Source organism: Hyperoodon ampullatus (genome assembly GCF_949752795.1).
Source record: "Hyperoodon ampullatus genome assembly, chromosome: 16".
NCBI lineage: Eukaryota > Metazoa > Chordata > Mammalia > Artiodactyla > Ziphiidae > Hyperoodon > Hyperoodon ampullatus.
In genome coordinates, this window is record NC_136929.1 from 25,097,164 (window position 1) to 25,169,252 (window position 72,089).

Here is a 72,089-nt window from a genome sequence, read left to right on the forward strand (position 1 = left end):
GATGACTGGGCAGGATGGAATCACTGGGAACAGAATTATCTAGTTTGGTTTATTTTGATTAGAGTATCTCAGAAATCAGGGGGAAATGAATTACTTAATTCTCTCTCTCTTTTCCTGAGCATGTAGGTTCAGCAGCAGCTGTTACCCATCAGGTCAGGTACAAATACTTATAAATGAAATCATTATGTGGTAAAGGTGTAATAGGTTCATTCTTCTCCTTGCCCATGTCAGTGCATAAGAACGAGGCTCTAGTGTGTGGACAGCTTCCTGCAAGAGAAAGGCCTAATGATGCTATGGGAGCTCAAGCATGGTGACAAAGTTTCACATGTGGGGTGGCCTGGTGGGTGTCAGTGACCAGTAAGGGTATTCATGCAGGGCTGGCCAGCTTGGTATAATGCAGAGTCTAAGCAAGGTTATGAAATTGTCCATGTGGACAAACTGATGAAGTTTTTGGAGCTGAAGCATATGAGGAGGGCTTCTAGATGTGGAGGTGGCCCAGATAGAGGTGTTATATCCCGATAATAGTGAGAGGGGGGTTGTAGTGGTGATGGGAGTTTGGATCAATCTACTGTGAGATTGATCAAATGTATAAATATATGGATAATGTGACATAGGCTCTTACTTCTGTCAAGGAAGTTACAGGTAAGGAAAGGGAGAAAATTACAGTGAATTCTGATGTTGGATTGGAATACAGGATATTGGTGTGAACTCATGGATTTCAATGTAGAGAGATATAAATAGAAATAAAAATAGATGTTAATGTGTATGAATACCCACACACATATTCCTTAGTGCTGTGAAAGGGCCTGGGAACAGCACCCTAATAGCAATGAGAACACCTAACACCCAAAACTGGGCTTCTAAATATCATCCTTTATACAAAGGAACCAGAAATGGCTGGTTCATGAAGAAATGGCTGATTCTAGGGCCTTTGTTAATGTGTCAAATGGACATGCTAACCAGCTTAAGTGGCTCCCACTGGCCAAAATAAAAATACAAATAAATAATTATATGAATGGATTATAAATCACTGAATAAAGTAGAAATCTATGAGATGGTACTGATATAAATTAATAAATGAATAAACAGAAAGTTTATTCAGGAATAGGATATTTCTTATCTCCAGAAAACCTCCCCCACAATATACTTTTAATTATAAATGAACAAAAATAGCTTCACAGCAGGAAAATCTGTCAGGCATCACCTTAATTAATCAAGAGATTAAAGTGAACATCACTATGTGCTCTCAATACGGTGCAATGAGGAGAGCACAGAATTACTTTGTGATATGGCTGTCAAAGACGCCTAACTAATCAAGAGGAAACAATAGAAAAACAGAAATTGAGGGATATTTTACAAAGTAAGTGGCCTATAATTTTCAGAAGTCTTGAAAATTGAGGAAAGACTGTGGAACTGTTCCAGAATGAAAAAGATTAAAGAGATGAGGCATCAAAATGAAATGTGTGATTCTGAACTGGATCCATTTCTCATAAAGAATATTATTGGATCAACTGGCAAATGTTGAAGAGGGTCTGAGGATTAGATGGTAATGTATCAAGGTTAACTCCTAATATATATATATATATATTTTTTTTTTTTTTTTGCGGTACGCGGGCCTCTCACTGATGTGGCCTCTCCTGTTGCGGAGCACAGGCTCCGGACGCGCAGGCTCAGCGGCCATGGCTCACGGGCCCAGCCGCTCCATGGCATGTGGGATCCCCCCGGACCGGGTCACGAACCCGTGTCCCCTACATCGGCAGGCGGACTCTCAACCACTGCGCCACCAGGGAAGCCCAACTCTTAATGTTGATGATCATGTTGTGCTTATACAAATGTCCTTATTTGTATGAAATATACACCTACATATTTGGTGGTGATGGGGTTTCAGATCAGCTACTTAGTCTCAAATGGTTCAGGAAAAAAGTTCTTTGTTCTGTACTTGCAGCTCTTATCTATGTTTGAAATTCTCTCAAAATAAAATCATATTTTACACTGCTAAAAATAAAAAGAACTAGGGCTCTGTTGTCAAGTTGCCTTAGCTCAAATTCCAGCTCCAACTGTGTGAGCTTGGGTAAATCCTGTAATCTCTCTGAGCTGCTGTTACTTCCTCTATGAAAGAACTATAATAATAGTAACTTCTTAAAGGGGTCGTTTTAAAGTTTCAATGAAAAAAGACTTCACATAGTCTCTGGCTCATAGGAAATTTTATTATTCTTCATTAGAGGTTATTTTTCTTACTCATTTTTATGGAATAAAATAAAGGGCTTAATTAGCTCAGTGTAAATGACTACAAATTAGCTAGCATTCATGTAGAGTTTGATTTTTTCATACTGGAAGATGAAGCATTATATGTTTTAGTCACTTAAAAAAGAATCTTATCTTTCATCTTCAGTTTTGAATACAAGATAGGTTTCGGTTCAAGTCCATTACTTGAATAATATAATTTAGTTCAACCATATTGTGGTTTCATGTACTCTAAATTCCTCTGTAATAACAATGTTAGATGCCTCCAAGTTCCAGCTGTGAAACATCCATGTATAAATGCACAGACACTTTTACTGCCAGAAATATTCAAAGATTATAGACATCACAGTGGCAGAAATTATTTCCAAATCAACAACAAAAGATGACAAAATAAATCTTCATATTCAAAAGATTACAGTCACAATTGAGAAAATTCAGTATAGTGAAGAAGAGGAAAGATGTATTCATTTTTTAAAAAAATTATTGAAGTATAGTTGACATACAATATTATGTTAGTTTCAGGTGTACAACATAGTGATTTGACATTTAAGTACATTACAAAAGTATTACTATGATTAGTCTAGTGACCATCTGTCACCATACAAAGTTATTATAGTATTACAGATTATATTCCTTATACTATATATTACATCACAGTGACTTCTTTATTTTATAACTGGAAGTTTGTACCTCTTAAGTCTTTTCACCTATTTCTCCCAACCACACACCCAAAGATATATGCACCCCTATGTTCACTGCAGCATTATTTACAATGGCCAAGATAAGGAAGCAACCTAAGTGACCATCGACAGACAAATGGATAAAGAATATGTGGTGTATACATACAGGAATATTACTCAGCCATAAAAAGGAATGAAATCTGCCATTTGTGACAACATGGGTGGATCTACAAGGTATTTTACTGATATATTAGTTTTTTATTGTTACCCTGACAAATAATCATAAACTTGGCTTAAAACAGAATCCATTTATTATCTCACAGTTATGTAGATACAGATCTGGGTGGGCTCGGCTTGGTCTTTGATTGGGGTCTTACAAGGCAAAGTCAAGGTTATCTCCTGGGCTGGACCCTTTTTTGGAGCCTCTGGGGGAGAATCATCTTGTAAGCTCATTCAGGTTGCTGGCAGAATCTAGTTCTTAGCACATGAGTGTGAAGAGAATCATCCTCAATGTTATTTCCCTTGTTTATAAATGCAACATAGGTAATTTTAAAGACATTTGAAATTATACACTCTACATATATATACACATGCTTCTACAGAGAATACAAAATTATTTCAATTTTGACTTAGAAATTTAGGTTAGTTAAAACAGAACTATACAGTATTAAACATTCAATGTGTTCCATACCTTCTCTGGTTCCCATTCTTAATGGCCAAACTGGCCAAATTATCATCTACATAGGTGTTTTCACACCTTGAATCTCTGTCAGCCGGGGTGGGGGGTGTGGAGGAAGAAAGATGGCTTACTGGAAGAGCATTTAAGATGATTCTAGAGTTACCATCACCACAGTTGTCCATACCAATTTTGTTTTTGTTGCCACAATGAAGAAAGTTTTGAAACATTTCAGAGAATGGTAGATTAGAAAGTGGAACATGACAACAACTACACTGGGCAATTACAGATGCATGGAGTAGCATAAACGGTGGCCCTTAACATAAACAATAACCTGCATTTACGTGCTTTCATGCACAGAGCCCCAGGAGGGCTGAATCTGGCCGCCCCCTCCCCCATGGTTCTATAGCTCAGAGGCTTGGCTTAGGTGGGGTTGGAAATGCCCTAGAATGGCTCTTTGTTGATTTTCCCTCGTGCTAGAGCCTAGTGTTGCTGTGAAGCAAAGTGCTATTGAATTTGCCCACTCAGGCAGAACACTCAACAGGAAGGAAGGAAGCGGCCATTCTTTCTGGTCCTATTGTCTGGCCACCCAGCTTAAGCAATCAAACAGCTCTGTGGCCATAGCTGGGTGCTTACAAGCCTGTCTAGTTTTTTTTTTTTTTTTTTTTTTTTGCCCAGTGGTGGTCACTGGTGAAGGGGGCAGGGATGGCTGAAAACTGGCTCTTTATGGTTTCCACTTATGTTTGATTCAGTCTGATGGCATGTTAACACGCTCACTCTCAGGTACCCATTTTCTTATAGCAAAGTGAAAGGAGAGTCAGAGTGATGAGAATGTATAGATTTTGGAAGTGGACTAGCTATATATTGGGCTTTCTCTATGGATGTGTTGTGAAAACAGGAAGAAGTAAACATTTTATATCACTAATAAATTTTGAGATGTGTCACTCTTTCTGAATTATAGTGTTTAATGTGTCTTTAACCTTGTCTTTGGACAAGTCATTTATCTTCTTTGCACATTCTTCTCTGTCATAAACTTCTCTGCAGTTTTCTTTTCCTTTTTAATTAATAGAATAAGGATAATGACCTTACTTTGCTTAGGTCACAAGGTTAGTATAATAATAGAATGTGTGAAGAACTACTTAGAAAAATATTGCATCATCCGAATATGCAATATTGTACAATATACAATATTAAGATTCTCCTGAGGAAAAAATGCCACCAATTAAAATAAGTAATCAGGTGAGAAAGAAAACTTAATGAAAGCTAAGAATTACTGAATTAAAATAATAAATTTTGTCTTTGATATATTTGTTTATAAATTATTAAAAAAATAAATTATGGACAGCTTCCTTCAAAGTTTGAAGTTTCTCCAAAACACTATAGCTTTGGGGTTGCCACAAGAAGGCAGTTAGTAGAAATCTATACCTGGCAGCAAATACTATTAGGAAGGGACAATTTTTTTTCCCCAAGCATAATTCTTAATTTTTAAGTACAGTTTTAAAACTCATTTATTAAAAGACTAAAACTTCATATGATTATTATTCTTTTACATATATATTTTAGAGGAAATGAAAATTTTTAAATCAAATAAAATGTTGAGTAATTATAGTTAAATTTTGTGGGGGAAATATTGCCTTCATTAAAACGAGCTTTAAGTTTAAGCTTTTTTTGACAAGAGTCCTAAGTAATTATACTGATTACAGTTATATCTTGTAAAATTCAGAAGTCGTGAGGAGTTTAAATTACTCTGGGTTATTTGGGACTTTCTGATAATAGTTTCCCCATAGTCTGGGGAAACCATGCCATAATCTTTAATAAGTAATAACCTTTAACATTAAAGTGTGAAGAATGGCAGTAGCTTTTAAGGCGTGAGCCAGTCATCAAGGCTAAATTATATCTTTTAAGGAATATAGTAAAGGAAATATTTTCCTTTTCTTGGAAAGGATTTGAACGGATTTTTCTTTCCTAGGGACCCGATGTCAGGAGACATCTGTGGCTAGCTTGTTAAGGATCTAGAGCAGAGCTCCGATGGGCATATTGAGATATTACCTGCTGATCTAGGAGCCTTCCCTCTTTGATTTGCCACTTTTATTATTATTATTTATTTTTTATTTTATTTTTTTTGCGGTACGCGGGCCTCTCACTGCTGTGGCCTCCCCCATTGCAGAGCACAGGCTCCGGATGCGCAGGCTCAGCGGCCATGGCTCACGGGCCCAGCCGCTCCGCAGCGTGTGGGATCTTCCCAGACCGGGGCACGAACCCGTGTCTCCTGCATCGGCAGGCGGACTCTCAACCACTGCACCACCAGGGAAGCCCTAATTTGCCACTTTTAGAAGTCGGGTCATGAGGCCACACTTTTCTTCTTGCCTATGCCCACTGCCCTTCTCGTTAGCAATTCAGTGTTTGGCACTGTCAACATAATTTTCACAAGTAGAAGTCAAAAGCAGTTCTTTAGGAAAAGATTGAGGACACTTGAGTAGAGAATCTATTTCATCCTGCTACTTATGGATATCCAGGTTATAAAGCCAGAGCCATCAGAACAGTGGTGGGAGTTCTCAAAACCTGAGAACATTATAGGAATTACAAGAGACCAGTAATTCCTCAACCGTAGACTAGGTTTAGATCGTCTCTTGTGTCATAATTTATAGACGGGCTTGGAGAGCGTCCAACCCTCAAAAAACTACCCAGTTATCCCAGTGTCAAACTTCATTGTTTTAAGTTTATTCCTTTGGGTTCTTATACCTTTGGGTTGAGGTCCCTTCTTATTTAGAGTGAATGTGTTTTCCAGGCCCTCTTCCTAGGGGTGAGTCATTGTGAAAATACCAGAGCCTGCAGAGTAGTAAGGGAAAGTTGTGCTGAAAAGAAGAAAAGTTACTCAACAGACAAGAGAGACACTGAAAAAGAGAGATTTTTCCTTTACATTTTTGTCTATTGCCCCTCATGTAAAGCTTCAATCCCTGAAGTTTTAGGTAGAAAAAATAGAGAGGGAAGGTGATTAGACTGAAAGCCTAGAGAGCTCAGGTAAAGCTCCTGCATTTCCACCGACGGCATGTAATTTAAATTTCCATTGCAATTTCCTCCTTTGTTAAATGAGAGTCTTGGACCAAATGCTTTTTCATATTGCTGCAAGATCTAAAATTCTCAGGTTCCTTGAGTATGACTGGGGGACCTAGTTTCATATATTTGTTCAGAGCCTAGGCCAACTTATCCCGTTCTTTCTGTGACAGAGAAGAAAAAAAAATGACTTACTTTATTGATGCACACAATCCTTATTGAAAGAGCTACAGGATCTGGAAGAGCTGGAACCTCTTCTCTATGTAGTACCATGTCTTTGTTATTGTAGACACACCGGTTAGGTACAGACTTAATTCAGTAATTTACTCCAGATAAATCTACACTGCACCTGTAATCCTCAGGTCTGAAAGAGGACAAAATAAAATCTAAATCAACTTACCAAATTTCTTCTCCAAAGATTCAGACCCAGGCTGAAGAGGAGCATCTCCTACAATCTCTAGATCAGCAAACTTTCTTATCCATTCCATGGAACTAAGATTTCACTGAAATGTGCCAGGCCAGGCATATACTTGTTACAAAACAAAATTAAGGAAAAGATAGGTAAATAATAGTAATAATGGTAGCTAACATTTACATAGTGATTATTACAAGGTAGATATATTCTAAGTGTTTTACGTTCAAAGTACATTTAATTCTCACAACTATGCTATGAGGAATATATCATGATTATTTTCATTTAACAGATAAGAAAATTGAAGCATGAAAAGTTTGCTTGCTCAACACTACCTGCAAGTAATAGGTAGACCCAAGATGAATGGAAACAATCTAGGCTGTTTCCAAAGTCCTTACTCTTAACTATGACACAATTCCATTTTTCTAGTTAGATAGAGTGACATGCTTTTTAAAAATATGCTGCCATTTAATTCCTAGAGTGAAGGCTATTCTAGATCTACACTAATAATGCATTAAAATGTACCTAGAGGGCTTCCCTGGTGGTGCAGGGGTTAAGAATCTGCCTGCCAATGCAGGGGACACGGGTTCAACTCCTGGTCTGGGGAGATCCCACATGCCGCGGAGCAACTAAGCCTGTGCTCCACAACTACTGAGCTGCGCTCCAGAGCCCACGAACCACAACTACTGAGCATGTGTGGTACAACTACTGAAGCCCACATGCCTAGAGCCTGTGCTCTGCAACAAGAGAAGCCACTGCAATGAGAAACCTGCACACCACAACAAAGAGTAGCCCTCACTTGCCGCAACTAGAGAAAGCCCGCACACAGCAACAAAGACCCAATGCAGCCAAAAATAAATAAAATAAATAAATTAAAAAAAATGTACCTAGAAAGGAGCAAATTGAATATAAGTAACTTAGCTGTCTACCAGATGTACCATATTCTTTAAAGGGAAAAAAAGAAAATCTAGCACTCAACAATGTAAAATTCACAATGTCCAGCATGCAACAACAACAACAACAACAGCAACAACAACAAATACTATGCATGCAAAGAAGTAGAAAAATGTGACCTACAGCCGGGAAAAAAATTGGCCAGCAGAGAGCTAAAGTGTCAGAGATACTAGAATTATCGAACAAGGAGGTTAAAACAGCTCAAGGATTAAAAAGGAATGCACAAGCATAATGAGGAGAACAACGGAAGATACAAATGAGAAGCAGATGAAAATTTAAAGATAAAAATGCAATATCTTAAATAAAACATCTCTGCAGATTATCAGCTGCAGGAGAAAAATCATCAAACTTGAAGCATAGCATTAGAACTTTAGAAAATGAAACCCAAGGACTTCTGGTTTCCAGTTTCTCACATAAGGAGCTTAGAAGTTGCCATTCCATCCTAACAAGTAAAAATCTGAACAAACTGAAAAATCAACAGCTCTTCTTAGATCCTTCAGAGAAGTGAGGTCAAAGGACAAACTGCTGACCCCCAAATTGGAGAGACAGGCAGGCAGATACAGAGAATTAATTTACCAGAGCAGGAACAAATGCCCAAGCAGAAATATAACCAGGCTCAGATAAAGGAGGAAGACTGACTTTATCAGGTTCTACTTTACATTGTTTGAAAATTTTTTAGTACATATTATTAAAATAGGGACGTAGTATGATTTTTAAAGTCACGTGAAATAGCCAGCATCCTCTCCTGCAGCACTGAGTAAAATCTCTTTCTCCCATGTGAGGATTGACTGAAAAATTTCAAGAAATGTTCTGTTTAAGCTGCAAACCTCTAGTTTTCTCATCTATACCACCCATTAGTGCCCTCTGGATGCATAACATGTCAACATTTCATTAAAAGAATGCACTGAATGCAGTGTTTTGGTGAGGACTATTCTATTGTGCCAAGGACAGGACATATCCTCCTCCTTGGTTGTGGAGACCACAGATCAATTCAGCAGCCCAATGGAGAGCAATTTGTGAATTTTTTATGACTTGGCAATTCCATTTCTACTGAATTGATTTCTTTGCAACTACTCTGCACATGAGTCACAGGAAGCCTGTTTTCAACTTATAAAACTCAATATGAATTGCTTTTATCTTCCATTTCTGTTTCAAAATAGAAAAAAAAAAAAAGAATACTTTTAGCTGTTTCTTCTCATCAGTTAGCTTTACATCATTTCCCCCAAGCAACACTCCTGCCTGGGGGCAAAAATAAATTAAACGAAAATAAATTAAATTAAAATATTGGATGGCTGATTTAACAGAGATAATTTTTAAAAACTAAAACAAAACAAGACAACAACAACAACAAAAATCCAAACCAGTTGCCTCTACCAAGTAGAATCTCAAGATAGCTTATAATTCAGGGCACTACAGTGCTCTGATCCATGAAGTTATATAGGCATCCTCTCACCTCCAGTAGTGACTTCAATCATCTCTTCCTTGGCATCCCAATGTCTCTCATCTCCTTGAATTTTTACTAGGCTCCTTTCCTCTCTTCCCATCTCTAACAACTTTCTACAACCAATTTCTGTTCCCAGGCTAGCATGCTTCAGATCAATGCTAGAAAGTGAAGAGAAAGTGTCGACTGAATTGTCAAAATTCCTCTTTTCCTTCTAAAAATATTTCATTTATAGCATTCATAAGCTGTGCTTATTTTCTACCTCCCCTGTAACCTTTTAGTCTTTAATCCTGTTCTTCACTCTGTTGGCTGTCACTGAACTTGTATAACTTGTACCTGTTTCCAATATTCCAGGAATCTTCAGATTTTGTTCCTCCTTAGCTCTTCCCTTTCCTACTTCTAATCTGCCAATCTATTGAATATTGTTATGAATTAATGATATAATCATACTTTCTACCCTTCTCCCCACAGCTTAACACACATATACATACACTACAATACTCAGTATATATTCATATACATGATATTTCACAGTTTATTTGCTTTTACTGTGTGTGCTCAACTTGATTTTCTCCTCTCTTTCAGAACAACAGTGCTGTGAGGTATTTTAAAATAATGCTACATGGGACACACAAGCCATAGAACACCATGTGTGATCTTTTCTATACATCTTAATTTTTCAGCATAAGATATTTTTCTTTTTTTTTCCTCTTTTTTTTTTTTTTTTTTTGCTTTATAACAATTTAATCAGTTATACATATACATATGTTCCCATATCCCCTCCCTTTTGCGTCCCCCTCCCACCCTGCCTATCACACCCCTCCAGGCGGTCACAAAGCACCGAGCTGATCTCCCTGTGCTATGCGGCTGCTTCCCACTAGCTATCTACCTTACGTTTGGTAGTGTATATATGTCCATGCCGCTCTTTCACTTTGTCACAGCTTACCCTTCCCCCTCCCCATGTCCTCAAGTATATTCTCTAGTAGGTCTGTGTCTTTATTCCTGTTTTACCCCTAGGTTCTTCATGACATTTTTTTCCCTTAAATTCCATATATATGTGTCAGCATACAGTATTTGTCTTTCTCTTTCTGACTTACTTCACTCTGTATGACAGACTCTAGGTCCATCCACCTCATTACAAATAGCTCAATTTCGTTTCTTTTTATGGCTGAGTAATATTCCATTGTATATATGTGCCACCTCTTCTTTACCCATTCATCCGATGATGGACACTTAGGTTGTTTCCATCTCTGGGCTATTGTAAATAGGGCTGCTATGAACATTTTGGTACATGTCTCTTTTTGAATTATGGTTTTCTCAGGGTATATGCCCAGTAGTGGGATTGCTGGGTCATATGGTAGTTCTATTTGTAGTTTCTTAAGGAACCTCCATACCGTTCTCCATAGTGGCTGTACCAATTCACATTCCCACCAGCAGTGCAAGAGGGTTCCCTTTTTTCCACACCCTCTCCAGCATTTATTGTTTCTAGATTTTTTGATGATGGCCATTCTGACTGGTGTGAGATGATATCTCATTGTAGTTTTGATTTGCATTTCTCTAATGAGTAAAGATGTTGAGCATCCTTTCATGTGTTTGTGGGCAGTCTGTATATCTTCTGTGGAGAAATGTCTATTTAGGTCTTCTGCCCATTTTTGGATTGGGCTGTTTGTTTTTTTGTTATTGAGCTGCATGAGCTGCTTATAAATTTTGGAGATTAATCCTTTGTCAGTTGCTTCATTTGCAAATATTTTCTCCCATTCTGAGGGTTGTCTTTTGGTCTTGTTTATGGTTTCCTTTGCTGTGCAAAAGCTTTTAAGTTTCATTAGGTCCCATGTGTTTATTTTTGTCTTTATTTCCATTTCTCTAGGAGGTGGGTCAAAAAGGATCTTGCTGTGATTTATGTCATAGAGTGTTCTGCCTATGTTTTCCTCTAAGAGTTTGATAGTGTCTGGCCTTACATTTAGGTCTTTAATCCATTTTGAGCTTATTTTTGTGTATGGTGTTAGGGAGTGATCTAATCTCATACTTTTACATGTCCCTATCCAGTTTTCCCAGCACCACTTATTGAAGAGACTGTCCTTTCTCCACTGTACATTCCTGCCTCCTTTATCAAAGATAAGGTGACCATATGTCCGTGGGTTTATCTCTGGGCTTTCTATCCTGTTCCATTGATCTATCTTTCTGTTTTTGTGCCAGTACCATACTGTCTTGATTACTGTAGCTTTGTAGTATAGTCTGAAGTCAGGGAGCCTGATTCCTCCAGCTCCATTTTTCGTTCTCAAGATTGCTTTGGCTATTCGGGGTCTTTTGTGTTTCCATACAAATTGTGAAATTTTTTGCTCTAGTTCTGTGAAAAACGCCAGTGGTAGTTTGATAGGGATTGCATTGAATCTGTAGATTGCTTTGGGTAGTAGAGTCATTTTCACAATGTTGATTCTTCCAATCCAAGAACATGGTACATCTCTCCATCTATTTGTATCCTCTTTAATTTCTTTCATCAGTGTCGTATAATTTTCTGCATACAGGTCTTTTGTCTCCTTAGGTAGGTTTATTCCTAGATATTTTATTCTTTTTGTTGCAATGGTAAATGGGAGTGTTTCCTTGATTTCACTTTCAGATTTTTCATCATTAGTATATAGGAATGCCACAGATTTCTGTGCATTAATTTTGTATCCTGCAACTTTACCAAATTCATTGATTAGCTCTAGTAGTTTTCTGGTAGCATCTTTAGGATTCTCTATGTATAATATCATGTCATCTGCAAACAGTGACAGCTTTACTTCTTCTTTTCCGATTTGGATTCCTTTTATTTCCATTTCTTCTCTGATTGCTGTGGCTAAAACTTCCAAAACTATGTTGAATAATAGTGGTGAGAGTGGGCAACCTTGTCTTGTTCCTGACCCTAGTGGAAATGGTTTCAGTTTTTCACCATTGAGGACGATGCTGGCTGTGGGTTTGTCATATATGGCCTTTATTATGTTGAGGAAAGTTCCCTCTATGCCTACTTTCTGCAGGGTTTTTATCATAAATGGGTGTTGAATTTTGTCAAAAGCTTTCTCTGCATCTATTGAGATGATCATATGGTTTTTCTCCTTCAATTTGTTAATATGGTGTATCACGTTGATTGATTTGCGTATATTGAAGAATCCTTGCATTCCTGGAATAAACCCCACTTGATCATGGTGTATGATCCTTTTAATGTGCTGTTGGATTCTGTTTGCTAGTATTTTGTTGAGGATTTTTGCATCTATGTTCATCAGTGATATTGGCCTGTAGTTTTCTTTCTTTGTGACATCCTTGTCTGGTTTTGGTATCAAGGTGATGGTGGCCTCGTAGAATGAGTTTGGGAGTGTTCCTCCCTCTGCTATATTTTGGAAGAGTTTGAGAAGGATAGGTGTTAGCTCTTCTCTAAATGCTTGATAGAATTCGCCTGTGAAGCCATCTGGTCCTGGGCTTTTGTTTGTTGGAAGATTTTTTATCACAGTTTCAATTTCAGTGCTTGTGATTGGTCTGTTCATATTTTCTATTTCTTCCTGATTCAGTCTTGGCAGGTTGTGCATTTCTAAGAATTTGTCCATTTCTTCCAGGTTGTCCATTTTATTGGCATAGAGTTGCTTATAGTAATCTCTCATGATCTTTTGTATTTCTGCAGTGTCCGTTGTTACTTCTCCTTTTTCATTTCTAATTCTATTGATTTGAGTCTTCTCCTTTTTTTTCTTGATGAGTCTGGCTAATGGTTTATCAATTTTGTTTATCTTCTCAAAGAACCAGCTTTTAGTTTTATTGATCTTTGCTATCGTTTCCTTCATTTCCTTTTCATTTATTTCTGATCGGATTTTTATGATTTCTTTCCTTCTGCTAACCTTGGGATGTTTTTGTTCTTCTTTCTCTAATTGCTTTAGGTGCAAGGTTAGGTTGTTTATTCGAGATGTTTCCTGTTTCTTAAGGTGGGATTGTATTGCTATAAACTTCCCTCTTAGAACTGCTTTTGCTGCATCCCATAGGTTTTGGGTCGTCGTGTCCCCATTGTCATTTGTTTCTAGGTATTTTTTAATTTCCTCTTTGATTTCTTCAGTGATCACTTCATTATTAAGTAGTGTATTGTTTAGCCTCCATGTGCTTGTATTTTTTACAGCTGTTTTCCTGTAATTGATATCTAGTCTCATAGCATTGTGGTCGGAAAAGATACTTGATAGAATTTCAATTTTCTTAAATTTACCAAGGCTTGATTTGTGACCCAAGATATGATCTATCCTGGAGAATGTTCCATGAGCACTTGAGAAAAATGTGTATTCTGTTGTTTTTGGATGGAATGTCCTATAAATATCAATTAAGTCCATCTTGTTTAATGTATCATTTAAAGCTTGTGTTTCCTTATTTATTTTCATTTTGGATGATCTGTCCATTGGTGAAAGTGGGGTGTTAAAGTCCCCTACTATGATTGTGTTACTGTCGATTTCTCCTTTTATGGCTGTTAGTATTTGCCTTATGTATTGAGGTGCTCCTATGTTTGGTGCATAAATATTTACAATTGTTATATCTTCTTCTTGGATCGACCCCTTGATCATTATGTAGTGTCCTTCTTTGTCTCTTCTAGTAGTCTTTATTTTAAAGTCTATTTTGTCTGATATGAGAATTGCTACTCCAGCTTTCTTTTGGTTTCCATTTGCATGGAATATCTTTTTCCATCCCCTTACTTTCAGTCTGTATGTGTCTCTAGGTCTGAAGTGGGTCTCTTGTAGACAGCATATATATGGGTCTTGTTTTTGTATCCATTCAGCCAATCTGTGTCTTTTGGTGGGAGCATTTAGTCCATTTACATTTAAGGTAATTATCGATATGTGTGTTCCTATTCCCATTTCCTTAACTGGTTTGGGTTCGTTATTGTAGGTCTTTTCCTTCTGTTGTGTTTCTTGCCTAGAGAAGTTCCTTTAGCATTTGTTGTAAAGCTGGTTTGGTGGTGCTGAACTCTCTCAGCTTTTGCTTGTCTGTAAACGTTTTAATTTCTCCATCAAATCTGAATGAGATCCTTGCTGGGTAGAGTAGTCTTGGTTGCAGGTTTTTCTCCTTCATCCCTTTAATTATGTCCTGCCACTCCCTTCTGGCTTGTAGAGTTTCTGCTGAGAGATCAGCTGTTAACCTGATGGGGATTCCCTTGTGTGTTATTTGTTGTTTTTGCCTTGCTGCTTTTAATATGATTTCTTTATGTTTAATTGTTGACAGTTTGATTAATATGTGTCTTGGCGTATTTCTCCTTGGATTTATTCTGTATGGGACTCTCTGTGCCTCCTGGACTTGATTAACTATTTCTTTTCCCATATTAGGGAAGTTTTCAACTATAATCTCTTCAAATATTTTCTCAGTCCCTTTCTTTTTCTCTTCTTCTTCTGGAACCCCTATAATTCGAATGTTGGTGCATTTAATGTTGTCCCAGAGGTCTCTGAGGCTGTCCTCTGTTCTTTTCATTCTTTTTTCCTTCTTTTGCTCTGCAGTAGTTATTTCCACTATTTTATCTTCCACCTCACTTATCCGTTCTTCTGCCTCAGTTATTCTGCTATTGATCCCATCTAGAGTATTTTTTATTTCATTTATTGTGTTTTTCATCGATGCTTGATTCATCTTTAGTTCTTCTAGGTCCTTGTTAACTGTTTCTTGCATTTTGTCTATTCTATTTCCAAGATTTTGGATCTGGGAAATAGAATCTTGGATCATCTTTACCATCATTATTCTGAATTCTTTTTCAGGTAGACTGCCTATTACCTCTTCATTTGTTAGGTCTGGTGGGTTTTTATCTTGCTCCTTCCCCTGCTGTGTGATTTTCTGTCTTCTCATTTTGCTTATGTTACTGTGTTTGGGGTCTCCTTTTTGCAGGCTGCAGGTTCGTAGTTCCCGTTGTTTTTGGTGTCTGTCCCCAGTGGCTAAGGTTGGTTTAGTGGGTTGTGTAGCCTTCCTGGTGGAGGGGACTAGTGCCTGTGTTCTGGTGGATGAGGCTGGATCTTGTCTTTCTGGTGGGCAGGTCCACGTCTGGTGGTGTGTTTTGGGGTGTCTGCGGACTTTTTATGATTTTAGGCCACCTCTCTGCTAATGGGTGGCGTTGTGTTCCTGTCTTGCTAGTTTTTTGGCATAGGGTGTCCAGCACTGTAGCTTGCTGGTCGTTGAGTGAAGCTGGGTGCTGGTGTTGAGATGGAGATCTCTGGAAGATTTTTGCCGTTTGATATTATGTGGAGCTGGGAGGTCTCTTGTGGAGCAGTGTCCTGAGGTTGGCTCTCCCACCTCAGAGGCACAGCACTGACTCCTGGCTCCTCAATTTGGGATGATTTGTTGTCTATTCATGTATTCCACAGATGCAGGGTACATCAAGTTGATTATGGAGCTTTAATCCGCTGCTTCTGAGGCTGCTGGGAGAGATTTCCCTTTCTCTTCTTTGTTCTCACAGCTCCTGGGTCTCAGCTTTGGATTTGGCCCCGCCTCTGCGTGTAGGTCGCCGGAGGGCGTCTGTTCTTCGCTCAGACAGGACAGGGTTAAAGGAGCAGCCTCTTCGGGGACTCTGGCTCACTCAGGCCGGGCGGGAGGGAGGGGCACGGAGTGCGGGGCGAGCCTGCAGCGGCAGAGGTCGGCGTGACGTTGCACCAGCCCGAGGCGCGCCGTGCGTTCTCCCAGGGAAGCCGCCCCTGGATCCCGGGACCCCGGCAGTGGCGGGCTGCACAGGCTCCCAGCAGGGCGGCGTGGACAGTGACCTGCGCTCGCACACAGGCCTCTTGGCGGCGGCAGCAGCAGCCCCAGCGTCCCACGCCCGCCACTGGGCTCCGCGCTTTCAGTCGCGACTCGCGCCCGTCTGTGGAGCCCCCTTAAGCAGCGCTCTTAATCCCCTCTCCTCGCGCACCAGGAAACCAAGAGGGAAGAAAAAGTCTCTTGCCTCTTCGGCAGCTCCAGAGTTTTCCCGGACTCCCTCCCGGCTAGTTGTGGCACACTAGCCCCCTTCAGGCTAAGTTCTCGCCGCCAGCCCCAGTCCTCTCCCTGCGCTCTGACCGAAGCCCGAGCCTCAGCTTCCAGCGCCGCCCGCCTCGGCGGGCGAGCAGACAAGCCTCTCGGGCTGGTGAGTGCTGCTCGGCACTGATCTTCTGTGCAGGAATCTCTCCGCTTTGCCCTACCCAGGTATGTGGGGAGTTTCTTGCCTTTTGGGAGGTCTGGGGTCTTCTGCCAGCGTTCAGTAGGTGTTCTGTAGGAGTTGTTCCACGTGTAGCTGTATTTCTGGTGTATCCGTGGGGAGGAAGGTAATCTCCGCGTCTTACTCTTCCGCCATCTTACCCGGAAGTCTCGATACTTTTCATGTTTGGTACTTCTTACCCAATATTTATTCTTTCATTTATTAACAAATATTTTAAAAATTATTTATTTATTATTATTATTTTTAACATCTTTATTGGAGTATAATTACTTTATAGTGTTGTGTTAGTTTCTGCTGTGTAACAAAGTGAATCAGCTATATGCATACATATATCCCCATATACCTTCCCTTTTGTGTCTCCCTCCCACCCTCCCTAAACCACCCCTCTAGATGGTCACAAAGCACCAAGCTGATCTCCCTGTGCTATGCGGCTGCTTCCCACTAGCTATCTATTTTACATTTGGTCGTGTATATATGTCACCGCTACTCTCTTACTTCGTCCCAGCTTACCCTTCTCCCTCCCCGTGTCCTCAAGCCCATTCTCTCTGTCTGTGTCTTTATTCCTGTCCTGCCCCTAGGTTCTTCAGAACCTTTTTTTTTAGATTCCATATATATGTGTTAGCATATGGTATTTGTTTTTCTCTTTCTGACTTACTTCACTCTGTATGACAGACTCTAGGTCCATCCACCTCACTACAAATAACTCAATTTCATTTCTTTTTATGGCTGAGTAATATTCCATTGCATATATGTGCCACATCTTCTTTATCCATTCATCTGTCGATGGACACTTAGGTTGCTTCCATGTCCTGGCTATTGTAAATAGTGCCGCAATGAAGATTGTGGTACATGACTCTTTTTGAATTATGGTTTTCTCAGGGTATATGCCCAGTAGTGGAATTGCTGGGTCAGATGGTAGTTCTATATTTAGTTTTTTAAGGAACCTCCATACTATTCTCCATAGTGGCTGTACCAATTTACATTCCCACCAGCAGTGCAAGAGTCCCACCCTTTTCTCCACACCCTCTCCAGCTAACAAATACTTATTAAGTGCCTTCTAGGTCCAAGGAATTGCAATAATTATTAAAGGGAGACTAACATGTCTAAGATATAATTATTTTTCTGTAGAACATAAAACCAGGCATCATTAGATATGAGCACAAATAATTTCAATTTAAAGAATGCCAAATTCACTTATCTCTTCCAAATAACCCATATTACCTATGTGGTGGAAAATGATTTCAAAGCATCACTGAATACTAGGCTATGGTTAAATAGCATGAATTTGACACAGACACAGTTAATGGAGTTTCCTACTTTCTCTAATCATGCTTCTCAGCCTGGAATTGAGTGTGGACAAAAATTATTGTGGGAATAACAAAGGATATTGTATTGACATGACAAGTACAGTAGAGAGACAAGAGATGAAGAGACTGGTGACCTAGGCAACTAGGTAGGTATAGTTAGGATACATGAGTCAGAAAAGGATTGGCACATTGGAAGAACAAGGGTTTGTTTCTCTGAAAGAAATATACAAATAGCCAATACACACATAAAAAAAATACTAAACATCATTACTCATTAGGAAAATACAAATCAAAACCACAATGAGGGGCTTCCCAGGTGGCGCAGTGGTTGGGAGTCCGCCTGCCGATGCAGGGGACGTGGGTTCGTGCCCCGGTCTGGGAGGATCCCACATGCCGCGGAGCAGCTGGGCCTGCGCATCCGGAGCCTGTGCTCCACAACGGGAGAAGCCACAGCAGTGAGAGGCCCGCGTACCGCAATAAAAAACAAAAAACAAAAAACAAAAAACCACAATGAGATACCACTTCATACCTACTGGCATGGTGATAATTAAAAAAAAAAGTAAACAAGCAAATGGAAAAACAAAATGCAAAATAAAAAGTGTTGGTGTGTTGGTGAGGATGTGAAGAAACTGGAACTCTCATGCATTTTTCATAGGAATTAAAAATGGTGCAGTCTCTGTGGCTATTCCTAATAGCCAAAAGATAGAAAACCCAACTGTCCATCAACAGAAGAATGGATACAAAATGTGGTATATACATATAATGGAACATTGTTTAGCCTTAAAAAAGAATGGAATTTTGATATATGCTACAACATGGATAGACCTTGACAACATTATGCTTAGTGAACTAGCAAGACACAGAAGGACAAATATTGTATGATTCCATTTATATGAGGTACTTATGACAGGAAAATTTAGAGTCAGAAGTAGAGAAGAGGTTACCAGGGACTGAGAGGAGGAGTTAATGGGTACAGAGTTTTGAGGATGATGGAAATGTTTCAGATATAGATGATGGTGATGGTTACACAATATTGTGTATGTTTTTAATGCCACTGAATTGTGTACTTATGAATGATTAAAATGTAAATATTATGTTCTACATATTTAAGCACAATTTTAAAAAGCTCTAAAGTAAAATACAAACAAAAAAGAACAGAAAGAGGTAAGGAACAAGAGTCCTAAAGAGAAAGTAGATTTCATAGGTTTAAGTGACGGGGAAATGTTAAGAATGAGTTCAATATTCTTTTACACAGAAATGATTTAGTATATGGTAAGGACACAGGTCACACTGAGAAATGAGTGGAAAGAAAATAATTGTAGAACACATTTTTGGGTGAAATTTTCACTATTGGGTGTGAAAATAAATATTATAGTGGGCCTTATAGCTTGACTGATGATGGCTCACAGCTAATCCCTTCTCCAGGCGTTGCCCTTGGTGGAGACCCCCAGGGGCAGTCCACATGTAATTACTGCTCCATGCAAGGGGTGCAAAGTCCTGCTTCCCAGTTCTTAATTCGGGACAGCTGAAGGGCCACCACCTCCAAAACTCCAGGTAGAATTGCCTGAAGCCTCTGTCACAACTGTCTTGCAGTTCCATTTCTCCTTTTGTCCAAACCTGCTTCCCTTACCCTTAGAGGTGTTTTTCTCCCATGTACTTCCCAGAAAACCACTTGCAGGCAAATCTATGCCTTAGAATCTTTTATTGTGAGAATACAATTTAAAATAAATATTGGGTTGCGATCCTAACCAGGTAAGACGTATGCATTCCTCTTGTGATGCAATTATTTGACAAAATGCAGTTTTACTATAATTTGATTTTGACAGCAAAAGACTAGATTAGATTTTTATTTTTTAACCCAATCATCACCATTAATTTACTCACTTATTCATTTATTCAGCTAATACTTGTTGACTGTTTACTATGGGTCAGACTCTTCCAGGAAAGCAATCAAATAAATGACTTAGAAAGTCCAGCATTGTCTATTAAATACTCTCCCACAAACTGTAAATAATCATTTTACTCCAAGTTTAATGCTACCTAAAGTTGTTATAGTTTTTATTTCTCCTAATTCCATAGGGGACAGAATTTTCTATTAAAATGATCTGCTGTTAGAAAGCTAATAGGAGTAGGAGATATAATCTAGACAGGCCAAGGGAGATAAAAAAAAACATAAGCACAGAGAACAGCAATTATTACAGTATTTGGCATATTTGTTGATTGTTACCACTAAAGCTAAGCTTGGACACTATATAATTTTATTCTGATATCAGGAAAAGGAATTGATAGGAAAACATAAGCAATCCTCCTGTACCTTTCAATCAGTTTCCTTTATGGCCAATTTGTTTCATCTATACCCATATCTGCTTCTCCTCTTCTCATAATATTTTGATGCAAATCTCATCCATTAAGTTACATCTGTTAAGTGTTTCAATATATGTCTAGAAAAGGTAAGGATTCTAAAAAAAAATACACACTTAAAAACATTTAGGGTGTATATAATACAATGGACTATTACTCAGACATAAAAAAGAATGAAATAATGCCATTTGCATCAACATAGATGGACCTAGAGATTATCACACTAAGTGAAGTAAGCCAGACAAAGACAAATATCATATGATGTTGCTTACATGTGGAATCTAAAAAACCAAAAAAAGATACAAATGAACTTACAATATATACAAAACAGAAATAGACCCACAGACAAAGAAAACAAATTTATGGTTACCAAAGAGGAAAGGTGGGGGAGGGATAAATTAGGAGTTTAGAATTAACAGATACACACTAGTATATATAAAATAGGTAACCAATATAATAGATAACCAACAAGGAACTACTGTATAGCACGTATAGCACAGGGGACTATACTCAATATTTTGTAACATTTTGTAATAACCTATAAGGGAAAAGAATCTGAAAAAGAATATATAGAACATATATATAGAGAGAATATATATAGAATATATACAGAATATATATACATAGAATATATATATATATAACTGAATCACTTTGCTATACACCTGAAACTAACACAACATTGTAAATCAAGTATACTTCAATAAAAAAAGAATAAAATGATGTTTAAAAAGGTTTAGGAGATTGTAGTAAGTGTTTGGAAAATTCTGTTGGTGTTTTCTAGAAATCAGAGGCAGGAAAAAGTAGAATTCACTCTCTGAATGGAAAACTGAAATCAATGCAAGTCTAACATTAAGAATGAAGTTACCTGTCTGTAGAAGTAAGACACATTGAGAGATATTTGATAAGGAATTGCCCAGAAGGTTTAGAAAATTTTCATATCCAATCAACGTGTTCTTAGTGAATGAGTGTTATAGATGCTCCAAGAGGTGGCAGGCTCCATGTGGTGCAGGTGCTTCTGTCAGCCCCTGGGAGGACTTTGGCTATTGCTTGTAGTAAGATAGGAAGATCTGAAAAGTTTTAAGCAGAATGGGGACACAATATCACTTTCATTTTAAAAGGATTACTCTGGCTGCTGTTGTGTTGCAAATGGTCTGTAGAGGTTCTGGAGCAGGAACAGAGAGATCAATTAGGATGAAGTTTTGCAGACTTTACTACGCATATAAGTCACAGGGAATCATGTTAAAATGGAGATTCTGGGCTTCCCTGGTGGCGCAGTGGTTGAGAATCTGCCCGCCAATGCAGGGGACACGGGTTCGAGCCCTGGTCTGGGAAGATCCCACATGCCGCGTAGCAACTGGGCCTGAGAGCCACAACTACTGAGCCTGCGCTTCTGGAGCCTGTGCTCCGCAACAAGAGAGGCCGCGACAGTGAGAGGCCCGCGCACCGCGATGAAGAGTGGCCCCTGCTCGCCGCAACTACAGAAAGCCCTCGCGCAGAAACGAAGACCCAACACAGCCAAAGATAAATAAATAAATAAAAGAGTAGTTTGAACAGTTTAAAAAAAAAAATGTAGATTCTGTTTCAGTAGATCAAGGACAGACTGAGATTCTGCATTTCTAACAAGCTCCCAGGTAGTGTCCATGCCCGTGGTGTGCAAACCAAACCTTGTTTAGCAAGGAGTTAAGAGGTTATTGCAGACATCCAGGTGATAGATAATGTGGCTCAAAGTGGTAGAGGTGGAAAGGAATGGTACTGAGGGAAATATTGGGATGCTGGATTTATTTCAAAAATGTAACTGAGAAGATTCCCTGATGGCTTGGATATAAGGTATGGAAGAAAACAAGTCAAAGCTCCTTCCAAAGTTTTTGCCTTGAGACAACTAGAGGAATGGGGAAGCCTGTAGGAGGAGCAAGTTTTGTCAGGAAATCAGAAATATGATTTCTGACATCTTAATCTTGAGATATTTATTAAGCAGGCAAACGATGAAGATGAGTTGGTGATTGGATACATGAGTCTGAACTTCAGGGGAGTGGTTGAGATTGCAGCTGAAATTTATGAGTCTATATATAGTATTTAATGCCATGAGAATGGAGGTCAGTTAGAGAATCAGTGCAGATAGAAATAAAAAGAGATTCTAGGACTGAGTCTTGGGACCATCCAACATTTAGGGATTAGAAAGATGAAGATAAACTAACAAAGGAAACTGAGAAGATGAGGAAAACCAAGATAGTTTGTGTCCTGGAAAACAGTGAAGAAAGTGAAATCAACAAGACAACAATGAAATACCACATCATCAGGTTCAGATCTAGGATGCCTCCATAAATTTAAATTTAATTTGGAGCATTTTAAATTGAAATTTTGAGCCATGAAGCTGTTTCAGAGAGAGTTTAGAAATGAGGGACAGAGATGACATAGTGTCTAAGTGGCTATATATTTTGTACTGAATTAGTCAAATCACTGAAACAACTAGACTTTAGTAATTAATTGGTTTGAGTTCTTTTCTTCTTCATAAAGAGACTGTTTACATTAATGTTATTTTGGCATCATGCATAACTTAAAAATAAAACATACGTGCCTCATCAGGAAATATCTAGCCTTTTATTATTGGGTATCATATGGTGAGTTAGTATTGGTGACCTCAGATATCTTTTGTGTGATCTTCATCTCATCACCTGCCTCAGTTTCCTCACTAATAGTAGGAGAAATTAATTCCTATCCTACCTAGGTCACAAAGTTGTTGTGACAATGAAATGAAATAACAGGCCTCTATGGAGACATCAATATTATAGAAAGAGAAATATTTCTGAAAATAACATTATTAAAAGGATCTCCTTGAGTCAGCTTCTCAGTCTATATGATTCATAAGTGTATCTTATGAAATTAGCATTCTTTCCACCATTATATGAAAGGCTCAGAGGTCACTATCTTTTTTTTTTTTTTTTTTTTTTTTTTTCGGTACGCGGGCTTCTCACTGCTGTGGCCTCTCCCGTTGCAGAGCACAGGCTCCGGCTGCGCAGGCTCAGCGGCCATGGCGCACGGACCCAGCCGCTCCGCGGCATGTGGGATCTTCCCAGACCGGGGAACGAACCCGTGTCCCCTGCATCGGCAGGCGGACCCTCAACCACTGCGCCACCAGGGAAGCCCCGAGGTCACTATCTTGAAGGTATTTTACCTTTAAAGCATTTTGACCCTTATAAATGATAATTTCACATGGTTCCAGCTAATTCTTCAGAGTTGATAGTAAAAAAGAGAAGATAGTTGATATTCTAAAGTCAGTGGGTTTTTTTCTATCATATTCCCGATATAGCAAAAACAGATATTTCTATCGAGTCCTAAATGGAAAGCTTCCATGTTTACCTTCTGTATCCGTAAACATCTCCCTCCACTTCTGCCCCAGAGTCTATAAAATTCCAGTTTAGGGCTCAAGATTTACCATAGGAAGATGAGAAATGAAAGAAGTAAAGGTGAGAAAAAGCAGCAGCAGCATAAAGACATTTCTTCTCCCTTTTTATTCCTTCCAAAGAAATTAGCTTTATGTGCTCCAGACTAACAATACTAAGTTGCAAGAAGCAATTGGTTATCATTCAGGAAGGGCTAGGTTATGCTGCAGCAACAAACAAGTCCAAAATCTTAGTAACTCAACAACAAAAAATTTTTTTATAATTATTCTACATATTCAAGTTGTTCTTCTGGGCTGGGGGGTGGGCTTTACTTATGGTAGTCACTCTGGGACTCAGGTTGATGAAAACATCATCTTGATAAGACTTTCCATGATCATCAAGGCAATAGGAAAGGGACATTGAGAATCACACACGAGCAATTACATTTTTTTCATGGAAATGACAGAGGCTACTTCTGCACACATTTCTTTGACCAAACGAGTCATTCATCTGTTCCCAACTTACCATGTGCCCAGAAGGAGGAGCATTAGAATATTTGTGGGCATCCCTAGTGACTACCACTCCCTTATTTGATGAAGGAGTGGGGTGATAATAATAGCTCTTATCTCATAGATTATTGTGAGGATTTATATCACACTTAAGCATAGAGTAAGCTCTATTATATGAATTACATTTTTAAAAAAACTTATACAATAAATATTTTTACAAAACTAACAATTTGTATGAGGACCATGATTGGCTAATATATTCTCTGGGAGACTTATGTGGAATTCTTATGTTTTATTTATGTCATTCTATTTCCAGCTCATTTCCATGTTTACAAAATCATTGATATATCTAGACAATTTTCATGTTTAAATAATTATTGACTTCCTTTCATTGATGAAAATATAGGCTGGAGGAGAAATATCAATTTTATCACTCCAAAAACAGACAGACAAGAATTCAGAATATATTCTTATCAAATATTGTTTCCATGGAATGTTAAAACCTCTCACAAAGAACTGTACATGATCTTTACATAATATAAATAAAGTAACTGATCTTTGTTATGGTCAACCAAGCTTTCAAAAACCATTCCATCAAATGCTTCACAAAGAGTTATGCAGATAACAGAAAAGCCATCTCTGTTGCGTGTTAACATAGACATGCCTCTGAAAAACTTTGGTAGGAGGCAACTAAACTCAGAACTGCTCAGGATTAGATAGCAAGCTGAAATCAGGTCTTGTCTACACAAAGGGAGTGTCTGTGGATGCAAAATACAACAATTATGCAATGAGTTTCATCCATGTAGACAATACCAATTTTTTAAAATTTTATTTATTTTTGGCTGCGTTAGGTCTTCGTTGTTGTGCGTGGGCTTTCTCTAGTTGTGGTGAGCGGGGGCTACTCTTTGTTGCAGGGCATGGGCTTCTCCTTGCAGTGGCTTCTCTTGTTGTGGAGCATGGGTTCTAAGCGCGCGGGCTCACTAGTTGTGGCACGTGGGCTTAGTTGCTCTGCAGCATGTGGGATCTTCCTGGACCAGGGCTCGAACCCATGTCCCCCACATTGGCAGGTGGATTCTTAGCCCCTGCACCACCAGGGAAGTCCGAGGATACCAATCTTGATAAAGTCAAAAAAGGCAGATTTTTCTCAATGCATTTCTTTTGGACTGAATTATCTCAATAATTGTCTTAGCTCTCCACTTCACTTAAGGAGCTATTTCTAAAGCAAAGTTGTGGTTTGGCAGGTAGCCAATGATTTGGACAGTAAAGTAGACAATTCAAGCTAGTGCAGTACTTGGGATAGGGATGGAAATTTGCAGGCCTGGCTGAAATAATGACAGGGGAGAATTGTAAAACCCTTCCCCCCCTGCAATTGATGGGTTCAATGGCTCCGTCTGGACCCTCTTCTGCAATCTCCTTCTACTCAGATCTTTTTCTCCCAGGTTATGCTAACCTGAGGCACACGAGAAATAGAGTGGTCACAAAATATTCAAATCCTAGAAAAGCTTATTGTTTTTTCTAAACCGTATGAAATATGGAAGGGGATTCAGATATATTATAAACATAGTGATTTGTAAAACCAAATTAGAAAATAATAATTTTACTAGATGTAAAACCAAAGATAAATATAACCAGATGTAGAAAACTAATAAGAATCTGAGAGTAATGGAATTTGGCTGCATCAAGAGGGGCAAAGCCATATTCTCAGGAAGTAAACATTATATTAGATATTTTTTCCCAGAACCTAAAGAAGTTTATAGTAATATATTTCATTCCCAGAAATTAATAAAAATAAGTCACACAATTCCCAGAAAATACAGTTTAAAAGTTGCTTTTACAGAAAAGGAAATACTCTATTAGCAATTGTTACCAAAAGAAGAATTTATTGCCTTGAGTGAAAAATAAAACTGGAAGTTCAAAGAACTTTGGAATCCAGATTTTTCTTTTTCAGCTAAAAAAGATTAAGTATTTGTAGCAACATTTGGAAAGCCTATCATATTTTTAAAAATTAAAGTTTTTGCAAAAGAGGTCTTTCTTTTTATTGTGCAAAGTTATTAAATGACGGTAGGATTGGAAAAGAAGATCAAATATAGAACAAACATCTTTTTATAGATACAGACAATATTTTTATTACCATAAATGAATGGATTGGCTGATTTAAATTTTTTCAGAAGAGTGCCTTTCAGAAGTTGTACATACAGCTGCCACTGGTCTGTTAGAAACTCCCCTTTTGAATCAGAGAAAACTTTATTGTCTTCGAGATGGTGGGTTTTTTTTTTTTTTTAGCCTTTTTATTTCTTTCTTGCAATTGAAGATGCAAGTCAACATGTTCCTTTATTATGAGTTAATACACTTAGATTTTTATAAAAAGCAGATGTTCTGAGTTTTAAATTCAAATCATATTGTTAAGAAGCATCCTTTTACTTACTTTTTTCTTCCTCGTCCTCCCCCCACCCTTTATTCTATTTTCAATTCCTTTATTATTCACAGATCTTTCCATAGATTTCTGCCCTTCAGAAGATTATGGTCTTCCAAAGTTAAACCACTTAAATCTGTCCTTCTAATGGAAGTGCTTTTTTTCAGTAGTTAAGAAGGACATTGCTCTTGACATGACTGAGTCTATATTTCCTCCCTCATTCTTTTATGTAGCTTTTATTTTCTCACTGTCCACATTTTCCCCCAAATGCCATTTTACGGTTTGCTTTCGGAATAACATTGCCAGTGTTATAATACCTGTTATTTATATGGTGTTTTACAGCTTTATAAAGCACTTTTATTTCTTTGGTTTATTTATTACATTTTGCTTCTTCCAAATGTATTTGTCAAAACTTTTTTCATGTGGAAAATGAGTCATAAATGAGGCATATATTGTTTTAGACCATCTATTGCCAGAAATAGTTTTCTTTTCACTACTTTCAGAATTATATTAATCCTGGAGTTTATATCGTTTCTGAAATATATCAATCCTGAATTTAAAGCTACAAAGCACTAACTGCCATTATCATAATTCCTCATCCTAAAGTCACTTTAGATAATGGTATGATTTCTTTATTATTATTATTATTTTCTACAGACTAACTATTAGAGATATTACCAGCTTCAGTTTGGAAGAACCATGCCAAGATGTTAGTGTCTTAAAAGATAAGTATTTCTTGGGGAATATTTCTGGCTATGCATATGTCATTGTCACACATTGGATCTATTTTAAAGTGAGTGCTGAAATTATGAACGTAATTTTGATGTTTTTTTAATCCTAGCAGGATTATTATCTTCTTAGTGCTAAGGAGCAATAACTCTTTAGTGAGGAATAGTAAACATTTCTTTTTTTTATTTCTTAAGAAAACAAATGACTATAGTTCAATTTTCATTGTGAAAGCAGGACAAAATGAATTATGGATTGTCCGTAGTGGTGAACACAGCTTGTGATACTTCAGATATCTTTTACTTTACTGAGATTTGGGGATTTCATAGCTGCATTTGTTATGCTGAAATTTCTCTTTAGACACTTGAGGCATTCTGTCTGTTATTAGAGTTATTGGGAGATGGAATTACCCATGATGATATGTTGGCCTTTGGATAGTACTTTTATTATCGTTTTTTTGGAGCATTTTCTTTTATTTTACCCTTGTAACAGTTTTCCGAAGTAGGTGCTATGTAAGAAATTATATTCAACCTTAACAGCTTAAACCATTTATTAGCTCACAATTTCTGAGGGTCTAGCATCTGGAAGCAGCTTACCTGGTTGGTTCTGGCTCTAGGATCTCTCTAGAGGTTACAGTCAAGATATCAGCTAGGGTTGTAGTCACCTCAAGACTTGACTGGCTGAAGGATGTAGTTTCAAGTTCACTCACATGGTTATTGGGAGGCTTCAATTCCTTACTACGTGCTGGCCAGAGACTTCAGTTTCTTGCCATGTGTGCCTCCCCATAGGCAGAATCAATGTTAATGGCAACTGTCTTATTCCAGAAGAAAGAAAGAGAATGAGAGAGAGAGAGAGAGAGAGAGAGAGGAAGATGCAAGAAGAAGAAGAAGGAGGAGAAGAGGAAGAAGAAGTCATGCAAGACAGAAGCCCAGAAGCCACAGTCTTTTATATAACCTAATCTCAGAAGTGATATCCATTACTTCTGCTGTATGCTGTTGTTCACAGACCTCGCCTGGTACAGTATGAGGGGATTACACATGAATATGAACACACATAGGTAAAGATCACTGGGGGGTCATCTGGGAGGCTGGCTACCACAATAGGCAATCAGACATTACAAAGCTAAGTCAACTGAGGCTTTGGGAAACAACTGACTTGCTGTAGATCATATACATGATTTTGTGGCTTTGACTGTGGCAGTAAATTTTCCACATGAGAATCTCATGCTCTCCACAAGTTTTTTTCCCCATAATCATGGTTTCCTACCTTATGGTAAAAATTTACAAGTTAAAAAAATTGTTACTGGATTCTATGAAATATTTTTCAATCCACGACTAGCTAGTTTTTTAAGCACAGAAAATGAGGCCTGCTGCACGTGTACCATTCCCATCATTTGTGCATTGAACTAGGGCACCACTCAAGTAGAGCACGTAATACCTCCTGTATGATTTTTAAATATATTTCTTTTTTTAAATTTATTTATTTATTTTTGCTGTGTTGGGTCTTCGTTTCTGTGCGAGGGCTTTCTCTAGTTGTGGCAAGTGGGGGCCACTCTTCATGGCGGTGCGCGGGCTTCTCACTATCGCAGCCTCTCTTGTTGCGGAGCACAGGCTCCAGACGCGCAGGCTCAGTAGTTGTAGCTCACGGGCCCCGTTGCTCCGTAGCATGTGGGATCCTCCCAGACCAGGGCACGAACCCATGTCCCCTGTATCGGCAGGCGGACTCTCAACCACTGCGCCACCAGGGAAGCCCCTCCTGTATGATTTTTGATCACACTCTCTTCCCTAGTTTCATCAGCCAAACCAGGAACTGTAAGAATGGAGAGCTGTGACTACAAAGGCCCTTTACACCCTGAGTGCAGAGATTTGGAAAAGTTGTATGAGAAAGCAATGTGAATGGTGTCTCAGAACTTAAGCATGGTTAAGGTTTTTAGCTACAAAGCAGTAAGTGACAAAATATGTGGTAATTACCAGGAGAATTTTCTACATTGTTCAGTCACGCTATTGAAAAAAGCTCATATAACTAGAAATTTACAGTCATCAAATTGATGATCTACTATTTTCCATCACAAGACTGTTACGCCCAACACACTGTGTTAGTCATCGTACTTTCTGTTAATTATTGTTTATAACTTCTCAGCATGGCCCCCATGGTCCTCTGGAATTGGATTTTTACCTCTCTCAACAGCTTCCATTCCTCAGTTTCTGTGATTTGTATTTGATGATTCCTGACATTGAAAGTATTTCCCATATCTGTATTTCTTGCCACTTTTGTGCAGGCATTCATTTACCTGATAAATGCAAAAGCACATGACTGTGCCAGGCATAGGGTTAGATGACAGGAGAGAATGTGAAGAAGGCAGGCCACTTCCCTCCTCTTAATCTGTGGGAGATATTCCTGAATAAATGATTATAGATAAACTTATCAAATTATAATTGTAAAAATGGTATAAAAAGGGAGGACCAAGTGCTGCAGTACTGCGCAGGAGGGGGTCTAACCTAATGTGTATGGTGGGGGAAGGAAGTTGACAAAGTTCTCCCTGAGGGAGTTTTTAATAGTCAGAGACTTACATGAGGCTCGACACAGGCAGATGCTTAGGTAGGTTCAAGACTGTTCTTGAATATCCAGTTAATTTAGTGGGAATTTCTGAATTGCCAAGTGTAAAGTTACAGATGTTATACTGCTATCCTCTGAATGTTATTGTAAATGCTTAAGTATTGGCCAACTGTTTTACGCAAAATAGGTGAAAATAAAGCATACATTTAAGCACAGAGTTAATGATAACTTTATACAATTTGTCATTATAATTAAAGTGTTTATTCATACATTTAATAAACTTCTATTAAGTAGTGTCTCATGGTGGCAAGAGAATGAGCCTTAGAATCAGAGATTTGGGGTCAGTCTTCACTTTAACATTACTGGTTTGGGGAATAAGCTGAACCTCATTGAGATTTAGTCTATTCATCTGTAAAATGGGGACAGTGATGTATACTTTGAGAGCTGTTGAGATAACGAGATGAAGTATCTACCAGCAGTTGGGGCATTGCTGGTCTTCAATACATGGTAACTATCATCATCATCATTATTATTGTTAATTATTATTTGCCAGGGTTGAAAATAAATCAGATTTAGCTTGAACCATAAGAATTTTTCTGTAATTCAGTTGCGGAAATGTTATCAAAGTTTAAATATCTTAATACAGAGCTCAAGAATTACGTTTGTAATTATCATTATCCAAGAATACTTGACTACTGTGTGAGCTTTAGAGAATGTTGTAATATATTCTAATTCAATAATTAGAGGTATTGAAGAACCACAGGTTGTGCATAAAAGACCGGGAAATGACTAAATAGCCTTGATTTTGGTAACGTGTATTTATGGTTATGCTAATGTATGTAATTAGGAACTACTTAGTGAAACCAGGGGTGGTGGGAGCTGGTGGGAAGGAGGAGGTGGAATCTTAGAGGACACTGTCAGCCCTGCTGAAGCTCTACGTGGTGTGGGTGACAGAGAGACAGTGAAATGTAAGCAGGAGTGTTATATGCGGGCCTATCTGTTTTCGATGGCTTGCTTGGGGAAAGGAGTGGAAGATGGATTGAGTGAGAAGCGGAGCCAGCTCTGAGCCCCTTAGTAGACCGGGTGAAAATTGCTGAGGAACTGAACTGGTCAGGAGATTTACAAAGCAATAAAATAATCAGACTGAGAAACGGCGATGGCCTGAGCCAGATGAAATTAAAATGAATCTTTAGGAGATTTCATTGGCAGGGTTGTTTTTTTTTTTTTTTTTGCGGTACTCGGGCCTCTCACTGTTGTGGCCTCTCCCGTTGCGGAGCACAGGGTCCGGACGCGCAGGCCCAGCGGCCATGGCTCACGGGCCCAGCCACTCCGCGGCATGTGGGATCTTCCCAGACCGGGACACGAACCCGCGTCCCCTGCACCGGTAGGCGGACTCTCGACCACTGCGCCACCAGGGAAGCCCCTACAGGGTTTTTTTCTGATGAGTTGAATGGAGCAAAGGTAGTCGTGTTTAAGGAAATGTATTACTGGGAGGTAGTGACAATATTGACAGAAAGGCAAGGACAGATTTGGAAAAAAAAAAAAATTGCAAAGGTAAAAATCAACTGGACTTGGTGATTAAGTGGATGGGTGGAAGTGAGTGAAAAGGACTCACAAATGATCCCTGGGAGGGGCCACCTTTTGAGCAACAGAACATAGCTGAGAAATGCATTTAGAGGAGTTTACAATTTCTACTTTAATCCAACCTGTTGACTTTGAAGTGCTTTACGTGTTTTAGCTCATCTAACTTTCAAACAGTCCTATCAGAAAGGTAGCATTAACAGATGGAGAAAGGGTTTACCTGGTGGTTCAGTGGTTAAGAATCCACCTGCCAGTGCAGGGGACATGGGTTCGAGACCTGGTCTGGAAGATCCCACATGCCGCGGAGCAACTAAGCAAGTGTGCCACAACTACTGAGCCTGCACTCTGGAGCCGTGAGCCACAATTACTGAGCCCGCGCGCCTAGAGCCCGTGCTCCGCAACAAAGAGAAGCCACCTCAATGAGAAGCCCATGCACCACAACGAAGAGTAGCCCCTGCTCACCACAACTAGAGAAAACCCGTGCAGCAACGAAGACCCAATGCAGTCAAAAATAAATAAATAAAATAAATAAATTTATTAAAAAAAAAAACAGATGAAGAAAAAGAGACAGTTAGTAAATGGTGCCTTCAGACTTTGAAATCAGAGAAACTGGCTCCAAATTCTAGCTTTTAAGTACCCCCCATAGTGCCTTTCACAGTCAGTACTTAAAAATATTTGCTGACTGAATTAATGCATTTCTTTCTAGCAGAGCATCTTTGATTGACTTCTCTTCCCCCTTGCTAGAAACTAAGCTGAACCAAAACTAGGCTTAAGATAATTAGGCTACCTGGTGACTGCCCTCATGCCACATGTGATGGGCAGAGAGCTGAGGGTGTCCCCAGTCATACTGCAGGGATAAGTTTTATTTCATGGTTGAGGAAGCACTTTCCTCTATCTCTTCTGCTTGACTTGAGCAAAGAAGATTGTTTTCCCAGTTGTGCTGGCAGCTATTTTGCACCCATGAAGGGAGCCAGCGTGAAGATAAAGCTAACCCAGAGAAGAGGGCCAAGAGCATTGCCAAGATAAAACTGAAGACTTGATATCACCGAACCTGGAACCTGGCTTATTTCTAGACTCCTGTTCCTATAAGGTGATTCCTATTTTATATGCCCACTTGAGGAGATTCCTGATTCTTGCAGCATTTCATTTCCAAGCTGCTATGATTTTGCAATAGCTAACATTTCTTGAGGGCTTCCTCTTTGACATTTACAGCACTGAGTGCTGTAAGCCACAAGGTAGGTGCTATTATTAGCCTCATTGTACAGGAGGAAGCTAAGGCTTTGAAAGCTTCATTAATTAGTCTCGCTCACGTCACTAGTAAGTACTTTGATTGTAGTCCAAACCTAGGTTCGTCTGATTCCACCCTCATCCTCTAGAAGCATGGTGCTCAGTTTGACATGAACTCACTTTTTAGACAACTACTGCATGACTGTACCTCAGTAACTCACTTCCAAGCAACTGAGGCACTGCCAGAAATTTTCCTTCTAGATTACCTCACATTCTGATAACAGAGATGAGGTCCATTTTTAATGGCCAATAACATGTTTGGATATGGAGTTCAGTGTTAGGTAAAGAGTAACAGTAAAGAAATGCGTGGTCAAAACTCAAGCAAGAAGAAAATTTTGAAAGTGAGATTACTGTTCACCTAGGTGATGATGATGGCCATTTATATAAATCATGCAAACTCACTGGGAAAACAATCAGGAATGTTAATGAAGTTCTAGGGTTGGTGCCTAGGGAAATAATTTGTAGATGATCTTCCTTGGGGAGAATATGCCAATGTCATATTTTCAATATAAGTTTTGAATAAAGTTCGAGATTATAAAATGCAAGCAAGACACAGAGATTAAAATCAGACTAAATCAAATCAAAGTCTTGCATTTGGGTTTTCTGACTCTGTGCCCTTTGTTTTAGCATGGATATATCTTATGTGAGCTGAGTCGAATTTCCACACATCATCTCTGAATGACACTTTCAAAAATCCAATACAGGACTTTGTTTTATGAGTCTTCCTTCCTCTAGCAACAACTTGTATTTGTTCATAAGTATAGATCTCTTGGTTCTGATTGAAATAATTTTTTTAGAGTGTTGAAAGGAGAAAAATTCTGGCCTGGACCAAGTGTTTGTCTTCATGGGGCCGCCCTTTAACTGGTGTGACTAAATCAGATGAAGCAGCCTCATGCAGACACTTTGACACAAAGAATTTCCGAGCCACGTCTAATGACAGCATTTACTCTTAATATGGATGGTGTGAGAACAGAAACATAATGTTTATTAGCAGCCCTTACTAAAACAGTAGCTCAAAGAAAGAGCAAAGAAGATGAAAACGGGAAGTCCTCAGCAAAGAGCTCCCATTTTCTTGTGAAATTAATTCACATTATTGGGTGTGCTGCCTTGAATGAATTTCCTTCCTTTTACACTCCCACTTAGCTTTCCTTTAAGTGTCAAATGAAGCGGGTGGTGGAAAATGCGGTGCACCAGTCATTTTGACATTTCTTTGCAAATTAGTCAGGCTTTGATAGTACAGGTCGGCTCTACCAAGCAGGGGGGCTTTCAGCCTTGGGAGTCTGGCAGGAGTTCAAGAGCAACGCGTTGCTTTGAACTCACTTGTTAGCCGTGCAAAATAAACACCATCCACCTTGCAGTAAAAAAGCATCAGCAGGAGAAAAAAAGAGAACATTCTAAACCCCTCCCTTGAGACTTCAAAACCCTCACTGGGGCTGCTAAATTAGGACAGGAAAAAGAAGGCTTGCTTGAGAAAAGAAAGGAGTGGGGAAAGAACTATCCTATAACAAACACACACAAAAATTACAATCACTGAGAACTAATTATGTTTTCATGATCACAAATGCTTTGAGAGTTTGAAAGCTCACGGATGCATCCTTATGCTGCTATAAAATGTTTCCTGGCTAATTATTTGCCAGTACAACTGTTCACTTCCTGTGGTGGATTTATGCTAAATCCTGTTATTAGTCTTGCTCTGCAATTGCCATTGTCTATGACTAGAAGCAAGCCTGAAAGGCTACAGTCGGCCTTTTATTACACAACCTGTGAATGGAAATTTGACCCAATGTCCGACCACTTCCCCCCTCTGGTTTTTATGTGAGCTCGCTGGGCCTTTCCCTATAAATCACCAGGTTCCAGTGAACTTTTACTCTTTTTTCTCTCCTTTCAACTCCTCTACTGTGTGTGTATGTGTGTGTGCACTCCCGTGCATGCGCACACTTTAAAAATAAACCACGCAATTTCTTTTTTCTCATTAACAGTCGTTAAAATCTTTTCATCATACACAGCTTCTACAGTTCTTGTTTTTAAAAAAATGAAACCAATTTTTGATGACTTGATTTAGTTCAGTGGTTGAAATTGGGAGTGGTAAAAAAATCTAAGAAAACAATAAGAAAATAATTTACATTTCGGCAAGGATATAATTTTAAATAAATATAATGTGCAAAATATCATAGTAGCTACAGTAAAAACTAGATACTTTCTGTAGACCTCCAACAAAATATTTTCTAGAATACTTGATATTTTGCTCATTTTAAGCAGATTTGGTAACAACTTCAATATAATGTTTTTCTTCAGATAAAATTAATATAAATATTGTGAATCATCTCAAAGAAATCTTTTCAAACATTGTTTGCACTATTCTAGATCTCAAAAATACAAATATAGTATTTTTGATTTGTGGTACTACTATATTCAAGAATATATTCTGTATTTAAAAGCTATTCTTACATTTAGAAATCAAATCTTAAAGATTCATGAAAGCTATAGGTTTTTAAGAGCAAAGTAGATTATGAGAATGAAAAAAATTGGAATGTAACAAGGACTTGAGTTTTAAGTTATTTACTCAATTTTTTCAGTTTTTAATGGTTGCATACATATCTTTATTATGCACTCTTTCTTTAAAATTGTTTAATCAAAATTGTATCCCCAAATCTTCACAGCAATAATCCTTGTGGACTTTAAATTGTTCTCACAGATCTTTTTCTAATGTTCATGTAGACAGTTGATATTAACAACTTTGAAAATCTTATCTTAATTGCAAATACTCTTTGTTTTTAGGAATCAATCTTGTTAGAAAATTTCATCTACAGGTACTTGGTTATATCCTCATACATTTTCTGTCCAGACTTTAAAAAAATTATAAAGTACTGTAGGCAACCAAAATAGATAATCAGTAGGGAGAGTTAAACAAATTATACCATATCCAAATGATGGGATACTACATACCCATTTAAAAAAAAAAAAAAGGAAGAGAGAGAAAGAAAGGGGTTGTTCCTGCATAGAAGATGGATGCATGGAAAGATGTCCATGATCATTTTTGAATGAAAAGAGTAAGTAGCAAATACTATGTATAGAATAATATCATTAAAAAGATTCAACTGTATAAGCATATGTAAACACAGAAGAGTCGCAGAGGGTTATGCATCAGCATATGAACAGGTTGTTCCTGGGGACACAGGAAAGAAGGAAGTGGGGAGAACTTTTTCACTATTTGTCTTGTATAACTTGGGAGAATTTGCTCTTTTTCAAAAAGCACTGCTCATTTAGAAATTTTTTAAAATAATAATAATAATTATTATTAAATGTGATCTAGGCCTTTGCATCTTTGATGTGTGTCTGTGTCAGCAACTCTTTTATATCTTCAATAATATTTTAATTCTGCTTTATGAGAAATCTGTAAGGGGGTGCTTTCTGGGGGCACATCCTCTCTCTGAGGTCGTCTGTAGAAACCTGCCAACAATGGTCTGAGTCTTCCTTCACTCCATCTTCCCCTCTAATAAAAAGTGGAAAAGGACACTGAGAGTACTGGCTGCATTCCACAGCAGCAAATAACCCTGAACTTCTGAGAGCGTGTGAGTGTCTCCTCCATACTCAGAATGGGGATCTGGAAGACGTTTGGATAAAAAAAATCTCATCACCTCACTGCCCTCAATCACACTCCATTACTTCAGAGCTTCTTTATTGTGTCCTCAACCCTCCACCTCTACACACATACACACACACACAAGCACACAAACACAAATGAAATTCCCCCTCCTTCCTCTTCCAAAGATGCAAAATCCCTGATCTGATCCCTGTGTCAAGTATGTCTGGAGAGGATGGGGCATCATCTTCTAAGAAGTCTAGGACCCTATGGCATGAATTGTTATAGGAAAGGACTCAGGCATTGACTCTGAATCTTGGCATTTTCTTCTTTATACAAATTTTACACATTTTAAAACGGAAACTTGCCTATACCAGGGTTCAAAGTAATTTGTGTAGTAGTACCTCTCATATAGGTTTGTGTGAAAAATAAATGCCCACCACATTACCTAGCACATGGAGCTCAATAAACGAAGAATGAAATAAATATTATTCATTTATTTTTACAAAATGTATATAAATGGCAGCTATCACTAGTTTTTTTGCTCTAATATAGTTATACAAGTTTCCCTGGGTTCTTAGCAAACAGGTCTGAGGATCAGGAATTTTCTTTATTCTGTTTCAGGGGCCAGCCGTATTGATTATATATCAATACTATGCCTGAGGTTTGCATATTACAGTAGTGCCCCCTCATCCACAGAGGATATCTTCCAAGACCCTCAGTGGATGCCTAAAACTGTGGATAGTACCAAATTCTATGTATATTATGTTTTTCCCTATACATACATATGATAAAACTTAATTTATAAAATAGGCACAGTAAAAGATTAACAATAATAGCTAATAATAAAACAGAACAATTATAACAATAAACTGTAATAAAAGTTTTATAAATATAGTCTTTCTTTCTCTCTCAAAATATCTTACTGTACAAAGTTAATGCCTTTTCCTTCTTAATTAAGCACTCATCATGCACTGTGGCTGTAACTTATGCAGTTAGAGGAGCAAGCTGCAAAACGAGCACAAATTTCTTTTTCCTTCCTCATAATTCATGAATAGATTTGTTCTTACCATAGATCTTAGCAAACTCAGCATACAATTTTTTTTCTTTCCTTAATAAGTCAAGAACTTTCACCTTTTCACTTAAAGGAAGCACTTTATGGCTTCCCTTTGGCATATCCAAATTGCCACTGTCACTACTCTTGCCCTTTGGGGTCATTATTAAGTAAAAGAATGGTTGCTTGAACACAAGACAGTTGACAGCCGATCTGATAACTGAGCTAGATACTAAGTGACTAAAGGGGCAAGAGGATACGGGGGGGGGGCGGGGGTGCATGGGACAAAGAGGTGAGTCCCGGTGGGACAGAGCAGAACAGTGCAAGATTCATCACTTTACTCAGAATGGTACATAATTAAAACATACAAATTATTTACTTCTGGAATTTTTTATTTAATATTTTCAGACTGTGGTTGACCTAGGGTAACAAACTGTGGGAAGCAAAACCGCAGATAAGGGGAGTACTACTGTACCTCTATTACTATTTATAAGTAACAATGTCAATATATGCTCCTAGGGTGAATTTTTGTGTAAAGTCACATACCTGAATCCCACCAACTAAACCAGGTAGCTTCATTCCTAATGCCTTAAACCTTGGAAAGATCATAATAATCCCCAAATACGTTTGGTGGAAAATATCTTCCCTAGAATACTCCCTTGTTGACAAAATATTTTCTCTGCGGAGTGAGAATGAGTGGCAGCATGTGAACCCATTAACATCATGGTAGGAGTTAGTTCATGAGATTAGCTAGAGTTAGGAAGTTGGAAACCAAGGAAAAAAGTAACAGGTTCTGGTGGAAGTCCATTGCTTAGTAGGTGGATTTGTAGAGCACAGAGGTGTAACTGACAGACCTAGCTTAGAAGCTAGCTGTAACATTTTCTTGCAATATGACCTTGAGTCCCTAATTTAATCTCAGTTCCTTCTCTTGTGAAAAAAGAGCAATGATACCTACCTAATAGTGTTACTGTGAGAATAAAATGTGAAAGGCTTTTTTTTTTAAACCACAGAAAGCATTTGATAAATATTAATCACTTTTGTTGTTCCATTGAGCTCAGTGCCTTGCTACCTACAATGGCCTACCTTTGTTTGAGAAGATAGGTACCAGAGAACCAATTATATTCCAGACATTATAATAAGTATAAGAACACAATACTTATAAATGGGTGTGTGAAGGAGTGATACAATATTCCTCCTGGATATATTCTAGGAGCCTATGGTCTGGTAGGGGAACCAGATGAATAAACACATATTTATACATCAGTGTGATAAGACTATGGGCAAGCACATAATTTTGGGGCAGAAAGCATAGACTAAGGAAAAGATATCTAGAGGACAAGACCTTTGAAGATAAAGTACTACCTAGAAACTGAAAGGGAAAAGAGAGGGTCAGAATAGTAAATATTTTAGACGTTGTGAGCAGCGGCAAAATCAAGGATATTATGTAAGAGAGTAAAAATTTCTACAAATTCTGCATCGATAAAATTTAAGATAGTAATAAAAATAAAGTAAATTTTTTGTAATACAAGTCTACAAACAAGGAGAACACAATTCTTTTTTGGAGGGGTTGATAACATTCACATAATTAGGGTTCAAAATTAGTTCAAAATTAGTTATCTATCATCAAGATTGATTGTAAATGTTTATCTGATTTACAAATGATGATTTGTAAAATGTGTATGAGATTTTATATATTTCATCTTTGAAAATGTCCTTTCAGACAGATAGGTATCCATTAGCATCTGACCTCAATTGAACATATTCATCATTTAGAAGGCATTTATAGAATTCTATTAGATTCATCTCTTGATATTGTATTTTAGCACATGATTACGTTATAGATTATTAACTTCCAGGAGAATGTTACATAGAAGCTCCTCAGTTACACATTTAAATGAATTTTGAAATGTGGAAATTTCCTTCACACTTATATCATGTTTGAAAAATGTTACTGGAGGTCAGAAGATATATTCATGACACATTTGTGTGGAAATGGAGATCTCACTCCTTACTTTTAACCTTCGGCAGAATGGGAAGTGTATAAAGTAGCTTGACATTACTTGTGATTCAAACAATGTTAGTTTTTGTCAAAATGTCTTTATTGCAGTACAAGTTTCTCCTATAGTGTTGTTTGACCTTGTAAGTTTAGCTTGAGTTCATAAAGAAACCACATCAATTCTTCAGCAAAAGCTAATTTCCAAGACCATTCAGTATTTGAAAATAGTGGTTGAGGGTAATTCTCATTCAGAAAAATTTTAATCTTTGCCCTGAGCTAAAAAATAAAATCACAATAAAACTTTGTCACTGCTGAACCATCAAACTACTGTGCAGTAGGGCAAATCAGAATATTCAGCTTCTATTTCTGACAAAAACTCACGGAACTGATGTTGGTTAGCCCACAAAAGTAAATGGAGTTTTCTGTCAACATTACTGGTTCAAAACCACACAGTAGATTAATACATTTTCTGCAGAGCCCTGCTGATGAAAAATCATGGGCTTTAAACACTTTGCATTGTCACAAACTTTCTAAATTTTTCCAACTATGCCTTTTTCTGCTCTGTTCATATTTTCACTACTATTAGTTATAACACATCTTAGCAGATTCCACTTCAGGTTGTACAGAATTAGTATTTTGTTAACACCTTTGAAAACATTCTTGCCTATAGTTTTTAAATGCAGACTATTCATAGTGGCTAATTCTTCAGTCACTTCAAACTGGGCATTGCCTGCTCACGTAAACAACAGCTGAGCATCATCTTTAACATCTGTCAATTCATCAAGAGCTGGATAAAACTATTCAAAGTCATTTGCCTTGTATTTTAATTGGCTATTGATGCTCCTCTCAATGACCTCAATTCTTTACCCAAGAATTCTCACCAATAGGCTACTAATCTTAAGGAAATTTATTTTATCTGGACATGTTTCTTTGGTTAGTGTGTCAAATGATTTAATTACATCACCATCAGTAAACAGATTTCTTGGAATGGCTAACAAATGTAACGTTTTTGGTTGCAGCTCATTTAATTTTTTAATTTTTTAAACATCTTTATTGGAGTATAATTGATTTACAATGGTGTGTTAGTTTCTGCTTTATAACAAAGTGAATCAGCTATACATTTATCCCCATATCTCCTCCCTCTTGTGTCTCTCTCCCACCCTCCCTATCCCACCCCTCTAGGTGGACATAAAGCACTGAGCTGATCTCCCTGTGCTATGCAGCTGCTTCCCACTAGCTATCTATTTTACATTTGGTAGTATATATAAGTCCATGCCACTCTCTCACTTCATCCCAGCTTACCTTCCCCCCCCACCCATGTCCTTAAGTCCATTCTCTACGTTGCAGCTCATTTTAATTCCTTATTCTTGTGGAGAAATTGTGCTAAGATGAGATGTTTTGTTTTAACTTTTCTAATTGTCCCAATCTCTGCTCTCCTGCCAGTTGGAAATATTGGGATGAGTGCTTGGTCTGGTAGTGTTGAAGCACATTGTATTCTGTTAGCACAGCCATGTTGTCTTTGCATAATAAACACAATGCTTTGTCATCCAATTTCATAATAAAATAATCCAAATTTAATTGTGCCTTGTAAGTGTGACATTCAAAATCCACTTTTTTATTTGCTTGTTATGATTTGATGTCACACTGGTAATAAAATTAAAATAAAATGCAGTACATTGACACGCATGACACTTGAAATGCTATTGAGTTATAACTGTGTCACTGTTGTTTGTACTGTGCTTAGCAGCCGTGTGAAAACAATGAGTGCACCACATATAGATCCTGTTGCAACTATTCGACTGTGTCGTAACAAGAAAGCAGCCAGACAATATGGAAATTAATGAGAGTAGCTGTGTGCCAATAAAACTGCATTTATAGACATTAAAATTTGACTTTCATAAAATTTTTATCTGTCATGAAATGTTTTGGGGTTTTTTTCTGATTTTTTAAAACCATTTAAAAATGTAAAACCCATTCTTGTTTCACAGGCTGTATAAAAACAGCTGGCAGGTTGGATTTGGTCTTCAGGCCGTATGTAGTTTGCCAATCTTCAGCCTAGAATAGTGCCTGGTATATAGTAAGTATTCAATCCAAATATTTGTGATTTAATGGATAGTTTGCAAACTATAGTGTACTTGTGAAGCATATTCACTTATTAAAACAGGAATTCCTGATATTAACCTTCATAATATGATTTAGTGGGTTTAGCAGTCCACAGAACTGCATATATTCTTTTTTTTTTTTTGCGGTACGCGGGCCTCTCACTGTTGTGGCCTCTCCCGTTGCGGAGCACAGGCTCCGGATGCGCAGGCCCAGCGGCCATGGCTCACGGGCCCAGCCGCTCTGCGGCATGTGGGATCCTCCCGGACCGGGGCACGAACCCGTGTCCCCTGCATCGGCAGGCGGACTCTCAACCACTGCGCCACCAGGGAAGCCCCAGAGCTGCATTTTTAACAAGTACCCTTGGTCATCTGTTGCTGGCAGTCCTCAGCCCATTCATTAGAAAAACTGCTGTGTTTTTAATTTTTTAAAAACCTCTCTGATAATTTTTCCCCTTAACTGTACTTTAATTAATCCTCAAGACAAAAATTGGAGTGCCTTAGTTTTTCTTTTTTTATATTGAAAACTCCACCTTAATATTTGAATTAGTTACCTTCTGAGCAGAGGGTATATAAATGTTATGGGATGAAATGAATGTAATTATCAGTGAGTAATGAAAAAATTTTTTAAAATATCAAGATGAGGGCTTCCCTGGTGGCGCAGTGGTTGGGAGTCCGCCTGCCGATGCAGGGGACGCGGGTTCGTGCCCCAGTCTGGGAGGATCCCACATGCCGCGGAGCGGCTGGGCCTGTGAGCCGTGGCCGCTGGGCCTGCGCGTCCGGAGCCTGTGCTCCGCAACGGGAGAGGCCACAACAGTGAGAGGCCTGCGTACCGCAAAAAAAAAAAAAAAAAAAAAAAAAAAAAAAAAAAAAAAAAATCAAGATGAAATGGCAAATTCCTTCAAACTTGATAACTCATCAGCTTCCGCTGGGCCTGGGCAGACACTTGCAAAGTTCTCACACCCAATTAAGGCTATTTACCAAACTTTATGTATTTGCTTTCTACACTACAGGTTTATGAGATGGTAAATCATTTTAGATATTGTGAGATGGATGAGTCAAATCCTATTTGCAAATCTGTTTGTTCCTCATTTCAAATTACAATGAGCTTTAAAATATGCATGTAGATAGTATGTCATACATTGGGTATGACTTGAGAAATATCTAAAATACCACACAATTGTGGTATTTTATAAAAGTGTGTTAGATGGACAATGTCAGAAGGCTTTGTCTTCAATACACCTTAATTATCACATATTTCATTAAGAAATGGATACTCATTTGTACCATCAGCATATGGAGAATTTAAAGATTGCTAAGAGATTGGACTTAATGCTAAAATTTTACGATTTCATTTGAATGTATTTTTCCTGAATATCTACTTGAGATGTTAAGGTCCAAACCAATGATATAGGTCAAATAATTTCCAATTATGCATATAGAAAGAATAATACTCATTTGTCTAAAAAATTTAAAGAAAAAAATGTAGCGATTGTATACTTCGGACTCCATTAGGTATAATGTGTCTTGTATTAGACTGAAGTAAATATGGGCGTAAGTTAGAGAATTGAAGGGAGTCCTAGAAATGGTGGTGAACAGTGCTTCAAGAAGAAAAGATCATGTCATTTACTGATTTAAAATCACCTAGCCCTAAATTTTCATACAACCAGTGAAAACAAATATAATAAAGTTTCATATGTGTCTGAATCAGACAGCAGGCTTTTACATTAATTTTCGGTGATTGATTAGAATTAACCTCAGAAATATGTGTTGAAAATCAATGACACCATAAAAAATAATATAGATGACTCTCCAGCTTAGTGACTCCTAAACTAGAGTAGTCAGATGTAGTTTCCTGAAGACAGATAATTTATGAGAGGTAAACTTGGATGGTTATATATTATATTGAGGGTTAATGTATTGGTAGAGATTGTGAAGACCATGTATAACTCATGTTCCCTACGACACTGACAGAATTACATCAGACTCTTACAACCTATCCATCAGGCAGATATTACTGGACCCATTTTAAAGAAACAGATATAAAGCTCACAGAGGTTAGGTTATTGATTCAAGGTCACATATAAGACATAGGACTTGGATCCAAAGCTCCTCTTCCCACTATATGCTATTAAAGGTCTGCTTTCCTGACCTTTACTTCGGATTTCTTTGTCAAATTAGGTTATTTCAGTGGATAACAAAGTTTCCATTTTATGACTTTCATGAGCCATTTTGACGTAAAATGATACATGAGTCATGCTTTACTCCCTCTCTCCCTAACTTCCCCATCCTCCTCTTCCATCCCACATATTCATTAATACATTGCATCCATAAAGGTAAAGTATTTTTTAAAAATATGAACTCCTGAGTCACTATGCCAATCAAATATAATAATTATATGTCAAGTAATGTTTCCTTTTCTCGGCGTTAGTCATAGAATAAGGTTGGTTCTGTGTGTATCGTTGGCTTTTTCATTTTGACTAAATTTATTGGTGTCTTTCAAGATGGGTGTTTTCTTTAGGTTCTATTATTGACATTAATTTCATTCTTCAGTGTGGGAGACAGAATAAAAGTTTCCCAAAGACATCCACGTCTTAGAACCTGCAAATATCTTACCCTTATATGGCAAAAAAGACTTTGCAGATGTGATTAAATTAAGGATCTTGAGATGGGGAGACTACCCTAGATTATCCTTTTGGGCCCAATGTAATCAAAAAAGTCCTTGTAAGAGGGGAGTGGGAGGACAAAAGTCAGAGAGGAGACATGACAGTGGAAGCAGAAGTTGAAGTGATCAACTCTGCAGAGGGAAGGAAGGGTCATGAGCCTAAGAATGCAGAAGACCCCTAGAAGCTGGAAAAGCAAGGAAAATGACTCTCTCCCAGAGCCTCAGAGGAAGTGTGGCCCGGCCAACAACTTGATTTTGGCCCAGTGAAATGCGTTACAGATTTCTAACCTCCAGAACGATAAAATGATAAATTAGTGTTGTTTTAAACCACTAAGTTTGTGGTAATTTGTTGTAGCAATAAAAGGAAGCCAATACGTTCATCATATCCTTTTACAATCAAATTGAATTGAGGGGTATTTCACTAAGATATGGTAGCTAGTATGTGGTCATCTCTAAAAAAATGATGTGTGTGTAGGAATGACCTTGATAATTTTTTAGAGTCATATTTCAAATAGAAACTTTAACAGTATCCAACTTTTCTAATTGCCAATTCTTTGTTGCAGACTACTGGTTTGTAACTCTTCCAGACCGTGGATGTCTTCTGCATTATATTTAAACCACCATCTTTAGAGCAGTGACTAGCAGACCCAAATTAGATATGTTTCCCATGATAACATATTCTTCCAAGATTGACAAGTACCTATGAACCAATACAAAAACCACAGTGTGTCAACTCTAATGTTTGAAATAGTCACATTCTATAGGAAAGTTATAAAGTAAATGCTGTGATTTTGCATATTTACTACTGGGAAACTTTCTTCTAATAAATCTTAAATAATTTCCCTCCCATCCATCTTCCATAGCTTTTTAAAAAAATCAATCAATCAATTAATTAATTAATTTTTGGTTGCATTGGGTCTTTGTTGTTGTGCGCGGGCTTTCTCTAGTTGCAGCGAGCGGGGGCTACTCTTCATTGCGGTGCGCAGGCTTCTCATTGCAGTGGCTTCTCTTGTTGCGGAGCATGGGCTCTAGGCATGTGGGCTCAGTGGGCTCACAGTAGTTGTGGCTTCTGGGCTCTAGAGCTCAGGCTCAGTAGTTGTGGCGCACGGGCTTAGTTGCTCCACGACATATGGGATCTTCCCGGATCAGGACTCGAACCTGGGTCCCCTGCATTGGCAGGCGGATTCTTAACCACTGCGCCACCAGGGAAGTCCCATAACTTATCTTTTTGGAACTACTGTTAATTGAATTTTGGATTTTCTGAAATGATTCTCTGTGTTGATTTCCTTTTTCTTCCGATGTTTTATTTCTCAATTTTTAAATTTGGCAATCATATTTTTAATTTATAAAAACTCATTTTTTCCCCCTCTGGCTGTTTCTATTTTCATGAATTAAGCTCTCAAATCTCTTTGAACATAATAAAGATGGAATCTTTTTTTCCTGTTCTCTGATTTATATTTATTTTGCTCCATAAAAATAAAAATTAAAAGAAAAAATTTTTTAATGTTAGGTAGTGTTTCATAGCTTTTAAGAACATAGGTTCTGGAAGCCAGACTTCTGGCTTTCAACCTCAGCTCTATCACTTATTAACTCTGTGGCTTTGGACAAGTGATTAAACTTTTAATGTGACTGAGTTTCCTCAGTTGTAAAATAGGGATTGTAATAGTGCCTGCCTGACAGAGATTTTATTTCTAAGAAGATTAAATAAATGAAGAATGTAAAGATATTGAATGGTATCTGTTATATAGTAAGTACTCATTTGAAACTATTGGTTACTATTGAAACTGTTGGTTATCCACATTGGTCTGGTAATCTGCAGTTTTCCCTTCTAACTGAAAAATGAAGGTCTACTTTATTTTAGGCAGCCAGTGTGGATATAGGGAGCTGTAATGCAGCTAGGTCAGCTTCCACAAGGGCTTCTCTCCCAAATAGGAAAACTACTCAGGATGCAAATAAGGTACTTCAGCTCATTGATCAGACTTCACTTTACTACAGGGCAGCGTGCAGGGAGAAAGCCAGGGGTTCACTGGGCCTTGCAAGGCCAGAGTGAGGAGAGTTTTACCCTCCTCATCCACACTGGAAGTCTGAGCTTTACACGGAAATCTTGCTCACTTTTTTCCGGATAAAGCCTTACACTGTTTTCACCTGGAGGTAAATGCTGGGCTGCAATTCCAGTTTTTCTGCCTGCAGTGAGGAGGAGGGAGTGGGGTTGGAGAGGTGCAAGGAGCTGCAGGTGGAAGTCCTTTTAATCCCCTCCGTTATAGCTTCATTCCTCACTCCCACTCTCCGTGCTGTCAACTCTGAGCTCACGGTGCCATTGCCAAGAAGACTGGCGTCCACCAAGCTCCCACCTGGGCACTGTCTAGAATGTAGATCCACCTTTGTTTCTCTGGTTTTTCTGGTCAGCAGCTTTCAGCTGCTCCTAACCTCCCGGAATTTGTTGAAATCTCTTATCTGCTAATGACTGCACCCACTCCCTTCCTTCCCCTTTATTGTTATCAGTTTACTCTCTTTTCCACTTCCTTAAGTCTCTTCAGTGTGGTCTGGGGGCAAGGGTCTTGACTCAGGAGACACAGACTTTGCGATTAGAATAAAATGCTGACTCCCAAGTCCCCCCACCCCCTCTCATTTCTTTAAGTCTTACAATTTTATAATGAGGTATATATATTATTATTTCAATTTTACATATGAAAACTTTAAAAGGATCAGAACACATGACTTGAGAGTGACAGCGCTCAGATTCAAGTCCAGGTTTTCCGAATAAAAAAATCCCAACCCCTTCCTCTAAAATCCAAGAATGGGGACCCTATATGAGGATAAGCATTATGACTACTTAATATCAAGAAGTTAGAAGAAAATAACAATATAAATCCTATAGATTTTGACACTATGTAGACTAGTTATTTAAAAAATTAAAAAAAACTTTTAAGCGATGGATATTTTCCGTAGTGCTGGTGATGGTGTTTGAATTCTATAATTTTGGAACCCAAGACTCTGGGAGGATTTTGAGTCCTGCGATTTGGAAGGCCTATGTCATGTATTCTTTGTTACCAGATTCCATCCAGTGTTTATTACCAACTCAGGCAATAGAATCAAAGCCACAAGGAGATCCAGACTTTCCATTCCTTTCCAAGGCCCTTTAGGTGGCAAAAGCCCACGGCTATATTTCTCCAGAAGGAAATGCAGTATGATTTAGAACCAAAGAAAACCACCACTCTAGCAGAGGTCTCAAATATTATCTCAGATCTACATTTTCACTTTCAAAGGCATGAGGAGAAAAATGTTAAAAGTCTGTCAAGATTTTTACAGATTTGTAGCGAAAACATTACTAGTAACCATAACAAGCCAATACTCCTTCGGTTAAGTTTGAGAAAATGAATATGCTGTTATTATTATTATAAAAATTATTCATTGTATTGCCTCTCAACAATCTCTCAGTAAATGCAATCTGAGAGGAAAAGGAAATTATCTCTGTATTAAAAAAAGGCACTGTATTCAACTGTTGAGTCCAGTTGCCCACAGACCTATGATACCTATGGTTGAGGGAAATCATCAAAACATAGGCCATGGATTCCTTTGTTACTTTTTGGATGAAATTTGTGGTTTTAGCATTTGTGAAGAAAAGATTCTGGAAGAAAAGCGAGCGTGTTTCTTCCGATGATCAGTGGCTGCAACTAGATTTGTTCTTTTTGACCACATGACCTCTAAGAACAAACTTTGTGATTGTTTATGATTCTCTTGATCTGGTTTTGACAATTTGAAAATCTTTAGTGGTTTGCACCTGCATCCGACTTGAAAAGCAATATATCCAGAAAAGCAATAAATAGAGCAATAAATAAGGGAAGAAAAAGAGAATTTCTTAACCAAGTCTGAAAATATCATTATTGATCTAATAACACAATGTATCAACACAATTTTAAGTTTCTATTGGTGCAAATTGTCGTAAGTTTCCTGTCCAATGTCATAAGGATTCTTCTTTACATACAAAAGGTCCAATTTTATTGCACCTAGTTGGTATGCTCAGCAAATTATCAGTTAATGTGTACCTTTTCTCTTTCCTAGCTAAAATATTTTATTAGCCATCCTTTTGTATTTATTAACATTGCTATGACTTTCTTATTTAACTATAGAAATCTGTGTATGCATGAGAAATAAGAAGTGGGGCCCAGTTTTTTGCAAAGTCAAGGACTACAGTTGAATTGAGAAATAATACCCATGTATTTTAACAACTAGTGCCTAAACGTGTCTGCTTGCATTCTTTATTTCTCTTAAGTGGTATTTCTTAGGAAAGATTTTGTTTGCATTGCTACAGTCAGAGAAAAGTACACTCAATGGTAAGTAGACATGGAAAGTTTTCTGAAAGAATAAAAAGCACATGTTCTGACCATCACCACCTCTCTCAGCACAAAGCTGAACCCCAAATTTGAAACACATAAGAAGCGTCTAAAATTTAATACTGCCACTTATGCTACTGTAGCTTCTGAATCTAAGAAGATCCCCAAAGAACCAGGGGTTACTAAAAAGCAGTTCAGTTACAGAATATAGAAGGTGGATATCTTTACTTTCAACTTGCATTGCAGGGGAATTAATATCTCATCTTTTGTAATGCAGTATAAATTTGAACCTATTTCAGGAAGGCTATTTATTATAGGGTAAATTGACGTTGATCAAAATGTGTTCAAATACTTCACATCTGTTCTGACAGTAGTATGATCAGGCCCCAAAATAAATCCCCACTGTAACCTGCCTGCATTCAAGTTGGAAAAAAAGATCTTTATATTCTGTTGATTTCTAAGGCCACTCTATAAGTGAGAATAGCATCAATCTCTCCTCCAAATTTAAAGTTCAAATGTGTTTCAGATTACCCTCTCAAATATATATGATTTCAGTTAACTTGTTTAAAACATATTGATTCCCAGTAGGCAGCTCCACCTGGGAGGAACTGATTTCTATCTAAGTATGTAAACTTTTGCTTTTCCCCTGGCCAAACATGCGCACATGCACTCACACATGCACATGCACACAGAGTGGATTTTTTTCACATTGAAACTGAAGATGTAAATGAAGGCCTGCAGTCTCTGTCTGGTTCTAGTTACAAGCTCTGTTTGTTGACATCACAGATGAAGGCCTGCTGTGTCTCTGGCTCCGTCTACTCCATTTCCCCTCTAATTAGGCTTTGCCCTCAATTAACTTAATGATGCAACTTTTCCTATAGATCATTTGCCCTTTCAATCAATTAACAGAATATGAGGGTGCATCCCTCCTTGGCTTGAGATACATTTGCCTGAGGGCAGACTGTTCAGCTCCCAGAAGTATCACATAAGCAAAAGCAAGATGTTGACTATCTTATCATATATTATCCCTAAGAAAATCAGGCCTAATGGAAGCCTTAACTAAACTGCATTTCGTTATTGATTTGTGTCAGGGTAAAGAATTTATCTGAAACACAAGGGTAGGTCAAAAATATTGACGGGTGTATTGTGAATTTAAGGCAGTTCAAAATAAATTTATGGACACTATTTTAAAAGAGCAAATGAGGACTCCTGTAATGTCAAGTAGAAGTATGAAACACACACACACACACACACACACACACATACACACACACACCCCTAAATGACCTGGACAAATCCTTAAGGTTTCCATTATTAGCAGAGGAAATCAAAATGATCCCTCTGAGACAAGATTACTTTCCTTTTCCCAGACTGTAATTAAGGATTACAGCATGGATTTTAAAATAATTTTACTTTAAATAATAAAGATAACCATTACGAGCTTATTTGAGAATGTACGTCATCTGTACCAACATTTGAATGATGCAAAGACCAAGATTTTAAGATAAAGTTGACTAACGCTTTCTTGAAACGTGTAACAATTAGGCTAAGAAAAGACAAATATGGAAGTTTAGCATTTTTACCAAAAGGCAGGATGAAGTAGACAGAGGATGGCCACAGGGCTCCACATAGACAAGAAATATGAGAAATCATGAATCTTCCCCAGAATATTGTTTGTTTGTTGAAAACAAAGGCATATTTTCATATATCATTTTTATTACCTGTAATATGTGATATCTACTTTTAATAAAATATAACTTGGTTTTGATAGAGGCTTCAGATAAAAAGAAACACTTCCACTAAAAAGTTTTTAAAAGCTATATTACTGAGCTAAAGAAATAGGGTTTGTAGATTTTACCTGTAGAAGACTCAAGAAGACTATTTCATATAATATAAACACATATGAAGGAATGTTATTTAAGCAGATTTCTCATTTCACTAAGTATAGCAGGGAGGAGACTTACAGCAAGAAGTTTAAATTAGACATTAGTAAAAGCATTGTACCCCAGAAGGATTATAAATAATGAACTTTATACATGGCAAATGGAAGACTCTTCTCCAGAGATGTTGAATACAGAGGATACATAGACCATTGCTTCAAAGGAATAACATAAGAGATTTTTCTTCTTTTCAAAATTGAGGATTGGGTGACCCCTTGGGTTGCTTTCCTTGATTCCCAAGGACCTTTCATCTCTGGTTTGTGTGTGTGTACCCAGGTGAGTATCTGCTTTATGCTGTAACCTCCAGGAAGGGAAGGTCCAGGTCAAACCCTGCGTAAGCACACCTGGAGAGAGGAGGTAAGGCACACAGATAGCTTTAAGTTTCATGCCATACTTAGACTCGAGCCTGAAGAAAGCAAGGAGCCATGGAAGATTTTAAAGCATAGAACAAGTTCAGGTAATGGACGTACCACTCCAGGGATATTCAATTTTACATCCACAACTAAGCCTCATGTATGACTGCAAACAATAATGGGTTCACCTGGCTGTCCCATTCATATCTATTCAAGTTCAGCATGTCCAAACTTGAACTCATTATTTCCCCTCAGAGACAATGTTCATCTTCTTTCCAGTTTGTTCCATTGGTAGCCATACAGGAAACCAGAATCAATAACAGAGTACCTTTGGGATAAGAGCAATAGAGCCCAAATACCGAAGGTCCACTTAGAAAGGGAAATGGTTTAACCCAAACCTCATAGCCAGGAAAGGATAGATATAGTATTCCAGTCCAGTTAGAAATTACTCTATAGCCCAGGTTCTTTCCACAAAATCAAATTTAAATGATAGGGGCTTCCCTAGTGGCGCAGTGGTTGAGAGTCCACCTAACGATGCAGGGGACATGGGTTCGTGCCCCGGTCCGGGAAGATCCCACATGCTGCGGAGCGGCTGGGCCCGTGAGCCATGGCCACTGAGCCTGCACATCCGGAGCCTGTGCTCCACAACGGGAGAGGCCACAACAGTGAGAGGCCCGTGTACCGCAAAAAAAAAAAAAAAAAAAGTTAAATGATAATTAGTGGAAACCTACCATCCAGTTAGGGTTAGGGTTCAAGTTACAATGGAAATATGGGACCAGGGCGAGAGCTCAGGGGCAAAGCACGATGCTGAACAATGCCGCAGGAAGAGAGGAATGCTGCCTATGTCCTAGGTTTTACTCAAGAGGAGAGGAACTCAGGGGAGAAGAAAATGAAGTTCTCAGACATCATTCTTGGGAAGGCATCCAAGTTTACACTGAATGGGACAAAGGCATGTTAAGCAGCTGTGGCCTTGGGAGTATCAAGATTGCAGCCCCTGGTACCATAACCCGAGCGCTAATACAATTAGGCTGATTTCCTATGGTCATTTTATAGAATTTATTTGATCTTGGGCCAATACATGAAAAATTAGTTTTATTACTTTCATTATTTCTTTAAGAATTTACAGAGTATTATCTGGAAAGGAGGCAGATGATTCCCAATTCAGATATATATATATATATATATATATATATATATACATCCTGAATTCATTGGTGCTATTAAAAACAAATCAACCTATATCCATATGTCTGTGGGCCACAATCTGTTTCATCCTCCTTCTTCTGTGATCATTATTTCACTTGGAACTTCTGGCCTTTCTCAAATTACTGAACTGTCTCTGAGACAGGACTGGTTCCACTTCATTTAGTAGATTTGGATCTCTGGGGCACTAAAATTGTAAGTATACGTAATACCATTTTCTCCTTTAGCTCTGAATTTAGCTAATGGCATAATGCTAGATAACACAATAGCAGACCACAAAAAGATCTGGGCACAAAAAAATCTGATGCCTTCTCCAAATACTTTCTTTATTTTCCTTCCTGAGAATACATGTCTCTCTCATTCTTCTTTGGATAGTCTTCCAAAGAGGAGACTCTCAAGTTAGGTGCTATGTTTGGTTGGTTGATTCCTTGCTCATGAAAGACCAGGGCAATGTTGCCTCCGTAAACATCTTTAATTTGCCCCTTTTTCTTGTTTATTTTTTCCGAAGTACCTTTGGCCCATGGTGTTCTTATCTTATTATAGATTATGCAGTTCGCTAGTGAAAAATTCACAGCTCGCCTATATTTATTGTGGAAAAAATGTTGTGGCCCATATCAGATATACTTGAGGTAAGTTTAAAGTATGCATCTCAACTTATTCAAGTAGACTGATGATGCCAGAAATATTGATCAATCTAGAGAGGTCTACATTTTACCATTTTTCAAGCTGACCTTGATATTACTGTTTTTTGTTTCTTCGTCCATACACAGACTAAGGCTAAGCTAATTTTGTGGACAGATATTCTTTGAATCCTAAGCAGACAACCTTCCTCCAGACTTCTACGGTTGTATTTCATCACTTCTCAATGTACTTGTCTCTTTAGTGGCCCAATTCCCTTTAGACCAGCCACCCTCAGTAAGACACTGTTACGTTTTTCTATCTCCTCTCAAGATCTGCACTCTTTCCCTCTTCTGAAGGTTCCATGCATTTTCCACCTCTTCTTCCCTGGGTGGGGGGTGTGTGTGTGTGTGATGGGGTGGGATGGGGGCAGGGGTCGTGGTGGTGATTTATGACCTTCTTTTGTAATGCAACACCTTTCCCTGGATCATTCCCCAGATTTTATTTTTAACCAGTGCTCCTAAAACTAATGTCAGTGCACTCAAATTCCCTGAGAATCTGCAAAAGTGGATTTTAATATTGAGGATAATTGACAGAAATCAATACAAACATATTTCAACTCACTATACCATCTCCCTGTGAGGTAAGTGATGTTCCTAAAATTTTACAGATGAAAACAAACTTAAGATCCAGGGAAATTAAGCAAATTTTATAAAGTCACACGCTACTAGGGAGTCGAGCCAGATTCAAAACCCAGGTATTTTGGGTTTCTCAGAGAGAAGAAAGCAGATTTGAAGACTGCAGTAGCCCTCCTCCAGTGATGACCCTGGGGACAGCTAAGTTATACAGGGCTATTTGTTTCTGTAACGAAGTGTTCCCCACATTGATACTTCATAGCTTTTTGTGCATGTTAGGTTGTCAGTTTGCCCATCCTGGAAACAATCTTGCCTCATGGTTGCTGAGACAGAGGAAAACTGAAGAGTTCCAGACCAAATCAGATTGCCGAGGTTGCTTAATTACTAAACTGAATTTTATTCTCAACGTTAATTCAGTGGGTATTGGCCTGAGGCTGACTGATCTTCACCTGGGAGAGTAGAAGGGAAGGGGTTTAGCACACTGATTCTGTAAGAGCTACAGCATTGCTGCTTGGAATGGAACTTGCAACTGGTTTCTGAATCGTTAGGTTGGGCAAAATGAGTAGCAGTTGAGGGACAGTGTAACGGAACACATAATTTGCACTGAGTTTTTCCAGGCTTGTTTATGTGCATACCTCTCAGTCATTAGGAAACCTTAAGAGCCATCTGTCACTCTTGCAGTAAGGATGTAAACTCTTCACATGATTACTATGGCACTCTTTATTTGAAGCAATCGTGTTTCTTCTTGTCTTCACGGCACTTATTGCTACTTGATTATTTTTCCTGTTTCCTTGATTATTATTTTCTCTCCCTCCTGGAATGTAAATTCCAATAAAGCAACTATAATCTGTTCTGTTCACCACAGTATCTTTAGGCCCACACCCATGTCTGAAACATGGTAGGTATACAGTAAATATTTGTGGAATAGATAAAGCATGTACTAGAGATGATTTGGGTGGATGGACTAGATAGCGCAGGTTCCTTCTAACCAAAGTGTTTATGATTTCATAATTTCAGTGTTTTAAGATGATTTTTTTGACATAAAATTAAAGGCCATTGGTAGAGGCATTACATTTTAAAATCAGGGTTTTAAGAAGATCGATATGGCAGAATATGCTGTGTGGATGATGAAGGGAAGAAGCTGTAGAGAACTTTATTACTTAGAAGGAAAGTAATCTAGTTGAGAATGATGAAGGTCTATACAAGGGTAATTGTAGGATGGATGAAGAAGAGAAAAATATGAGAAATATACATGTAGATATTGATTATAAAGCAAACCAATTTTTAACTAAATAAAATAGATAAATGGTAAATCAATATAACTGGTTGGAGATTTTCATTTATCACCTCAGGGAAACTTCTAAACTGCCCATGGATTGTGGACTTGAACTTACAAAATTGCATCACGAACTTGCAGGTGAAAGCTTATATTAACCCAGTAAGTTAAAAGTTCTTATTTATTCATACCTTTTGAGCGATTGATGACATGTATGTTTGAAGGTTGAATCTACTTAGCTGATTATAAAATAAGTATTTCAGAAGGTATATTCTGTGAATTAATGAGTCACCTCAACTCTTTTAGCTTAATAAATTCTAACTGGATTCCAGAGTGTTAAGTCATACCTTTTATTAAGGTTTTGATGGTTACTTTAGATGATGATTACTTTAGCAGTAGCAATCCACTTATTATCACTTATACCTAATGTATGAGGACTCAGCTTATTCTATAAAAGTAGATTTTCTTGATAAATTGAAAGTGAAAATTTATCTGAAAGATTTCTTGGGAAGACAAATGTTATTGATTTTTTAATTGTTTTTTATTGACTTTTATAAAGGATAAAATATGTCAATAATAATTACAGAAAATGCTTTTCTTTTTCTGGATAGTTTACTATATATGAAAGAAATAAATCTTTATTGAAATAGTATTTCCTATAATTTGATTTTACTCTATTAATCTAAATAATATTCAAAGCAAACCAAAGCCCTGAGATGAGAGGCAGAAATGGATCAGTAATCACATTATGTGAAGAAACAAAAGAGAGAGTTCTCCAGCAGGAAGGGAAGTTGTTGTCTGGTTTCATTGCATCGTTCAGATACAGAAGGGGCTATCAAATCAGAAGTTTCAATTGTGGCTAATTTTTTTTTTAACCACTTACCCATGGACATTTATGTTATGAATCATACATTGTACAAAGTAATTATAGATAACTTGAGGAATGTGAGGTTTTATCTGTTGAAAGCCATGTTGCATTTTTTACAAAGAATTTGGGGAAAAAGTCCTTGTACTTTATAAAATCAGAACATTAAAATACACAAACAAGTCAGATGATCTCACCCTATTGGTGAAGGAGTCAGTCTTGTGACTGAATTAGGAAAACTTGGGATAACCTATGATATTACCTTTTTCCTCTAAAAGAACAGTTGAAAAGTCTTTAGGAGCAGATCATGAAGTTTGGAACCAGATGGCTGGAGACTCAAGGAAGCCTTGGAACTGGGCTTCAAACTGGAAGAGTATTCTGTGCTGTTAAAGTTTGAGGTCATTTAAGGCCATTTGGCTACAGAGTGAGAAGTCCTATGTTTGTATTTCACACTTGCATGTGAACTTGCATCTGAGAACAAACTTGAACTGAGGGAGCCAAGAGTGAGTAGTAATGAGAGGGCTCTTCTAGACATAGGTTGGAAAGCTTGCCCTACTCAGGCTTCCCTCTAAGGGACAGGTCCAAACTCACAGGCTCTGATCTCCAAAATTCCAGCATTTGGTCACACATGACCTCACTTCTTTGCCCACCTCTGGTCATAATCAATCTGGATCTAGGAATAGCCAGCCCATGGTTTATCTGGAATTAAAATCTATGTCCTGGCTCTAAAGGCAGGATATAATCACAAAGTTTAGATTTTGTATAGATTGAAGTTGTGCAGGAACAGAAACAAATATTAAGTGAAGGAAGCTAGTAGACAGAGGGGAATGGAATTGCTATAAGGAAAAAGGAAAGACACCATTAAAGAGACACGGGAAGTATCTGGTGGCTGGCTGGATGTTAACTGGAATGATTGTGATGATCACTTTGCAATCCATACAAATATCGAATCATTATGTTGTACACCTGAAATGATATAATGTTATATATCAGTTATACCTCAATAAAAGACAAAAACAAAAAACTGACTGGTGGTGGTTCCTTTGAGGCTTTATTAAGCTTTCACTGCATTCAATGCTAGTGTGTTCTCTCAATAAAGTCCTTTTTCTGGCATGATCTGGGTGGATAGGGTGACCAACCATCCCAGTTTTCATGGAAACATCCTGGTCTTAGCAGAAAACATCTCGATTCCCAGCAAACTGGGACAGTTGGTCACCTTGTCAGATTCTCTATTTCTTGCAACCAAAACAATCTTGACTAGAACAAATCTCATTTATAGAAGAAAGATAAAAACAATAAATAGAGAGATTGATAAAAATTTAAATTAAAAGACAAGACTCAGCAATGATATAGCTACAAATTTGTGAGTTTGAAAAAAATCTTAGAGAATAATTCGTTATAAAAACCACAAAAGTTAGAGGAAGACCACATTTTCCAGTTCACCTAATTTTAAATTATAGCTTTCCACATGAAAAAATGAGGCCCAGAAGGGTTGATTTGCTTCAGCTACAGCAAAGTTATACTAGAAACCAGGTCTTATATAGCTGAATTCCTTGATATTTTACTATTTCACACTGCCTTTAAAGTTTGTTGTTGCTACTTTTCAGACATTATTCTATTTTGTGTAATTTATCAGTTTTATAAGGAAAATTAAATAAACCAATTGGTAGTATAGTATTTTTAAGCTCTATTTTAATTTAATTAAATATGTTATTTATATAGTTTATATGTAATATATCCTAAACTACATTAGAGGTACTTTATTATATATTATACATATTATATACTGTGTGTGTGCATGAGTGCTTTAAGTCAGGGGCTCTCCCACTTTATTTTGCATATGAATCACTTCATCTGAGATCTTATTAAAATACAGATTCTGATTCAGTAGGTCTGGAGTGAGGCCTGAGATTCTGCATTTCTAACCAGCTCTCAGGAGATGCTTATGCTGTGAAGCTTTTCGTGAGATCATACTTGGTTTTCTAATTATCCTCATCTGCACTAAATTTAACCTCCATATCTGAGCTACCGCCAGGTGTGAAGAGTAGAGAAACAAGGTCAGCCAAATTGGGTTGGGATATGGAGCAAGTGAGCAAGAAGGAAGCTAAGTGAGCTAGTCAATGCTCCAGTGAGATACAGGACAGATATAAAGCAAAGATTCTAGGACCCTGAGAGTCAGGACGGTCAAAGCCTACATACAGGCACACCTTGGAGATACTGTGGGTTTTGTTCCAGACCACCATAATAAAGCAAAGATTGCAATAAAGCAAGTCATGACTTTTTTAGTTTCCCAGTACCTATAAAAGTTATGCTTGCACTATACTGTAGTTTGTTAAGTGTGCCATAGCATTATGTCTAAAAATTGTACACAGCTTAATTAAAAAACACTTTATTGTTAAAAAAGTGATGCTCATCATCTGAGCCTTCACTGAGTTGTAATTGTTTTGCTGCTGGAGGGTCATGCCTCAATGTTGATGGCTGCTGACTGATCGGGGTGGTGGTTTCTGAAAGCTGGGGTGGCCGTGGGAATTTCCTAAAATAAGGCAACAATGAAGTCTGCTGCATTGATTGACTCTTCCTATAACAAACAATTTCTCTGTGGCATGTGATGCTGTTTGATAGTATTTTACCCACAGTAGAACTCCTTTCAAAATTGGAGTCAATCCTCTCAAAAGCTGCCACTGCTTTATCACTAAGTTTATGTAATATTCTAAACCTTTTGTTGTCATTTCGATAATCACAGCAAAATTATAAAGGGTGAAGCCATCAAATTAAATAGTACCTGGTGCAACTGAGGTCCAATAAGCAGATTGAATCAGAGTCCCTGGGGACAGGAATATGAGCTGAGATCCAGGATGTCTCAGAGTGTCCATGTACCAGGCTGTGTAGGTGAGCCTTGATATCCAAGGAATTGCATATAAGGCATAGGAATCATGCACCATGGGGAGTGTAACAATATCTTATGAGGCTAGGGGTCCTCGATTAGGACACAGGTACAGTTAGAGTAAGGGCAGTACTGGAGCCCAAGTCCAGGCAAATAAGTATGCCTGATGGGCAGAAACCAGGCACCATGCATGAACCAAACAGCAAGAACAATTCATTGATGTAAAACAAGAGAAATCATTAAATGCAGAAGAGCAGCTAATACAAGAAAAGGGCAAATCTAAAACAAGAAGCCAAGAGAAGTAAATCTCCTTGCTTTCTTCATTCCTCTCACAATCTACCCTCTAGACCACAACCCATGTTCCAGATTATAGCCAAAAGCAACATATATCATTGCTTCCTTGAGGAGATGGTGTTTAACTGGGAAAATGCGGCACTAAATATGTACCATCTGTATCAAGACACTCACAGCAGTATATGACCTTATCCTTCAAGGCAGTAATAAATGTAGAATATCAAGTTGCTTTATTTAATAATATTGTATATTTGTGTAGTACTTTTGAAGCTGAAAGTACTTTCACAACTATTATCTCATTTAATCTTCATAGCAACACCATAAAAATTATACAGCTGGCATACCCAAGTCATGAATAAGGAAACTAAACTATGGAGAGATTAATTTGCCAAAGACCAAGTAGCTTCTAAGTGGCTGCACTGAAGTTTCTGATTTCAGATCAGTGCTCCTGTAATTTGCCAAAATGTAAAATATTTTGTCCAATTTCAGATTTCTTTGCACAGAAGTTCATGTTTCTAAAACCGCAAGTGGGTGGGGCAGAGTTTGTAGCTAAAATATTTGGAGAATAGAATAGATGGTAAGGAAAATCAGAGCAGATATAAGAGGAAAACAAATAGATTAGAATACACTTAATCAACATTACCATCATGAGTATCTTTGGGTATCAAAGAATACAAGTAATTCTCAGGCAATTAAAAGCAAAGCTAACTGATTTACAATAGAATGAATGAAACCTGGGATATGAATGACAAAAAATGTAGCACGTATTTTGTTCCAGAAGAGAGAAAAAAGTCATTTCAAGACAGCTGGGGAAAGGGAGATAAGACTTAGCCCAAGTTTCAAGGGACAAGTGAATGAAGCCCAAGTTTCAAGGGACAAGTGAGTGAATAAAGCTGACAGTAACTATCTTACCTGCAGTCAATAGAAATACATGACTCACTGCAAGAGGCTATTTTTCTCCTCAGGACCAGAACATAAGAACAGAGACAGCCCTCATGGGGCTGTCTCGTAGCACCATTTTATCATCGGAAGAACTCCACTGGTGGAGGAGAGACAGAAGTTAAAATTGAACCAAAGAACTAGAAAACATTGAAAGGAACGTAGCAAAGTTTGGCTCTAACCTTGATTTTTAATATGGATCCTAGATATGTTAGCAAGTGAAGCAGTAACTACCAAGAAACATTTCTTTACAAATCCACACACCGAAGAACAGGAGGCGTAGATCAGAGATTGCAAATGTGCTATTGTGTGCTGAAGATAGGCAGCAGACATATTCTGATGGCCTAAAATGTGTTTTACAAAGTCAGAAAATGTTGCCAATCCAGTAATTTCATGTAAAAATGTAAGATAAATCTTCCCTTAAAAAATAAATTCAGATCCGGCATTACCACAGGGCTACAATGAGCGAGACTGAATAGCCCTCTTTTCTCAGGGCTCACCAGGGACCCCTATGACCAGCCCTGCCTGAACCTTATAGAGATTTCAATTTCCTCCATGCCTCTCTCCTCCTCCCCACCTTGGCAAGTATGCTTGTTCTAGAAATGAAGCTAGTGACCCAAGCTGTGAAGGCAAACCCTGTCTTTGATCTTGTATCCACTCAACATATATTAATTAAACAACTAGTGTACGCCAGGGACTCTGCCAGGTCCTAGAGAGATAGACTAGAATAAGTTGTAGTCCTTGCTCTCATGGGGCTTACAATCTAAAGGGAAGGACAGACATTATGTGAATAATGATAAGCATGGTTAATATTAAGTTGGAGAAACAGCAAGTGCTTGGGGAATGTGAATATGGTGATCCAACCTGGTGGGGCATCATGGGAGATTCCTGAAGAAATGTAAGCTGAGCCTCCAGGTCTCCCCAGGATTGTCTAAGTTTGGCCTTGGACATGATTTAGGGCTAACAGTTGATCACAGAGTATTTATAAAATGGTTCATGCTACTGGGATGCTGTATAGCAAGAAGAATGTCCTGAAGAATTGGAACAACTAATTCTCTCTCAAAGTGTTAGTGATTTAGTCCTACCTCAGTGATGCTGCAAAATAGTTGTACGACCCACCATTCTTTTACCCAAGAGCAAGGACTCTGTTGGGCAGAACATAGCATTTATAAAATTAATATCTTTCCACTAAAAAGAATAAATTAAAAATTATTCTAATGGCTAAAACAGTTATCTAACAAGTTAGAAAGACAAAGAAGAATTTTTTCTTGTTGTTGTTGGAATGACAAAAATTCATGGTTAGCAACAATGGTATTGACTGAAACTAAATCTCGGAAAGAAACGCAGTCTGGAAAAGGAAGTCAATGTTATTTGATCTTTATTATCTCCATCAAAGGCTCTCGTAATTCAGTTTGACAGCATTTTGTGAGCAGCTTCGACCATTTCACAAGGCTGTAATTTACCTTAAGAAGAAAATGACAATTAACAAGGTGCATCACATAAAGATAATTGTGATCTGAAAGAAATGAAACAAAATGATGAAATCCTAAGATTGAGTTTTATAAATCAAAAAAATTTCAGTTTACAAATGGACACTGCTTAATATTGGTTTTTGTTTGGTTTTGGTTCTTCAGAAAAGAGATTAGTGTTTGAATGTATGGACACACATACAGACAAGCCAGGTGAAACATGCATGGCACATATTCTGTACCCAAACCTCTATAAATTGTTTTGCATGGTTTACTGTATAAGCACACTCATAATAATGGTTAGATTAGGAGTTTAATTCCTGGCATAATCATTTACTGTAGTTTATAGAGACTAAGCTATTATTACCAACTAGGAGTCTTGCTTTGGTTGAGAGGAAAAATTCTGCTGAAAGTGGCTTAGGACACACACTTTAAAATTTTAGATGAAGAAAAAATGAACACCTAGAGATTTCTTGACCCAGAATGAGATATGGCTTCATAGTATTAAAACAAGTATTGCTCACAGAAGAATCATTTAACTTATGGTGATTCTGATCAGCTGTTTCCCTTCTTCATCTACTAGGCGGCCTCACTGAAAGCTCAACACTCCTTTGAAATGTTGTTTTATCCAAAAATTATTTTAAAATTTACAGTCATTCCATTATACATTGTGTTTATTTTAGTATAAAACGTAATGCTAGAATTGTAAATTGGGGTGGATGACTTAGCCCCATTTCCCTGTTTGGTAGTTCAGGGAAGCCCAGAGTCCTCTCCTGCAAATGATATATGTAAAGCACTTAGCATAGTGTCAAAGACTTTATTCAACAAATGTTAGCAGTTCACTAATTTAATAAAGTATGTAATTTTAATAAATTTGATTAGTGGTTCACTTCAAATGAAAGTACAATCAAAACTGATTTCTTTTTTTTTTTCTTTCTGTTTCAGTACTTATCTCTATGAATATTTAGCAAGGATTTCTACTCATGTTTATAGAATGGTAAAAAGGATACTGTAAGTTTTAACAAAGAGACATCTACTTTAATTACTGTTTGTTACAACACTTCCAGTATAATTCATTGGGACAAATTTCAATTATACTAGAAAGCCAAAGCATAAACCAGTTTAGAGACACTTGCAAGTGACACTTGATCTTTATTTCAACCTGTTACAGTTTAAATAATTCATTTTATTTTATCATGTTGACCAAAGGGTCAGAACCACCAGTTATGCAAGAGGTGAGTTGTAGTTTAAATGAAACATTCATACAATAATTCAAATAAATCTAATAAAGTTGTCCCTTGGTATCCACAGAGGATTGGTTCCAGGAGCCCCGGAAATACCAAACTCTATGCTCAGATCCCTTATATGATATGGTGTAGTATTTGCACATAATCTACACATATCCTCCTGTATACTTTAAATCATCTCTAGATTACTTATATTACTCAACAGAACGTAAATGCTATGTAGATAGTTGCCAGCATGTGGCAAATTCAAGTTTTGCTTTTTGGAAATTTCTGGAATTTTTTTCCCAAATATTTTCGATCTATGGTTGATTGAATCTGCAGATGTGGAAGCCACCCATAAGGAGGGCCAACTATATTTATAATTTTCTATTACCTTGACTTCAGTATGTTTTTAATGTCTGTTTATCTGTCTCTCAATTATCGATCTAGCTAGCTTCTTCCTAGGATTCAGTTGGCCATGCTTCTCATCTTTATCCAAGAAAGTGTGGAAAGGTATATAGGACAGTATCTTTTATTCTGGGCCATCTCGCAAGAGAAATTTGATTCTTCAGTGAAATATAGGAAGGATCTGCTTAAAGAAGCATAATGATGTCTCACAAGCTGCAATAGCAACATTTAGTAGGGGAAGGGAAGAATTTCTTTTTCAGTTGAAACTCTGTGGAGAATTTTTAGGTAGAAAAGGGAAGGTATAATTATGTGGTTTGGAATTTGGCCAGGGCACTGGAATTCATACCTCTTCACTTTCAAGATGTGTCACAGACCCTTTAATTACCCGAAGTGGATCAGGACCTCTGTTTTCTGTCTATCCCATCAAAAAGACAACACACTTTGTTATACATTTACCCAGTGCATCTTTGAATATTAAATTTTACTGAGCAACATGCAGAAATAATCTTAATCTCTCCCATTGAAATATTTGGGGTTTTTTTGGAAATCCTGACTTACACGGATGGCAAAGTGGAAGCCATCCTTTCATAAGTGGATAACCACAGGTGTCCATGGGGTTCTTAGGCAAAAGCCTGAGGCTACTACCTACTAGGAACCAGACTCTTTGGCTTAACATTGACCTTGGCTACTTACTACCTGTAAAGTCTTGTATGTATTAGTTAACCTTTACTTGAGCTTCAGTTTCCAAATCTATAAAGCAACCAATATTCTTTTTTATATATATATATATAAGTAAGATAGTGTTCAAAAGTTCTTAACCTTATACTTGGAAATAGCAAACAGTAAGTAATAACGAATGTTAAGTATTATGATTACTATTTCCATGGCCTTCTCTATGTCTTAAATGCAGCACATAGTAAGCTATGCCTTGTGGAGAAGTGGTAAAGGCCCAGCTAAGAAATATAAATTACAGTCCGACTGTGAAGAGCTTTGAACATCAGGCTAAGAGGTTTAGATTATTATCCTTCAGGCAAAGTGAACCTTTGAAGGGTTCTAATCATGGAAATGACAGGATGACATTTGTGTCTTAGAAATGGGGCTCTGGTTGCAGGGTGGAGGAGGGATTTGGGCTGGAAACAGTCTCAAACACATTGCAAACTCATCTGTGTCTTCAAAGAGAGAATGAACCTAATTTAATCTCAGTTATTGAATTGCCCTGCAATGCTTTGATGCCTTCATTGTCTTTTGAGAAACAGAATAGATTATTTCATCTTCATATAAAATGACCCCCAACTTCTATCCATTTTTTTCTGCATCCCTTCCCCCAGGCCAGGCTGTTTTAGCTGCCTGCTTCCACATTTCAACATGCTTATTTGTTATACTGTTTCCACTTCCTATTTGTTACTTCTAAACTATTCATGTCACGAGGATTCAAATAGTCAAACTTGTTAGGACTGTGGCTAAAACAATATTCGCATGGCTAATAGAAATAGAGTTTCAATATAGACATATTTCTACTTACCAAAATTCAGTTTATACATTTTTATAGAGATACAACAAAACAAGCTACAGATGAGGGCAAAAGTGTTCCAACTCTGGCCATCAGCAATAATGTACGAATAGTGATTAGTAATACTCTCACAGGGATGTGGGGAAAATGGAATAGTGTTGCTCCCATTTCCATAAATTGTTGCCCTTCTCTGAAAAAAAGAATCAGGGACCAAGTCTTTGTCCTGCCTCTGAGTCACATTTTTCTCCACTGTAAACCATTTCCTTTCTAGCAATGGCTCTTCGTCCCTACATGCAGTATAGAAAGAGACAAAAAAATTTTTCATACCAATCATTTGTTTATGGCAAAATACCATTGATTTCCTGGAAATAAGCATGATACTATGTTGGAGATCAGCACTGAAGCATTATCACATGAAAATATTAAAAATATCAGGTCATTGATTGAGCTGGCCTAATGTGAACTGTGTGGATTAGAGGGCAAGGAGTCAACCCTAATAATGCTAGTAACAGGGAAAATAGAATAGAAATGGAAGTTGTCAAGCCTGAGACAAGGCTCAGATACTGATAGCCAAGGTGTAACTCCAGGGTTGAGAGGTCAAGTCCAGATGTTGGCTTAAGGCCGTGGAACAGGAAGCAAAAGACAAGAAAAGAAGAGACAAATGAAAATATCCAATGTGGCCAGAGATAAGGAAAGAGGACAGACAGGAAACAGAGGACACAAACACTAGTGGCCTGAAGTTCAAGGGAACAGTAGAAACCTAGAGAAAATACAGGAGTAAAAAGAAGAAGGAAAACACCCAGAGAACAAATCTGGGGTGCCAGGGCTTAGCTCCCAATAAGTAAGGCCCGTTTCTGTTTCATTCCCATAATTACTCTAAGCTTTACTGCTGTGGCAGGAACCAATGAGATTGTGACACTCCTGGACACTATCAGTGTCGCCAGTAAATTTCACTGCAGAAGTCAAGAGTGGCCTGTAGCAACTATGGAAAACAGTATGGAGGTTACTCAAAAAGCTAAAAATAGAGCTGCAATATGATCCAGCAATCCCACTCCTGGCCTTATATCCAGACAAAACTAAAATTCAAAAAGATATATGTACCCCAATGTTCATTGCAGCACTATTAACAATAGCCAAGACATGGAAAGCCTAAATGTTCATCAACAGATGAATGGATAAAGATGATGTGGGGTGTGTGTGTGTGTGTGTGTGTGTGTGTGTGTGTGTATAAATATATATATATAAAATGAAATATTACTCAGCCATAAAAAAGAATGAAATAATGCCATTTGCAGCAACATGGATGGACCTAAAGATCATCATACTAAGTGAAGTAAGTCAGACAGAGGAATACAAATACCGTATGATACCACTTATATGTGGAATCTAAAATATGACACAAATGAACTTATCCACGAAACAGAAACAGATTCACACACATAGAGAACAGACTTGTGGTTACCAAGGGGGAAAGGAGGTGGAGAAGGGATGGATTGGGAGTTTGGGATTAGCAGATGCAAACTATTGTATATAGAATGGATAAACAACGAGGTCCTACTGTATAGAGCAGGGAACTATATTCAATATCCTGTGATAAACCATAATGGAAAAGAATATGAAAAAGAATGCATATATATGTATAACTGAATCACTTTTCTGTACAGCAGAAACTAACATTCTAAATCAACTATACTTCAATAAAATAAATTTAAAATAAAAAGAGTGGCAGATAGGAGTGGCAGCTTGTCTGGCATTAGCCTTGAGCTGAGGAGATGGGCTGCGGAGAGTGAGTGTATTGGGGAAGTGTATTAGGATGACAAAGCGGGAGCTGGCCTTAGGTGCAGGGCTGGAGGGGGCAGCCACAAGCCCTGAGGACTTGGGAGAGATGCTAAAAGTCTGCCAAAGAGGGATGAAAATTACACTTCTTCACAATTTCTCCAATTCTGGAACTGTTAACTGGCTTATTACATCTCCCAGTTTTAATTCTCTAATAAAAGAGTACGCTCCCAAGACCCATAGATTTTCTCAAAAGACACCTTAAAAGTCTCAGTGATAGGGCTTCCCTGGTGGCGCAGTGGTTGAGAGTCCGCCTGCCGATGCAGGGGACACGGGTTCGTGCCCCAGTCCGGGAGGATCCCACGTGCCGCGGAGCGGCTGGGCCCGTGAGCCATGGCCGCTGAGCCTGCGCGGCCGGAGCCTGTGCTCCGCAACGGGAGAGGCCACAACAGTGAGAGGCCTGCGTACTGCAAAAAAAAAAAGTCTCAGTGTTGAATGGAAGTGCCATCAGTAATAAAAGTGGTTCTCTGTTCTCTGAAGCCTATGCTTGGAAATAGACATTTGACGTTTTCAACAATCTTGTATAGTTTCTCACAAGTCATGCATCAATAATGAATTAATAGAGCTTCAAAATAACTCCCAAATCTGTTACCATTAAAAACAGTTGCCTGTCTCGAATAAATGTCTAATTTTGAAAGGAAATGGCTTCACTTTCAAATATGAGACAGCTGTAAAAAATTATATGTATATACACATTTATGTAAGATACAGACTCTTCAAAAGAATTCTCAGTGGAGAAGAAATATCAATCGATTCTTCAAAGATATCATACAATAGTTTGGCATCTCTCTATATACAAATATATAATAATTCATCCACATAATTTATCTGATCATTTGTATTTTGAGAGTCTATTATATTCAATAAAACCAGTATATCTAGTTATAAAAGCATGTTCCTATATATAAGAATGAAAGATGAATAATGGTACCTAATTCTTCCATTTGAAACAATTTCAGTGCAGTTTAATGGAACTAATACCTAATATTTCAAAAAAAGGAATTATCCTGCTGGCAAAATCATACTATACATAACCAACTTCACCCCCTCCCTCCCACCCTCCCTTCCTCTCCTCTCTTCTCCTCTCCTCTCCTCGTCTCTCTCTCTTTCTCTCTCTTTTTCCTTTCTCCACTAGAAATGTTACTATCCAGCACAGAAACAATGGAGAACAAACAGCTAAAAATAATGACAACTAGTTTTTGGATGCCTCATAAGGTGCAAGGTGCTGTGTTAGGTGCAGATACAACTATGTCCTAGACACTGACCCCACTGTCATTGTTCACAGGCTAGTGTGGATCCAGACAGGGAGAGAGGACATTTCAATACAGCATGAGGAGGCCCAAGAGACATGATGTGTTACCGGGAAACATAGGAGAGTCACAGAATCTGTGCTTGGGGGTGACAAAGCTTTCTCGAGGAAGTGGCATCTTAGTGAAGACCTGTGAATAAACAGGAGTCACTGCTTTGTTTTGGAATGAGGGAGGGTGAAAGGGACAAAAAGTGTTCTAAGCAGACTAAATATTCATAAAAACTCAGAAGCAAGAAAGAGCCTGAAGAATATTAAAGACTCTCAGAGTTGGGGGTTTGCAGGTGGGAGGTGTGGTCAGTGGGGACCGGAATGTGGCTCAGTGGTAAGGGATTAGATGGAGAGGTTTCCTAATAAATGCTTTGGAGTTTGGACTTTAAGAAAAGTAAACATATATATAAAAAAAAAAAGAAAAGTAAACATAGAAATGCTCAAGTACAAATATTTAATCATGTCCAGATTACCTAAATATCTAGAATGCTTCCTAACCTCTGTTTTTAAGCACATCCTTGTGAAAATCAAGACTAGCTCAGCAGCAGGGACCTAAGGAAGCATCTAGTTCATAGATGAAGAGCTATATCAGCCACAGATTATTATTTGTTTTTTTCTTACCAATGGCTAAAATAAGGTTACAGTACTCAAATGTAGACTCAGCAGATTTGAGAAATAGTTTGGAATCGTCATGTAAGCTATTTTAACCCTGAATTATATAATATTTGAAATTACATGAATCTTCCCCAGGCAGGGGTTCTGGAAACCCTTAAGACCTCTGTGCACGCTGCAGAGATCGCTGCCAAAGGAAACCCCCTGAATAGGGAGAGGCAGACCATCAGGAACAGGAAATGAGGAGTCCTGGAGGGAGGTGTGCAAGTCTGCACAGACACATCTGCCCAGATCCTATGAGTATCTGGGATGATGCAAATATTAAATCATGAGTTGGGGTTTTCTTTTGTTTCTATGTCCTTTTGATTAAATTTCTACTGGAAAATTTTTTTGAGCACTATCTAATGTAGTGACACTTGAATATCCCCAGATGAAGGGAGAATCATCCCCGTTGCTCTGTGGATATTACTGTTTAGATCAATTGTTCTTTGCCTATTTTGAGTGCATGGAACATTTTGAGAAATCATTGAATCTTGACCTTTGACCTCTAAATATGCAATATATATAAATGTAATCACACACAAAATTCTACCTAGAATTTCAGAAGGCTCACAGATTACCATGGTCTATCCATGGATCCAGATAAATACTGTAATAATGGTAACATTGACCGAATCTGTATTATATGCCAAGCACTCAGCTGAACACTTTATATGCCTTATCTCATTCAATCCTCACAATAATCATCTGATATAGTTACTAGTATCCCCATCTTAAAGATAAGCAAACTGAGGCTTAGAGGGGTTAAATAATATGCCCAAGGTTGCTCAGATAGAATGATAGAGCCATGATTAAAGCCTAGTTAAGCTGTCTCCAGAGTCCAAGCGCTTAATCACTGCCCAGATCCCTGATCACATTTGTAGTCAAATTATACACAATGACATGGAAATAAGACCATACTCAGATCCAAGAGACACATTTCTCATTCTGGTTGGGTTTTTCAAAATCAAAACAAGATAAAATAAAAGTTTTAAAATCATTTTAAGGAATCGGAAAATTCATAGAAGGAAAATGATACCAAAATCATCCATAATTGGTGACCCAGGGATATACATTAACATCGCAGTTTATTGAATAACTTCTATGTGCAGAAAATGAGACTTAAGGTTTCACAAGCATCATCTCACTTGATCCCCATGGTATTAACCTAGGGAAGTATCTAACTTTTATACCTACTTTATAGAATAGGGCACAGGCTTAGGGTGAACAAGTAACTGATTCAAAATTATATAGTCAATGATTATGTGGTAAATTCAGAAAATTATAATTCAGTTTATTTCACTGCAGATTCATGGTCTTAATCAGTTTGCCATATTGACTCATCTCGCATTATACTTTTCCAAATATTTATTTCTAGGCATAAATATCTACACGTCAATGTATATTTTAAAAATAGATCATACTGAACACATACTTTTATAACAATATATTGAAACTTCCTATATCAATATATACATTAGTCACAAGTATATTTCTATGGAAATGCTATTTAATGACTGTGTAGTATTCCAGTGAATGGATTATCTTGATTTGTGGACTACCTTAATTTTAAATATTCAGATTGGTTTCAATTTTTCACCGATCACTTACTTCTATATAAAATTCTTATTCTATTCCCTCATGTTAATAGCATTGTTCTACCCATCATAGGGTTAGTATGAGGACTGAATCAAATAATAGTTAAGAGTAAGTCCAATAAGGGAAAGCAATGTATTATCATTTCTCCTTTGAGGAAAGAAATATGTCTAGGCAGTAGGAAAATGAAATGGTCACTTTGTGCACACAAATGAAATCATGACCTTGTGAAAATTCCCTACTGTTCTACTTTATCAACTGTGAGCTCTATGCTTTACTATCCAAGATAAAGATATATAAGAAATTATCATTTTATTTGAGAATAAGACAGATCACCAAAAACACTGGCTGACTATATAGTTGGTTTACAAAACAAAAAACAAAAAAACAAAAAAACCAGATAACCACAGATTGGGAAATTTTAACTACCATCCATGCAGTCTCAGAGCTGCTTGGGGTGGGAGGGAGGGAGTGAGAATAAGAGAGAGGAGATATCACTTTATTGTACAAATAGCAATGTAATCAGTAGATGGTTCTCTGAATATTTTGTTTTAGACTTATATCTTAGTAGTAATATAACCTGCATGACCAAAACTGAATTTGTACTTGTCATCTGATTACGCAATTTGGTCTTCTTTAAAAATCTGACTAAACATATAAATTACTAATCAACATGGAGGTACGATTGGAGTTGATTGGGGATTCTCATTAGTAGACTCAGAGGGTTATGATTACATTTGTCTATAGAGTAACTGGCAGGTCAGCCTCATCCTCACTTGAACTAGTATGTTATTGGTGTGCTTGATCTTAGAGAGAAAAGCACAGCGAAAACCCAGGGCATTTCTCTCCTTTCTCCTGGTTACCACTCCCTGCCTGTCAAATCCTTCTCTCAGACTCTACTACTCTCAATGGCAACTCCAATTTCACTGCTTTGCAAAATGAAGTGTGCATAGAAGTTGCCCCTCAAATACTGATTCAAACTTAGAATCATAGATTTTATATCTGGAAGGGTCATCTAGCCATGACTGGGTTTGGCTGTCTCTCTGGTTATGTAAAGTGTTATAGATTATTTCCATTTTACAGCTAGACACATGGAGACTTGAAGGATTAAATGACTTGTCCAGAGTCCCCCAGGTAGGAGACTAGAAACCAAGTTTTCTGATTCCTTGGGCAATAAAAATGATATCGAAATTGATGAAAGTTTGAAAAATATATTTCAAAGCAAAGAATAAAAATGTTTGGCTGAGTATTTTTTTCCTATAATTCTGCTTTGAGTATATTTTAAATGAGGACAACACTGGTTTTACATCATTTCATTCATGGGAAAATAAGTTCTGCTACCTAAGTCAACAGTGTTTTCCTGATTTGTAAATTAACAAACCTGATGAGATGTGTCTGTTTTCAGATGTAGATGACAGAAGGGAGAATGAATCACAGGGTAGTTTATAAGTGCATGTAAGTGTCCCTAAAAAAAAAATGGAAGCAATGGAAAAGCAGGAAGCCAGGTGCCAAGAACAGGAGAAAGGGGCTGAGCTGTTCACATGAAAGTGAATCAATCATCAGCCTGGGGCTGCCAGGTTAAGGGAGAAAAAAGGAAGATAATCAAAGGCGTAAGAAAGAAGAAAAATGAAATGTGAGAAAGGTCACAGAAAAAGAAGAGGAAGAAAAAAAATATATATATATAGACAGAGAGAGATCACAGCAACAAACAAAAGGCAGAAGGGGAAATGGTATCAATTTTTAAATTTCACATAAGAAACATGTGAGACCTTTAATCAGACCCTCTCCCTTTTCCTACACAGCAATGTTGCCGTTTGGCTGGGCAGCTCACTGATTGATTACATAGGCCACCTCCTCTGCAACTTTTAAAAAATTATCTCTGGTTTGAATATCTTTTGGAAACTTTAAGTAAATGGAAACATTGTTTTCCCTCCTTTTGAGTAATTTCTCCCACAACCTTAAAATTTAAAGATTTTTTTCAAAACTCTTTTTAATTGCTAATAAATAGCCTATATGACCTATAAGTATTTTACAGCTATGAAATTTATTCAACAGAGATTGTCGACTGCATAGTGTTGGCCAGGCCCTGTTTTAGGTGCTGTGTTCTCGCCTGCTTTCAGTCAAATGGTTGTAAACATCTCTACATAAACTATCAAGGAGGGCCTTCCCTGGAGGTTCAGTGGTTAAGACTTTGCCTTCCAATAGAGGGGATGCGGGTTTGATCCCTGGTTGGGGAGCTAAGATCCCACATGCCTTGCAGCCAAAAAACCGAAACAGAAGCAATATTGTAACAAATTCAATAAAGTCTTTAAAAATGGTCCACATCAAAAAAAGATCTTAAAAAAAAAACTATCAAGGAGCATTCACTTTTTGAGAAACATGTAAATATACTCTACTTTACAATAGTTTTAGATCTACAGAAATGTTAAAAAGTCAATGCCCGTATACCCTTCACTAAGTTTGCCCTGTTGTTATCATCTTTTTTTTTTTAAACATCTTAATTGGAGTATAATTGCTTTACAATGGTGTGTTAGTTTCTGCTTTATAACAAAGTGAATCAGCTATATGTATACATATATCCCCATATCTCTTCCCTCTTGCGTCTC